The sequence below is a fragment of the Cebus imitator genome, unplaced genomic scaffold (assembly GCF_001604975.1).
Source record: "Cebus imitator isolate Cc_AM_T3 unplaced genomic scaffold, Cebus_imitator-1.0 Scaffold236, whole genome shotgun sequence".
Taxonomy (NCBI): domain Eukaryota; kingdom Metazoa; phylum Chordata; class Mammalia; order Primates; family Cebidae; genus Cebus; species Cebus imitator.
Genome location: NW_016107551.1, coordinates 1,200,282 through 1,272,370, shown reverse-complemented (window position 1 = coordinate 1,272,370; position 72,089 = coordinate 1,200,282). Strand labels below are relative to the sequence as shown.

General features: G+C 38.1%; 1 pseudogene across 1 annotated transcript; it reads right to left on the bottom strand.

Moving 5' to 3' along the window:
• Positions 1-14,989: 14,989 nt before the first annotated feature.
• On the bottom strand, positions 14,990-71,464 carry LOC108282196 (annotated as a pseudogene). The gene is made up of 3 exons (XR_001816297.2): positions 71,404-71,464; positions 69,470-69,605; positions 14,990-16,306 (listed from the first exon to the last, which is right to left on the bottom strand). The product of XR_001816297.2 is annotated as a tripartite motif-containing protein 51-like (transcript).
• Positions 71,465-72,089: the final 625 nt, after the last annotated feature.

Sequence of the window (72,089 nt, the reverse complement as noted above, 5' to 3'; positions counted from 1 at the left end):
CATTGCTTTTAGTGTTTTAGTCATGAAGTCCTTGCTTATGCCTATGTCCTGAATGGTTTGGCCTAGGTTTTCTTCTAGGGTTTTTATGGTATTACATTTTATGTTTAAATACTTAATCCATCTGGAGTTAATTTTAGTGTAAGGTATCAGGGAGGGGTCCAGTTTCTGCTTTCCACACATTGCTAGCCAGTTTTCCCAACACCATTTATTAAACAGGGAATCCTTTCCCCATTGCTTGTTTTTGTCAGGCTTGTCAAAGATCAGATGGTTGTAGATGTGTGATATTACTTCTGAGGCCTCTGTTCTGTTCTATTGGTCTATGTCTCTGTTTTGATACCAGTACCATGCTGTTTTGATTACTGTAGCCTTGTAGTATAGTTTGAAGTCAGGTAGCATGATGCTTCCAGCTTTGTTCTTTTTGCTTAGGATTGTCTTGGCTATGTGGGCTCTTTTTTGGTTCCATGTGAAGTTTAAGGTGGTTTTTTCCACTTCTGTGAAGAAGGTTATTGGTAGCTTGATGGGGACAGTGTTGAATCTATAAATTGCTTTGGGCAGTATGGCCATTTTCATGATATTGATTCTTCCTAACCATTAGCATAGAATGTTTTTCCATCTGTTTGTGTCCTCTCTGATTTCCTTGAGCAGTGGTTTGTAGTTCTCCTTGAAGAGGTCCTTTACATTCTTTGTTAGTTGTATTCCTAGGTATTTTATTCTCTTTGTAGCAATTGTGAATGGGAGTTTGCTCTTGATTTGGCTGTTTGTCTGTTGTTGGTGTATAGGAATGCTTGTGATTTCTGCACATTGATTTTGTTTCCAGAGGCTTTGCTGAAGTTGCTTGTCAGTCTGAGGGGATTTTGGGCTGAGACAATTGGGTCTTCTAAATATACAGTCATGTCCTCGGCAAATAGAGACAGTTTGACTTCCTCCTTTCCTCATTGAATACCTTTTATTTCTTTTTCTTGCCTGATTGCTCTGGCTAGAACTTCCAATACTATATTGAATAGAAGTGTTGAGAGAGGGCATCCTTGTCTATTGCCAGGTTTCAAAGAATGCTTCCAGTTTTTGCCCCTTCAGTATGATAATTGGCTATGTGTTTGTCATAAATAGCTTTTATTATTTTGTAATACATTCCTTTGATAGCCAGTTTATTTAGGGATTTTAGCATAAAGGCTGTTGAATTTTGTCAAAGGTCTTCTCTGCATCTATTGAGATGATAATGTGGTTTTTGTCTTTGGTTCTATTTATGTGATGTGTTACATTTACAGATTTGTGTATGTTGAACAAGCCTTGCATCCCTGTGATGAAGACTACTTGATAGTGATGAATAAGCTTTTTGATGTGCTGTTGCATTCAGTTTGCCAGGATTTTATTGAAGATTTTTGCATCCATGTTCATCATGGATATTGGTCTGAAGTTTTCTTTTTCAGTTGGGTCTCCACCAGGTTTTGGTATCAGGATGATGTTGGTCTCATAAAATGAGTCAGGGAGGATTCCTTCTTTATGTATTGTTTGAAATAGTTTCAGAGGAAATGGTACCAGCTCCTCTTTGTACTTCTGGTAGAAATTGGCTGTGAAACCATCTGGACCTGAACATTTTTGGTTGGTAGGCTATTGATTGCTGCCTCAACTTCAGCCCTTGTTATTGGTCTATTCAGCGTTTCAACTTCTTCCCAGTTTAGTCTTGGGAGAGTGCAAGTGTTCAGGAATTTATCTATTTCTTGCAGATTTACTGGTTTCTGTCAATAGAGTTGTTTGTAGTAATCTCTTAGAGTAGTTTGTATTTCTGTGGCATTGGTGGTGATATCCCCTTTATCGTTTTTTATTGCATCTATTTGATTCTTTTATCTTTTTTGTTAGTCTGGCTAGCAGTCTATTTTGTTGATCTTAAAAAAAAAAAACAGCTTCTGGATTTCTTGATTTTTTGGAAGGGTTTTTTGTGTGTCTATCTCCTTCAGTTCTGCTCTGATCTTAGTTATTTCTTGTCTTCTGCTAGCTTTTGAGTTTTTTTGATCTTGCTCCTCTAGCTCTTGCAATTTTGCTGATAGGATGTCAATTTTAGATCTTCCCTTTTTTCTCATGTGGGTATTTATTGCTATAAATTTTCCTCTAGACACTGCTTTAAATGTGTCCCAGAGATTCTGATACATTATATCTTCATTCTCATTGGTTCCAAGGAGCATCTTTATTTTTGCCTTCATTTTGTTGTTTATCCAGTTGACATTTAGGAGCCAGTTGTTCAGTTTCCATGAAGTTGTTTGGTTTTGAGTTAGTTTCTTAATCCTGAGTTCTAATTTGATTGCACTGTGGTCTGACAGATTGTTATGATTTCCATTCTTTTGCATTTGCTGAGGATTGATTAACTTCCAATTATGTGGTCAGTTTTAGAGTAAGTGTGATGTGGAGCTGAAAAGAATGTATATTCTGTGTATTTGGGGTGGAGAGTTCTGTAGATGTCTATTAGGTTGTCTTGTTCCAGGTCTGAGTTTAAGTCCTGGATATCCTTGTTGATTTTCTGTCTCATTGACCTATCTGATATTAACAGTGGAATGTTAAAGTCTCCCACTATTATTGTTCGGGAGTCTAAGCCTCTTTGTAGGTCCTTAAGAACTTGCTTTATGTGTCTGGATGCTTCTGCATTGGGTGCATAAATATTTAGGATTGTTAGCTCTTCTTGTTGCATTGATTCTTTTACCATTATGTAATGTCCTTCTTTGTCTCTTTTGATCTTTGTTGCTTTAAAATCCATTTTATTAGAGACTAGGATTGCAACTCCTCTTTTTTTCCTCTCCATTTGCTTGGTGAATCTTCTTCGATTCCTTATTTTGAGTCTATATATGTCTTTGCTCATGAGATGGGCCTCCTGAATACAGCACACCAAAAGGTTTTGACTTTTTATCTTGTTTGCTAGACTGTGTCTTTTGATTGGGGCATTTAGTCTGTTTACATTTAACATTAATATTATTATGTGTGGATCTGATCCTGCCATTTTGTTACTGGTTGGATGTTTTGCCCTTTGGTTGGTGCATTTTCTTCATTATGTCATTGGTCTTTACAATTTGGTATGTTTTTGCAGTGGCTGGTACTGATTGTTCTTTTATTTGTTTTCCTTCAGGAGGTCTTGTAAGGCAGGTCTGGTGGTGATGGAATCTTTCAGCAATTGCTTGTCCATAAAGGATTTTATTTCTCCTTCAATTTTGAAGCTTAGTTTGGCTGGATATGAAATTCTGGGTTGAAAGTTCTTTTCTTTAAGGATGTTGAATATTGGCCCCTACTCTACTCTGGCTTGTAGGGTTTCTGTGGAGAGATTTGCTGTGAGTCTGATGGGCTTCCCTTTATGGGCAGCCTGATCTTTCTCTCTGACTGTCCTTAGCAATTTTTCCTTCATTTCAACCCTGGTGAATCTGACAATTATGTGTGTTGGGATTGTTCTTCTTAAGGAGTATCTTTGTGGTGTTCTCTGTATTTCCTGTATTTGAATGTTGGCCTGCCTTGCTAGGTTGGGAAGTTCTCCTGGATAATATCCTGAAGAGTGTTTTCCAGCTTGGATTCATTCTCTCCATCACATTCAGGTACACCTATCAAATGTAGATTAGGTCTTTTCACATAATCCCAGATTTCTCGGAGGCTTGTTCATTTCTTCTCACTCTTTTCTTGCCTTGTCATTTTATTTCATTGAGTTGATCTTTGGTCTCTGATATCTTCTGCTTGATTGATTTGGTTGTTGACACTTGTGTATGCTTTGTGAAGTTCTTGTGCTGTGTTTTTCAGCTCCACCAAGTCATTTATGTTCTTCTCTAAGCTTGTTATTCTAGTTAGCATTTTGTCTAACCTTTTTTCAAGGTTTTTAGTTTCTTTGCATTGCATTAGAACATGCTCCTTTAGCTTGGAGGAGTTTTTATTATCCACCTTCTGAAGCCTACTTCTTTCACTTCATCAAATTCATTCTGCGTCCTGTGTTGTTCCCTTGCTAGTGAGGAGTTGTGTTCCCTTGGTGGGGGCAAGGCATTCTGGTCTTTGATGGTTTCATCCTTTTTGTGCTGGTTTCTTCCTGTCTTTTTGGATTTACATAGATTTGTTTTCAGGTAGCTGCTTGGGGAGGCAAACTTTCCTTTGTCTGCCTGGAGAGGTGCTGCTGGGCTACCACGGATTCAGTGTAGGCTGAGTAGATTTCCCATGTCTTTTGTTTACTCAGGATGATTAGGCCTGCCTCTGTAATGTCGGCTGTCCTTCCCCCCACTGAGCTTTCCCCTGGTCACTCTCTAACTGATGTGCTCCCTGCGATACTCTCAAGTGAGACAGCCTCCTGGGCTTTGTGAAGGAGGGATCCTCCCAGCCATATTGCCTGATTTCCTGCTTTCAGTTCCCTTGCTTTTGGGGGGGCAGATAGCTTTCACAGCGTCAGCCAGTGCTTCCATCTAGATCTGTGCCGACAACCCCGGCACCACTGGAGTTGCTGCTCCGCCCTGTTCAGGCAGCTTGTGGGGGCTTTTCATCCCAGTGAAGATCTCCTGTTCTGTGAGTTGTGGAGGGCTTGGGCGAAGCACAGTGTCCGAACCGAAGTCCTGGAGTGGGAGAGCCCCTGATCCTCCGGTCAGTTGCACACACCTCCTGGGTGGGGCAGTGCCCCACTCTGCCTCAACTTGCCCTCTTTGATTTATACCCACTGTCCAGCCAGACCCACAAGATGAACCTGTACTTCGTTTGGAACTGTGGAGACCATTGCCTTCTGCGTCTCTCTTGCTGGGAACTGCATTCTAGAGCTGTACCTATTTGGCCATCTTGGAAACCCCTCTTATTTGCTTTTTTATTCCCTCCCTTTTCTCTGTTTTTGTTCTTTCTAGACTCTACTAGGTTACTAGATGTTACAAAATTCATTGAATAACAACATTACTTATTTTCATAGTTGTTTTGTGGTCTTCCAATCCCATAAGAATCTCTGAAGGACAGAAAGATGCATCAGCATGCAAAAAATTCTAGTCCCCAAAAAGCATATTTTCCTGGAAAATTATTTTACTTACAACTTTTATACATAAATGTATTCATAAGCACTCAGAGCTGCTTATATGTAAAATAACAGGTAGCATATATGAACCACTTACTATGTTGCAAGTACTAGTCTAAGTGATTTGTATTGATTAACTACTTAATTTTTCCAACACGGTTTTAAGGTAATGCAGATGAGAAACTGAGCCACAAAGAAATTAAGTAACTCGCCTAAGGTAGTAAGTAGGGAGCTGCAGTAGGAACCTGGCTCCCCATTCAACAGCCATGTGTGCAGATAACTGTCTACTTGTAGCTCTGAGTGCCCTCTGAGAACCTTAGCTTGCAGCTAGATACTCTTACTATTGTGTCCTTTCTGGTGATTTTTTTTTCAAAAGCTTTTCAACCCTATTATCTCAACTGGATCGGTGTTCTCAGGTGATACTATCATCTAAGAGACCAGTAAATGTTCCCGAAAGTCAATGCAGCGATCAACAACAAAATTGAAGGCCTTCGTTGCGTGGACAGGCTGATAGGAGTAACACCAGTGTTACTTTAACCTTCTAAGCAAAGCAAAGAAACCATAACTTCCTAACCAGCTTTGCAGTGCTGAGCCCAGTATGAGGCACAGATGGTCAAGTGCTTGATCAATGTGTAATATGTAGAGATTTAAATCACAGCAACTGTCTTTGTGCCTTGTACGTGCTTCCTAGGGTTGCCATAACAAAGTATTGTGCTACAAATTGGGTGACTCAAAAAAAAATAGTAAGCTATTGTTTCACTGTTCTGAAAGAAACAAATCCGCAGTTAAGGTATCGGGCAGGAGAAAAATCTCTCTGAAGTCTTTAAGGGAGGATCCTTCATTGTATTTTACAAAAATTTTATTTTCAATTGACAAATAATTATTGTATAGATTTATGGGGCACAATGTGATGTTTTGATATAGGTTTCCATTGTGGAATGATTAAATTGAGCTAATTAACATAGCCATCACCTTAGATACTTACTTACCATTTTTTTGTAATGAGAAATTTTAAAATCTGTTTCTTTGCCAATTTTGAAATATGTCATATGCTTTGTTAATTATAGTCACCATTCTATGCAATAGATAGCTAACATTTATTCTCTCTAACTGAAAATGTGTACCCTTTGATCAACATCTCCCCTTTCTCCATCTCCACTTCACCCCTTAGCCTCTGGTCACCACCATTCTACTCTCTAATTTTATGAGTTCAATTGTTTTAGATTCCACATATAAGTGAGATCACGCGGTATTGGTTTTTCGGTACCTGGATTTTTTCACTTAGCATAATATCTTCCACATTCATTCATTTGTGACAAATAACATAATTTTCTTCTTTTTAAAAGGCTCTATTGTATTCCATTGTGTATGGAAGCAATCTAAGTGTCCATCAACTTATGATTGGATACAGGAAATATGTTCTGTGTATACAATGGGATATCCTTCTTTGCCGCTTCATCTGGTAACCCCAGGAGTCACTTGGTTTGCAGCTGCATCACTTCAGTCTCTGCTTCTGCTGTCACATGGTGCTGTCCATGTGCATCTGTGTCTTCACGTGGCTGTCTTTCCATCTTATGGGGACATGAGATTTAAAAACTCATGTCTTAGACTTTAGATTAAAAGCTTACCTCAGTAAACTTATCTTGACTTAATTATATCTGCAAAGGCCTATTTCTAAATAAGGTCACATTCGTGGGTACTGGGGATTAGGACTTCCACATTTCTTTTAGAGGGACACAATTCAATCTTAGCAACCCAAACCACTGCAGTCTTACTGTTTTTCCACATTCCATTCCTTGGGTATAGTTGTTTTCCCCTGAATTCCATCTTCACCCTTCCTCTCCCAAAGCTCTAATTTGTAAAGGCATCTGATCCATCCTTAGCAAACCCAGCATTCTCACTGACACACTGTCATTGCTTCGCCTCTCTCCTCGGTAGATTAATCATCTCTGGAAAAAGACTTAAAAAATGAGTTCTCTCTCTTTGCCCTGACACCAAGTTCATTTCGCTCTCAAAACTCCAGGCTAAACAGGACCTTTGAAATAAATTTTGCATTAGTTTATCTCTACCAATGAATATTCCATAACACAGTATTTAATGTCACTGGGCAGCCTCTTACTCATGCAGTTGCCAGCAAATTCCCACCACGTTGATGTCAGAATGTGAAATTAGCGACTAATAAAATGAAACAGACAAAAGGAGAATGCTGAGTTATAGAAGGGATAAGCATGATATATGAACATCATTAGCTGTTCCTCAAAGAACATTTATGTGATTACATGAATGTGAAAATGCAATGCGGTATTTTAGAATATCGCTAGTCACTGGAATGCTGTGAAGCAGATGGACTGTGTGACTGATGATTCAATAATTGCACTCATTAAAAATGTTCACGCTTTTAATTTCTTCACAGCCTTCATTCCCCAACCCATTCTGTGAAGAACTGAGTAATGAAATGGTTTTGCCATTGTCAGCATATAGGTAATAATTGAGTTTGCTTTGATTTCCTGGGGTGCCCCGTCCCACCTCTGGGTTACTGATTGACAGCTCAGAGCTCGGTAAAATATTGAAACCAACCCCAGCTGTCTCAAAGGCAGGAGATATCAGAGGATCATCTTCCCACTGCCTTTTTCATCTCACACAATATCCTACCTGACACGTAGACAGAGTGTGGGGTTGAGTCTCCCCATGTTTCTACACCACAAATCTCAGGCATGGAAAATTGAACTGACAGCTTTGAATTCAAGTTCCCTACTTATAGCCAAGAATAAATCAGAGTGTGTATGGGAGGTAGGCAGTGGGTGGGAGGAGCCAACAGCTGCAGCAGTGATGTCAAGATGGGTAGCAGAACTCAAACTGAATACCTATGGTTATAGCCATGTGCCTGTAGAAACCACAGTATCAGTGGAGCAACACAAGGCTTTAGAAAGGGTGTAGCACTGGCTGAACTGAGCAAGACTAAAACTTTTTTCTCATTGTATTTATTTATTTATTACATCCTTTAATTCATTATTCAAAAAGAGCATTGTCCATTAGCAGGAGATTCTACTCTGACTCATATCAGTGACCAGCTACATATCCTTTACCTTTCTGACTTCATTATGCTCAGGCCCCAGCTCTAAAGCTCTATGATTATATAAAATATTGGCTGCTTAATCGTCGGATGGTGCAGGTGGCAAAGAAACAGAGACTCCAGTACTAGTCCTTCTTCTGAAACCCACATTCTCACCGTGGAGATACTTCATAGTTGCACACACAGAAGAATAACATCCTAGAAACCAGTTGAACTCCCTCACCCAAAGATGTGACAATGAATGTGTTGATTTCAGGAAAAAGAGATAAAGACCTTGGAGTCAGGGAAGTTTTAGAGTAATGCTCTTTGAAGCAGGGATAGCATTTTGAGAGATAGGGAAGAGGAAAGCGGGCATACTTGGGAGAAGAGTTTGAATAAATGTTCAGTTTTGCGATGAGTCAGATATCTTAGGATAGATGAATGAGTGGGCAGGTTGACTATTACAGAAGTTTCATGGGACTAATAGGGCTTATTATAGAGCAATACCAGGCTCTCAATATAAGGGAGAACCCTAAGCCTCTTCCCCAGCTTCCTCAAAATCTCTATTCAGGATTGAAAGGGGTTGGGTTCACATAAAAGAAAGTCTTAAATGCCACATAAAAGATTAGAGTCTGTAAAGCAAAAGGGTGTTATTGAAAGCTCATAAGAGGAGAGTAACGTATGATTAGGGGAGGCATGGGAAGTTTCAGTATAGAGTAGCCCCCAGGATGGGTCATAGGAGGTTGGACTAAAGGCAGAGAGCCTACCTCAAGAAGTCAGTATTATTCTGAATGACTGGAAAACCAAACATTATATGTTCTTACTTATAAGTGGGAGCTAACCTATGAGGATGCAAAGGCATAAGAATGATACAATGGACTTTGGGGACTCTTGGGGAGAGAATGGGAAGGCCATGAAGGATAAAAGACTATAAATTGGGTTCAGTGTATAGTGCTTGAATGATGGGAGCACCAAAATCTCATAAATCACCACTAAATAACTTATTCATGTAACCAAATACCATCTGTTTCCCGTAAACCTATGGATATATATATATATATATATATATATATATATATTTTAAATAGAACTCATAGCCAAATAAATTTACACATTAATAGAATAAACGTTCTAGGATGACCCTCGGGGGGAAAAAACAGGTATGATAAAAATTATAATAAGAGCAGAACAGAGGAGAAAGGGATGAATTTGATTCTCCAGAAACACTCTTCTATTTGCAACCTTTGCTTTCTCTTTTATATCAAGATTCAAATTTGTCATTAGGTGCTCAGTGTCAGTTTTTCTTTCTAGACTATCAATTCCCAGAAGGGCACAATTATATTTGTCTTTTGAGAGGTTTTTATCTCCAGTGCCCAGCATGGTGTTTGGCCCAGAGGAAATATCCAAAACATTTGGGGAATAAAGGAATGCATGCAGAAAAGAGCAACAAAATTCCGTGAGCCACATAATTCTGAACTTGGTAAATGGGAGCATGATGACAGCAACGGAAGGAGGTAGAAATAGCAATGTTGGGAGAAAAACGATGCTGGAGTTCAATTTGAAGTGATGTCAGGATATCCATGTGGACATGTTCAGAAGGTCAGTGGAAATATTGGATTGCGTGCGGAAAAAACTGCTGGTGTGTCCTCCTCTAATACAGAAAAATTGAGCCAGTTGGCTGAAGTTCTTTGATTTTCAAAATCCATTCAGCAGAGAATACGTTTGAGGTCATGGACCCCATTTTTTTTTAATGTACAGAAATGAAGAGGCACAGTTACCTTTTTTCTCCCCATCTTATGTCAGAAATTTAATACCTACTTTCATGCCATTTTTACTTTTAATATAGACTTTTTAATAAATTAAAATTTTGGCTTTTTTTTTTTAATGTGTGAGTCTGTATCTGGAAAGTTCATTGTAGCGGGAAATGAAAGAAAATGTATTAGGTTAGAGAATGCTTTGTATTTACTGGAGACATTAATATCTCCCTTTTGTTGGGGTGGTTTTGTGTCTACCTTTGGATGCCACAAAGAAGATTAGTGGTGACAAAAACTGGTGTGCTTTTTAGATATGGTTTAGTAAACTTTGATGTCACATTGGCCTAAACTTGAATTCTGGGTTCACCACTTCCTATTAAGTTACTTAACAACCCTGGACTTCAGTTTTCTCATCTGTACACTGGAGTTTCTGTTGCCTACCTAAGAGATTTCATGAATTATTAATACACATGGCTTTGGGTTTGGAGTAGTGGCCCCAAACAAACATTTGTCCACACATGTCAGAACCTGGAAATGTGAACTTATTTGGGAAATGAGGTCTTGCAGATGTTAGAATCTCAAAACGAGATTATCCTGATCGGTCTGAGTGGGCCATAAATCCAGTGACAAGTGTTCTTGTTGACACACGGACACAGAGTAGAGGAGAAGGTCATGTGAAGACAGAGGCAGAGACTGGGGAGACTGAGCTGATGCAGCTTCCACATGAAACTGGAAGAAACAAGGAAGGCTTTTCCTCTGGAGCCTCCAGAGCAAGTGCCATGCCACCACCCTTTGATGTTGGACTCTGGCCTCCAGATCTGTGAGAGAATAAATGTCTGTTGTTTTAAGGCACTGGTTTGTGGCACCCTTAGGAAATAAACACACACACTTAACTAGTCACTCCGTAAATTACAGTTCTAGCCTCTCATTCTTATTTAAACCACAGCATTCCAAGTCCTTTTGTATGAAAATAAAGTAAAATGATGGCTAGAAGCAGTCCAGTAGAGTAGAGGAAGAGGCCACATAAGAATGTTTGTGGATGATACTGGTAACATGAGAAAGTACTTGTGAGACACACGAAGAAGAGACTGATACCAGAGAAAAGAAGAAAAAGGGTAAAGCAGAAATCAGGCTATGAAAGAGGAAAAGCAATGCCACCCCCATCCCAACCTCTATCCTGCCTGTCTCTTAGGGTCCTTCCTTGGTTGTCACTCAATGGAAACTGAAAGGAATTGAGAGGAGACGTATTAAGGAAAGGAGAACCTTGATATTTCAAACTTGCCCTCCTAACGTGTGAGACCTGCTATGCCATTAATCTTCTCAGGATGGAGAAACTGAGATATGAGGCCATTGTCAAGGACACTATCATTAGGACCAGGGCCTGTTGGCTTCTAATCTTCAGTTCTCAAGATTGTACAGTTTCTGCTGGAGATCCAACATCTGTCACTCGTTCTTTTCTCTTTTGCTCAGCTGTCGAATGGAAACTTAACAGAAGTATGAGGAATAATGTAAGACACTGCAATCATCACAGCAGTTGCAGTCCGTGCAACAATACAACATTCTTTTAGTACATTAGTGACTTGTCATTTCCAAAGAGCATTTATTTAGCAATAAAGTTATTTTCTATGCATCAGTGGCCCACATGAAAAAATAAAAATAAAACAAACGGAAGTATAAGACACTTTAAAACATTATTATAAATAATAATATGCTATGGGGGCATGGTGAGAATGGAAAGAATAACCTTTCCCTGCAATCTAAACAAGTGTATTAATAGAATTCAAATAATGGAGTCTACCAAATACCAAGTGATTGTAGTAATTTCTATAATTTATCCAGAAAACAGTATCTCCTTAAGTCCCTGACAATCATAGACTCTCTCAGTGTCTTATCTACCCAATTTGAGCAGCAGTTCAAATAGTTCAGGACATTTCTATAGAGTCCCAAGACAAAGGGACTTGGGATCTTTCTTTTACCAGGCGGTCAGTAGTGATCCTGATAAGGTGACATGAAAAGCTGCTACATATGTAACATTGGCTCTCATTATTTTGTTTTGTTTGTTTGTTGCTGTAGCCACACTTGGTGACCCAAAAAGTATCTTCTTTCCCCTACACCGCTTGTCCACTGCAGGAAAATTAGAGACCAGCATTGTGTTTCTAAAGATACTAGAAAGTGATTAAGCACAAAACAGCCAGACCTCAGAAGCCTTTAGTGCAGATCTTGTGTCCAGCCTGCTTTTGAACGGAATCGTGGCTTTCTGCAGTGGCCATGGTAACCTTGGGCCCAGGACTCTCTCCAATGTCTTGGGACATGTAAGCCCCTGGGGCTTTTCTACAGTCTAATTCAGAGGGAAAGATGTTTGAAAAGAAGACTCTTCTAACCAATCTTGGCAAATGGGAAGCTAAATGGAACGTCAGAATTAGAACAATCAGGAGCTGTGAAATACCACGTGTTGTTGTGAAACAAAATTCTTAGTTTTAATACTGGCCTCAAAGACAGAAGTAAGTGAACATTTGTCTAGTGTTGTTCCATAGACTGCTACTTGGTTATACGAGATTTTATTTGTGAGGAATTTTCAAATAAATTGACTCATTGTTCCCCAGTGGAATATATCTCCTGGACAGCAGTCATCCCATCCCATAATATTACAAGGAAGGTGCTGCAAGCTCCACCTTCTTCCTGACATTCTGGTGATGAGAGTTAATGACCTTTAATGTGGGACACATGAAATAACAGAGGTTAAAGGTTATCAAAGCGTGCCAGGCACCTGAACAAATTGTGGGAGCTTTGGCAGAGGATGACAGCCCTGATATTCTCCCAGTCAGTAGATAAGAGAGCGGTGTTCCTGTGTCAGGATGGGAAAAGCAGGTGCCCCAAAGGGTATGACAGATCAAAGTGGTCCAAATCACGCTGCTCTTGTTAAAGCGTTTTTCCTGAAAGGAAAACTTTAAAACGTTAAAAAAGAAAACAAGAAAGAAAGAAAAGAAAAGATGGTGTACATTTCCATGAAAGAGAGAAAGAGCTGAGTGACCTATTTTACCACTAATGTCTCTCCTATGTAGGAGTCCCTATGCTTCCTTTGCAGATCCATGAAGGGTTGCTGGGAGTCCATGACCCCCAAACATTGTGGGTAAAGTTTTGTGCATTTTTTTTTCAGGAGAGTATTTATAAACTTATTATCACAAAGAGTTTAAGAACCACTTGAATGGAAGGGATCCATTATTTCTCCTCTCTGGGCTGCATTGATTAACACTGGCCCCAAGAGAGCTAACTTAGTTCTGTGACTCATATGAAACCCACAGTGTCTAGACCAGCAGTCCCCAACCTTTTTGGCACCAGGGACTGATTTCATGGAAGACACTGCTGTGTCTTCTGCACCATCCTGTGAGGACACAGACCTGCTTCAGGGCCAAGCCTGGACGGGTGCTTAGAGAAGCTAATGTGGAAATAGTGCCTGAGAAGACTCTGAACCCCCTCACTAACCCCCTCAACAAATGGGTCCCAGGCCTCCAAAACAGGGTACCTCCAGAACACTTCAGGGCCACAGTCCTTAGCAAGAAGGAAGTGGGAAATGGGATAGAAGCTGGTGAGTTTCCAGCCACATAAAAATTGTGAAGAGCTGGGAGAACTCAAATGCTGAAGCTTTTGGTCACGATTTTCTTTAAGTTCTAGGGAACTGTGTTTTACACTCACCAAACGCAGACTCGTCTCAGGAAACAGCAGATTTACTTCTGGTGGTGGGAAGTGATTCTAGTGAAGTGGAGAGAGACAACTGCCCCAGAATTTTCCCCTCTACTAGACATGTCTCTCTCTTGATCCCTTTAGGGACCCACCACACCCTCCCAACTGTCTCTGGAGGCTGGAGGAGTTGAATTTGGTTGACTTGAGGACTTGGACATGGACGTGGGTGGGAGGAAGGAACTGGGAGGAATTGGAGCCCCCCAGAAAGGGAAAGGCTGCCCCAGGGATGATAAGGGGACATGCTGAAACAGGTGTGGCCCCGGCGTGCAGGCAGGTGCTAGGCTGGGTGGACAGGGATGCACGAGGCTCTGCTCCATCCCCAACGAGCTGCCAAATGCAGGAGGATTCAAACCCCACGTGAGCATGCCCACACCAGCCACCCCTCCTGGGTACCACCCTGTCCTGGTACCTGGGCCTCTCATTTGCATCTGTTCTCATGGAGAAGCACTGGCCCTTGCTGTCCCTGCCATGCCCCCCACTCTCTGGGCCTTGGCTCATGCTCTTTCCTCCTCCCGGCATGCCCTTCTCTGCCAACTGCATGTCCTCCTTCCTCGAGGTTTAGCCGACACTGCCACCTCCGCATAGCTCTCCCTGCCTTCTTTCCGCCTCTAGGCCTCAGTGGCCTTTCTCCGCTCCCTCTCAGAGTACTGAGCACTTTCTGCCTTGTCCTGGAGCTTTCTGGGTCCACAGCCTGCCCCCCAGCACTCACCTGTGTGCTCCCAATAGGTAGGGCCACATCTGTGTGTCCCCAGATCCCAGCCTGGGACTGGGGTAGGATTAGTGGCCTGAGTGAGGAGAGAAAGGCCAGCTCCCAAAGGACTTTACTGAACCGTGCTGTGAATGTGTCCAAGTCCCAAAGCCAGGCGAGCCCAGACCCCACAGCTTGAGGAAGGGGCTGGATGCAGGGCCAGCTCAGCCTGAACAATCCCTTCCCACTGGGCCTTTCCTGTGGGGCCCTCAGCAGCCTGCAGGGGTCGCTGTCGTGCACTTGGGTGCGTGGCCGGCTCTATGGGGCCCTCGGTGCTGCTGTGTTGGGTGTGATGGGAGGGGGTAGAGGGAGCCAGGAGCACTGGGCACAAGAGTGCTGGCCTCTTCTGTCCCTGGCACTGTCCTTTGCACTTGTTTGGTGGCCCCAATGTGAGTCACTGTACAAAATGCTGCCTTTACTATTTTCTAAGAAATGACTTTTCTGTTAACCAACAGTAACAAAAACGTCAGTAACCAAAATAAAGTTCTGTATTTTAAAAGAGGCCAAAATAAATTTTTTTAATGTTTCTATTAAATATCATGAAAATACTCTTAATGAGTTTTGATGACATTAGAAGGATAACTAAAGACGTTAAATATAATTTATTTGTCCTCTCTGGTGAGGCGCAAAAAAGAAGACTTCCTGGGATAAAGTTGTTCCCACATGTGGGCACATTTCTGATTTGTCCCGGTTCAGAAGTGACTACAGCAATGGATAGGCCTGAGAGGAGGCGAGAAGGAACAATTAGTGATGGTGTGTATAAGGGAACTTTGATCAACATCAACAGAGATCACGGTTCAATCTTCACAATCCAGGAAAACTCCCACTTGGTGGGTAGGTCTTGGAACATATTGTACCCTAAGTGTGGAAGTGGTAAAGAGACTGCAGTGAACATCCTCCTTAACACATCCAAGAAGAAAGGGTCCCTTCTCTTCATCTAGTCATTCTGTGTCTTCTTTTTCCAGTAATTGTTACAGACTCCAAAAGCCTAATGGCAAAAGTCCCGCATGTGAACCTCCCAGTAATATTTTCCAGATGTGAAAGTCTGAGCACCCCATCCAGGGTGAACAGAAAAGAACCAGAAAGAACACATCCAGGTGTTGCAGTGATATGGGGATCATCTTGAGGGTCACACCCAACATTCATGCTTCTGAAATCTCCATGCAGGAAGTACCACTATTGGCTCTTTCAGGATGCAGAGTGATATCGACTCTGAATTCACTGAGCCTGTCCCCCAGTCCCACGGTGGGCCCTGCACTGAGCTCTGGATTTACAGGCTGGGCACTTTCAGCAGCAGAGCCTCACACCTGCATACCGCATCTCCAAAGCACTGGAGTAGCTCCACATCTGGTTTATGGCCCGTTTCCTTCAGCTCCTCATCCACTCCTCTTACCATCTCCCTCCAATGTTCCATTCTGGCTTTGCCTTCATTGAGTTGCAGAAAAATGTCCTCGCCCTTTTCTGGCAGCCTCTCCAAATGATGTTGCTCTTCTTCATGGAGAAATGCCGGCATCTTCCGATATTCCGCTCTGATTGCTTGTATCCTTAAACTCACATCATCCTTCCAGCATCTGGTTCTTGTGGTTTCCGTGTTCAGGTTTCTGAGACTTTCACAAGCTTTTTCTGATTAAAAACTGCATTTTCTTTAGGAGCTTTTCCCGGCATTCCTCAGTAGCCCAGTCAATGGACAGTGTCTGCGATCCTAGTGCTCCTGAGGGTTGGAGCACAGCAAACAGAGCAGGCTCTTGTCCACTTCACAGAACATCTTCTTTGTCTGCCTGTGAGTCCCACACATTGCTCCTCAGAGTTCCCTCCTCCAAATTTCCATCTTGCATTTAGAGCCCTGAGCAGGAGCTGGGATGTCCGGCCTGCTGACGTACAAACAGGGCCTGCAAAAGTTGTGCCCACAGTCTGTTGTGACTGGGTCTAGGAAGCAGTTCATGCAATTGGGGCAGGCGATTGCCCTGTGCAATATTTGCAAGATTCCAGAAATTATGTTTCCCAGGGATCTGTGAATGTTTCCCACAGTGCTTCTTCCAAAAAAATTCTGTTAAGCACTCCTCAAGGTCAGGAGCTCATTCACTGCAAAAAAAAATTCAGGTGACCTTCAGAGGTCACCTGAAAGCACTTAAACTCTAAGTACTGCCCTTCCCCTCTGGAGAATACTGAGCTTTTCAAAATGTGAATCTTCTACATCTTTTTATTTGAATCTTTGAAGACCACACCTACCTAAGTATGCCCTTTCTCACAGGCTTTTACTTCAAAGACCTGCTTATGAAAACTGGAAATACATCATATACCCTTGTGTTTCTTTTTAGGTTAGGCTGAATTATAAGTGCTGCTCTGGGCAGTTACAGAGTTTGTTTAGAATGAGGAGTTATTTAACTTTGATCATACTGTACATGGCAATTAAAAGTCATCATGGCAAGAGGAAACCACAGCTGGCCTGCTGCAACCAACACATGAACCAGAGTATGGTGGGGAAAGTGAAGGAATAAAGGTGGGGTTTGTTTCTTATTATAAAAGAAAAAAAAATTCTTCAGCAGTCTTAACAAGGAAATGGAATGTTTCACACTGGGAGAAACGACATCAGGATACAAAATTACAAGTGTGTTGACTCCAGCCCCGTCCCCATCTCCACCAAAAGCAGAGGTCAGAGACAGTTGAAGCCACAAGCAATTCTGTAAAAATTACCTAGAAACCCTACACATTTGATTCAAATCTAAACTTCTATAATTTTGCTTTTTAAAAAATTACAATTTTTTAAACTTCTTTAATTTTGCTTTTTTAAAAATTTAATATTAAAAGGCCTGCTTTAGTGATATGCTATTCCTACCAGAAAATAACCCTCATGGAAGTGGGGGGTGAGTAGTGGGAGGGGGATTTTTGGGATGAAACTGTTCCACCTTACATCATCAGGCATTAGATTCTCATAAGGAGCATACAGGCTTAGATCTTTCACATGTGCAGTTCTCAATAGGGTTCGCACTCTTCTGAGAACCCACTGCCAGTGCTGATCTCACAGGAGGCAGAGCTCAATCAGTAATGCTCCTTCACCTGCCAGTCACCTCCTGCTGTGTGGGCCGGTTCCTAACAGGCCCCAGCCCCCCCATCAGTCCATGGCTCAGGGGTTGGAGACCCCTGCTCTACGCTACTTGCCAAAGTTTTCTTTTCGTGTCTTGTGACTGTGCTTTCTGGGAACCATGAAAAGTGCCTCGTGGTGAAAACTGACTCACTGCAAAAACTCACCTCACTGGATATTCATTATAATCCTATGAGAAAACTATTTTTACTCCACAGAAAAATAAACTCAGAACAGAGAGGTTTGGTAACTTAACAGAGGCCACAGAGGAATGTGCGAGCCCAAAAGCTGAGCCCACATTTGTGAATTCCAAAGCCTGGACTATTTGTAGCAATCCACACTTCTCAGAACTCACATGTAATAGTTTCACAGGTGTCTCCCATTCCTGCTCAAGTGGATTCAAATTCCTCCCATGGAGGGTTTTATAAGTACATATTGGGTGTGATTTAGAATCTAGAAAGGAAAAAGAAATGTATTTGGTTAGAAGCAGTGAGTGTGACTATTCTAACACGTGGTCTTGTTCACTTGAGCTCAGCTTCAGGAAGGGTATAACTGTGTCTCCAGGGTACAGGTTTTGTGACAGCTTCTGGTACCTGAGTGTCAGCTCTAGCTCAGTCACTATCTCCCACTGATGCTTTGGGCATGCCAGCTGTAACATTGAAGGTGACGTTGATAAGACAAACATTTTACACAAGGCACTTGAGAGAGTATTTTGGTGCCTAATTTCAAAACAGTGAGCTCCCACATTCCATCCGATTTGTGTTTGTCTCCACAGGTCCCAAAAGAATTCCATAAGCATGAACTACTGAGGAAATAGTAAATGTATTCAGATCTATGAGGAGTTCATAACACGCTCCAACATGCCAACATATGTCTTTGGAGGCGGGTCACAACTTAATATTTGTGTTGTGAAGGAATAAGTAGAAAATCAAATTGTTTTAGTCTGTTTGGGCTGCAATAGCAAAACATCTTAGACTGCGTAGCTTGTCAACAACAGAAATAGATTGTTCACAGTTGTGGAGGTCCAAGATGAAGGTGCTGGCAGATTCAGTGTTTGGGGAGGGACTGTTTCTTGCCTCAAAGATGGTGCCTTGTTGCTATTCTTTATAGGGACAAAGACAAAAAATCAAAAATTGATGAACTCATTCCCTTTAGCCCTTTTGTAAGTGCACAAATCCTATCCTTGAGGGTGGAGCCTTTATGGCCTGCCCAAAGGCTCCACTTTCCAAAGGCCCCATCTGTTAATACCAACCCCTTGAGGTTTAAGTTCTAAATTATCAATTCTGGGGGGACACATACATTAAAACCCTAGTGTGAATGAATGATGTTACCAGGTAATGATTTATTGTCACGACTTAAAATTTAATTATCAGGAATAATAGCATGAGAAGTATTTGCTGTTACTTGTGAAATTCAAGGCTCGTTACAAAGCGAACAATTTAATAATAGTCATAATCAAAGTAAAGGTCTTTACTTTAAAGGACTACCTCCCAAACTGTGTCTAGCAGAATACTAGTCTCAGGAGGTAGGTATGCAGGCAAATAATTTTGAAACGTTTGTACTATGCTTGTTTCATAAAGATTTGGCACATTACAACTTTGATTAATCCTTAAAGAAAGCATTTCATTTAACTATGTTTTAAATCAAGATTATTTGTCTATAGAGTATTTCTTATTTTACTCCATCTGCCCCCTTCTTATGAATTATATACATTTAATGTTCCATTGAATAAATTTTGGGAAATGCTGACTTGACAATGGAAGAATAAACAGAAATAATCCATGCTTTGGGTAACAACTCGTATGTAGCTATGGGCATTGACTAAAGTTTACACCGTAGAATTCCATTATAAGCTAGTACTTTTTGGGAAACAAAACTACTTTGTCAATTTTTTGTGTTGCAGAAGTGGATATACTCGATACAAAAATACTCTTTGGAGACCCATGACATTGGGTCTCTTTAATGAATATGTAAAGAGCCCCAATAAATAGGAAAATGGTGGAAAACTGATAGACAATGAATTAACGATTAAGGAATATGAACACAAATGTCATTTAAACATGTCTCATAATCAAATGCAAATTAAGAATAGCAGGTTCAGTTTTCACTTATCAGATTAAAAAAAACTGCAATAATTTATTGGAAAGAATGTGGAGAAAATGATAAATCCACCTATTGCTGAGGGAAATGTAAATTAGCATCGTGTCTACAGAGGGTGCAATGGACTGAATGTTAGTGTACCCTCAAAATTTACATGTTGAAATCCTACTCCCATTGTGGTAATTTTTGGAAGTGAAGCCTTTGGGAAGCAATTAGCTCATGAGTGTGGAGCATTCATGAATGGGATGGCTGCTCTTATGAAAAAATGTGAGAGGGCAGGCATAGTGGCTCACACCTATAATCCAAACACTTTGGGAGGCTGACACCAGAGGATCACTTGAGGCCAGGAGTTTGAGAGCAGCCTGGGAAGCATAGTGAGACCTGTATCTACAAAGAATAAAGAAGTTAATCAAGTGTTGCGATGTGCGCCTGCGGTCCCAGCTACTCTGGAGGCTGAGGCCAGAGGATCATTTGAGCACAGGAGTTTAAGGCTACAGTGAACTGTGATTGTACTAGTGCATTCTCACCTGAGGAAAGAACGAGACTGTCTCAAACAAAAAATGAAGACATAAGAAACCTGCTTTTCTCTCTCTTTCCTCCACGTGAGGATGCAGTGAGAAGCAGGCAGTCTGTAACTTAGAAGAGGGCTCTCAATACGACCACACCAAATGCTATGTGCCCTTCAGGACCATATAACTTGTTAACATAACTATCACTCTTAGATTGAATTGGATGTTAGTAATGGATCATTTGGGAGGTTTGAGAATAATGGTAAACCATCTTCAATTTAATATGGGGTTGAAATTTTTCAACAGAGGAACTGCAGAAATAACCAGGCTGAAAATTGAAGCTGTCAAAGGCTCTCTTTTCTAGAGTTTAAAAGGGTAAACGGACCTTTCTCAACTGTTACCACTTTAAGACTTACTGTGAACTGGGAAATGGCAGTCACTGCCATGGTATCATGAGGGAAAAGATTACATCATTAGCACTGGACACCTGAGGGGGGAATATTCTCCCTTTTGCTATAACACTATTAATTACAGAGGAGAATCTAATGTAAATTCCCAGTAGCCAAATTATATTACTTAAGACAGAAACCTTTCCTTTAGGAGGTCTTACTTTTGTTGAAAACTGAGACAAAAAATTCAATAAGAAACAAATGTCCAGTGGCTTTGGGGTTTGTAATCTTTCAAGACCGGCGAGTCTGCTTGTGTTTGAAGATCAACCTAATGGGTATAAAGGTCACTGTGCTCAGGTAGCTATAATTAAGAAAAAGGAAACAGTGATTTTGTTAGATCATAGGGAAATGGCTGGACTCTACAGGATTTCTTTTTTATTCTCTATAATTCCATCTTTCAAGGCAAAAGACAAGGTATATGTGGACATATGTGTACAACAATACTTTTATCCATAACATTCATTCCATTTAGAGACAACCTAAGCCTTATTGGAATTGAGTTCATTTAGTCTAGTTCAGGCAAATTCCAGCTATATCTTAACTGAAATAACACAATATTGGTGGTTCTGCCTGTAAGCTCTTCCCTCCAGTGGATAGTTATATGATTATTGTTATTTGTAGTCATTGGCTGAAGCTTATGCAGAGAGAAAAAGAACAGGAACAGAGGATGAGTTTATAATTTAACATTACAAACTCATTAACAGATGAAAGCAAATACTAATGTAACTCATTTATAAACTCGGTGATATGACTCAATTAGTAATGAAAGAAACAGTTGGATCTTCTTTCTTTGTCCTCCATCTGAATCACATAAAGTTTGGTAAAGGACAGATAACGTGGTTCAGAAAACACTGTTGGATTTTGCGCCTGCAAGAATGGATTATTATCCCTATTCTGCCATTTGGTAGCTGAATGACTCTGGGCAATAATTGGATTTTGTTGGCTTCTGTTTGTTCGTAACCTAAGAGGGCTGGGTTACATGATCCCTAAAATTTGTTCCAGCTATAAAATTCTGCGATTCTAATTAAAATTAGCCAGTGAAGTTTGCATGCCAGCAAATCCCCGCAAAAAGACAGACATGCTATTAGATACTCTTGCTTGAAGGTGGCCGCCTAAGAGAAGTTGTGCAGAGCTCGTAGAATGTTAATCATTTTATTCTAAGAGTAAAGTTTAGGGTTCTTAAAACTAAGAACTGAAAGTTTAGCAAACTGGTGTTTATAATATTTATAGTTTAAAGTGACAGGAAACTGTCACCAATATGTCTATGTGAAATTATTTCTGTTAGACCAGGTCCCCTAGTGAAAATAATTCATTTGTTCTTTCAGTCTACATCATTTCCCTCTTACGAAGTACCTCAGAGCCTCTCAGGCTCACCTGTCTCAGAGCTTGTCTTAGGATTCTTGCCAAGTAATTTATGGAGGGAGTACTTTGGGGGTAAAACCTGCAACAGAGTGAAGTAGGCAAGGTAAGTGAAATAGGAAAAGTGGATCTGCTTCCTGAAGAACCTATGCTAACCTGTATTCTAATCAAATTGTAAAAATGTAACTCAAGCATATTTATGCATTAAAGTGTAGCTTTCTCCAGCTCCTGAGTTACCCAGTCAAAGAAGAAGACACAACATTCTGATTTCACACCATACCCCTGAGCGCTTTGTAGTAGCTATTGGAGTTAGACACAGACCTGAAAGAAACTTCACACTTTTTCTGTTGCTAATTAAACTCTGCTAAGACATGTGAGCCCCCTCTGAATCACTCCAAGACCGCACTTTGTAAATATGAAGGAGTATATAATTACCAGGTGCTTTTCATTAAGCTACGAATGGCTTAAGGTTTAAAGCCAAAGCCTTTACCTAATTCACACAAGATGAGCTTTTTGTGGGGCAGTGTCCACACCAGAAATTCAGCTTGCCCATCTGGAAAATGAAGGTTGTAAAAATCCAAAATAGAGGGAGTGTGACACAACCACTGAAATACTGTTTCCAGGCTGCAGGGCTGCGAGGAGAGAGCTTGCTCTCTCTCAGGGGGCTCCAGAGGATACCGTTCTTTGTAACAGCCTCTTGGCACTGTCTGGAGGCCTGCTCCACAGTCTTACTGGTCCAGACACATACATTGTCAGCACCCCAAAAGTAAGTACATTTCTTAGGAGCAGATGCATTGAGCTCCCATGGCCAATATAAAAGAGCAGAGTGTTCATTGATTCCTGCGCATTGAAAGCCACAGATGAAGGTCTCAGACCTGAGCCACTCTCTCCCTGTAACTTTTAGGAAGCCATGTGACAATCACAGAGTTCTTTGTGAGCAAGAAGTAAAGCCGGAGAGCTAATGAAAAGAGGGCCTAGCTGACTCTGCTGATTCCCTGCAGCATGTCCCCAGGGCTCACTTCTGAATTCTGTGCCCCTGTCGGGGCAGTTTCAGGTACTCTGTGGAATGCTTTCCACTTTAAATGCCTGCGTCTCTCTATTTCTTTGCTGGAGTGCTTCCTTCCCAAGCAGTAGGAGCTTGCTTAGTCAGAAGTCAGAACAATTCTGAAGAGCCAAAGAGTTGTTACTGCTGCCCTTGTGGGGGGAGTCCATGGAAAAATGCCTGAGGCTTTTGGTCCTAATGAAGCTCAATTCTAAGATACATTTTATTTGTTTATTTATTCTGAGACAGAGTCTTACTCTGTCGCCCAGGCTGGAGTGCAGTGGCGCGATCTCGGCTCACTGCAACCTCCGCCTCTAGGGTTCAAGAGATTCTCTTGCCTCAGCCTCTTAAGTAGCTGCGACTACAGGTATGTGCCACCATGGCTGGCTAACTTCTTTTGTATTTTTAGTAGGGACAGGGTTTTACCATGTTGACCAGGCTGGTCTCGAACTCCTGACCTCAGGTGATCTGCCTGCCTCGGCCACCCAAAGTGCTAGAATTATAGTTGTGAGCCACTGCGCCTGGCCCCAAGATAGATTTTATATGGTTTCTCAGAAGGTGCCCAGCCAAGTTGGAACCTCAGTTTTCCACACTGATAACCTATTTATTATTGTACCATTCAATGGCTCTTTTCCCTGCTAGGGCTGCCAGGTAACCCAGCTCAGTCTGAATTTCAGATAAACAGTGAATAGTTTGTTTAGTATAAGTATTTCTCATGCAAGGTCTGGGACATATTTATACCAAATACTTACTGGCTTTTTAAAAATCAGAAATTTAAATTTACCGGACTTTCTATATTGTTATTTGCTGAATCTGGCAACTGTGCTCTCATTTTCCAACTCCCTAACTTCCTAAGATCCCCTCCTAAATAAACTAGTCTCAGGTCCTGCTTTTGGGTGAATTCAAACTAAGACAGAATTCAGATTTGTTTTCACGTCTCTGAATCAAGGTCTGATAACTCCTCACACAATATCATTCTCCCCTTTCCACCAGTCAATCCCAATGTTATTCTGGATGGCTTTGCTACCAGCTAAAGCCCACATTTTCAAGCTTACCTCAGTTAATGACACGTAAGCAGAGGTCTTTAGTTAACACTTAAAAGAAGCCAGCTGACTTAGGGGAGCTCCTTAGGGAGATACGACATTTTGTCTTTCCTCTTACTGCCTGTGTCCAATGTAAATTTAATCGCTGGAGCTCCAGCAGCCGTCTTAGACATAAGACGAATTTTAAGATTCAAAGCATGCACTAAGAATGCATAATGAAAACACAGAAGACTAAGTTCTTGATGATTGCAGAGTTAATAAAATAGCCTAGAACTGCCTACTTCTGAATTTTCTCTGCATATGAATAAAAGAACTTCTAATTTCTTTGGATTTCTGAAATTGAGTCTCTGATAGCTGCATGTAGACCCTAACGGATAAAGTCACTGTGGGAAGCAGTAATTTTTTTTTTAACAGGATCAGAATTCTTCATTTAGATGTCATCTTTTCAGGAAGGCCTTTTCTGACTGGCCTATCTAAAATGACACTAAGCACCATTTACTTCATTCCTCTCCATCCTTTGTTCATATACCTACTTCATAATGTCTACTTTGAACATTTGTTGTAGGGCTAAGTGAAGTAACATTTATAATTGTCTGGCACAAAGTAAGCAAATTATAAATAGTATTCACTATTCTGCCCATCTTCAAATGAGAAACAGAAGATTGGGGTAAACATCAGGTTACTTTGAGTTAGTGGTCATCAGAAAATGAGTGTTTGCCACACCGATTCTTTTTTTTTTTTTATACCTTCAGTTCTGGGGTGCATGTACAGAACATGCAGGCTTGTTATGTAGGTATACACGTGCCATGGTGGTTTGCTGCATCCATCTTCTAGTCATCTACATTAGGTATGTCTCCTAATGTTATCCATCCCCAATCCCCCAACCCACTGCTATCCCTCCCCTAGTTCCCTCAACCCCCGACAGGCCACGGTGTGTGATGTTCACCTCCCTGTGTCCATGTGTTCTCATCTCATTGTTCAACATCCACTTATGAGTGAGAACGTGCGGGCCACACCGATTCTTTACAGATGTCAGTTAAAGTATTTGCTGCCTTTGAATTTTAATCAATGATAGTAGATTTTTCTGCAATGGATTATTTGCACATGCACTTGAAAAGAAAACTGTACTGAAATTTAAAGTAAAGGAGCATTATGTATATAACATTCAAACCATTCAGTAATAAATTATAGATTGATAGATAAGATAGATGAATTGATAGATAAGATAGATAGATTGATTGAAGCAATGGTAAAGAAGTCGGTACAAAATATTAACTGTACAAGAATCTGGGTGAAGGATAAAGAGTGTTCCTTATATCAGTCTTTTAATTTTTCTTTAAGTTTGAAATTGTTTCCAAGTACGAAGTTAAGGTAGTGAGGGATCTTCTAATAATTTAAGAACCACTGATTTAGTTTAGTCCCTAATTCATAGACAAGGAACTGAAGCCTAGAAGACCTGCTCAAGTACTAACAGACATGTTTGACTAGGTCTCACAATATTCATCATTTTCACAAATATACCTTACAACTCAAAACATAAAAATACTTTTAAGTTTACATAATACATGCACCATCACATCCACAATGCTGTTCCCCATATTTATGCAAATAACACAGATTTAATTCTATACTTTTTAAAATACAGCATTTATTTTGTTTACAAACTTCAGACCAGCTCTGAACTTCCTTATGTTTATCACCTCAAGAGAAGCTTTCTTACTTCTGTTCTACCCCAGCTATTTATTTTGGATAAATTAGAACTGTAAAATAATCTTGCCTTAGGATATGTTTATGTTCCATGGGATTGGGGGGTGGATACTCTACCTCTTGCAGCTGTTAGAAGGGGTAAGTGAGGTGGGGGTGGTTGTGGGAAGCGGGGAGCTAACCTTCCATTCTTTCTTCAGGGTTTCCATCTATGCTAAAGAGATTTTCTTCTCTCTCTCTCTCTCTCTCTCTCTCTCTCTCTCTGTTTTTCTAGTGTTTTTTAAAATAGCTTTGAAGCAATGGAAAATTTCTGTGGTAGCTGATAGCAAATACAGAAAGGCTCATTTGCATATAGATATTTCAGCTTGCAACTGCATAATCCCCTGAGAGAGGCCTTGTTTAAATGGGCAGGCAGGCTGGCACAGGGCTGCCCGGTTCCTAATGAAAACTAAATTGAAACTTGGGAAACATTTGCCTTGGAGGTGGCCAGGCTTTTTAGAGTATCAGTTTAAATCTGAAAGATGCAGGCAGGCCTGTGCCAAGTTGCCCCTCAGTCTTTAAAAACCTTAAGACAGAAGGTAGAGGAAAAAGGGTGAGAAAACAATAAATAATTGGAGACAACTTGAGCTAACCAATATGCCTCTTTTACTTCGAAATCGTGCCTGAAGTATTCAAAACACTGAGCAGGTGAGGCAGTGTGGAAGAGCAGAGAAGAGAATGTGGAGGATTCATCTATTCTGGAGGGGCTTTGGAAACAGGCTCTTTTTCAGGCATCTTGGTGAGCCAACCCTCCTGAGACAACTGGTAATCCATTTATAGGCTAAAGACTTTTCAGATTGAATGTTCCCCTGAACTTGACTGAGGGCTAAGCAGATAAGGACAACTCTGAAAACAAGATAATGTGGAAAGAAAAGAGATTACAAAAAGGTCAAAAGATTAGCTGGGGGGATAAGATGAAGTCAGAGGAATATAAGGGAAAAGGTTAGAAACCGATACCAAGCAAGGCAGGTAAATCAAGTTAGCAAGTGAAAGAAGTGAACATAGCAGGAAAATAAGAAATGGGATCAGGGAACTGGCCACAGGAGGAGAGGAATACAAGGATGATTAAAAATAAAAATGCAAGAGATCAAAAGAACTGACAATGTGGATGAAGGAAATATAAAAATATCAAACTGAATATCTCTGAGTCTTCTATGTCTGAGACTAATGAGAGAATTAGTATGTCACAATTTTCTTTACTTTTTTCCCAGAAGTTGTATGTCTTTGTTGTTATTACCAAAAACACTGTTTTCCTTTGATGAAACACTGTTTTATAATCTTTTTGATTCAACATCTGGAATTGAGTATAATATCCTCACTCATTAGCTAAAGCATCACAGGATTTGATCAAGTTTTTGATGAAAAAAATCTTAAAGGAGTCTCTAATGTAAGTGTGAGAAAGTGAATAACACTGTTTCCCCATCACACACACATGCTCACACACACACACATGCATACATGTGCGTATCCACACACATGCAAGCTCACTAGATACAGAACATGTAAGTCGTTAAGTATGTACTCCCCACAAGTTAGAAAGCAGATTTATTCTACAATGACATGTATTACAAATGAATATTTACTGAGTGCCTTTTATATTGTAGGTTGATGCTAAATTGGCAAACTTTTCTGATAGTCTTCATGTTAGTGTGACAATAAATAATTAAATATAAGCTTTATAGGAAAAGGAAAAAATAGAATTGAAAGACAATACCATTTGCATGGAAGAATTTTTGTTTACCTACCTTAAAGAGGGTACAATCATGGATCTCATAATGATGTTTCATTCAAAGATGGACCATATATTATGGTGGTCCATAAGATTATAATGCTTTATTTTTACTTTACGTTTTCTATATTTCTATTTAATATTTTCTATATTATATCTACTTAGATGCAAAAATACTTAACATCGTGTAAACATTTAAGGCAAATACAGTTGTCTGTGGTATTCAATACGGTAACATGCTGTACAGATTTGCCGTGTAGGATCAGTAGGCTATGCCGTATAGCCCACATGTGTAGTACATTATACCACTAAGGTTGTTTAAGTACACTATTGTGTTTTCACAATGACAGAGTCACCTCATTTTGCATTTCTCAGGGAATATTGCATGATTAAGCAACATGTGACTACATAAAGCAATGTGGATGCCAGATTACAGGAGCTAAGTTATTTTGTGTATAAAATGGGTAAAGAAATCAGCTGTGAGAGAAGATGCTGAACTAGGGAGACTAGAGATGGAAGGGCTTTGTTGGAAAGTCTTTAAGACTGAAGACCAAAAGGGACCTGGGAGATCTGAAAAGAAAACCCATGCTATGTAGTATAAACCCTTCTTTCTTGCCCTACTGCTAAATCTCCAGAAAAATACCTGTAAATATATATTTTTGTAACCAAGTTCCAATGAGGTAGATTTTCCTTTGGGAATGAAGAGAATGGCTGAATTCTGCCCAAGGCTGACTAGGGAGAATCACAATCACCCATTAAGTAGCATCTGTTATGCAAAAAGTAAAAGAAAAGTGAGGAGAATATGACAAGCTCAACACTTGATTATTCAGTGCTTAGTCTGTCTCAGGCCTCCTGGGAGAGTCTGGGGTTAAAATGCTAACTAAGCCAGTCCTTATGCTCAATAAGCATGTGATCTCCAGGACTTAAATAGAAAAATATTTGATCTGTTTTTCAATCCATCATTCATAGATCCAAGACTTTTAAAAACAAGGTAAAACAAACAAGCAAACTAAATTTAAACAAGTACAGAATCTAAGTATCCAGAGTTAAATGCATTGTGTGCTAATTATACGTCAGATGGTATGTTGATGCTCTTCACATAAAATAATTTAACCTTCATTACCAATTTTTAGGTAGTTTTTAAAATTATCTTCATTGTATAGATGGAGAAACTGGAATGTACATCCATTAAGTAATTTTCCAAAATCATGATTAATAAATGACAAATCTGAGACTGAACCCACATCTGTTTGACGACAAAGCCCATGGGCTTAAAACCTTATGGCCATTTTTTGAAATTTAAGAGAGAGTATCCTAAAAATTAAAATTAGTTGTCTTGGTTTGTTTTGTGCAGCTATAACAGAATTCCAGAGTAATGTATAATGAACAGAAATTTATTTGGCTTGTAATTCTGGAGGCTGGGAAGTCCAAGGTCAAGGCGCCTGCATCTGTCAAGGGCCTTCTTACTGTCTCATATCATGCCAGAAGGAAGAAAGGGAAAAAAGCATGTATGCAAAAGAGGAGGAAAGAGAGCCATGCTTATCCGTTTTATCAGAAACCCACTTCTAACATAACAACATTAATCCATTCGTGAGGACAGAGCCTTCATGACCTAAACACTTCTGAAAGTTCCCACCTCTTAACACTGTTAAATTGGGGATTAATTTTCCAACAAATGAACTTTGACACATTTGAACCATGACACTACTTCAACTATTTTTTTTATTCACCAAAGAAGCAGTACTTAAGTTTAGACGTGCAGACAACTCCAATTGAAGATCATAAGGGCAGTAATGTGTATGCTATGCCCATGAAACAATATTAAGGTGCATTTAATTATAAAACTGTTTGGCTGTTGGTTGTGATATTACCAAGAGGGTCAAGTGGGTTTTTCACTTAGGTATTTTGGTGTAGAGTTGAGACAGAAAATCATTGCTTTTAACGATGTAAATTTAATCCTGAATATCAAAGATTATGTATTTCTATGGCACACAACTTCAGCATATTGTCAAATTTGGTTCTTTTGTTTGTAAAAATATCATTTGAATATGACAAAATAGTCACATATTGCTTGTGCTTAAAGAAGAAAGAAAGGCAATAAGGAAGGGAGAGAAGGAGGAAAAAATGAAGGAAGGAAGAAAAGAAATGGACTTCTTTGGATTTTGGATTGGACTTTCTTATCTTTTGTTTTGTTAGTTTACTTGGTATACTTTTTTCCTTATCACTGACTCCAAGAGACTCCAACACCAAGCCAGATTTCTCTTGCATGGCAAAAATTGTTTAAAAAATTGTTAGGTATTTATTATTAAACCAGGCAATTAAACACAAGATGAAATGTATTTATTACATAATATTCTCCTATAAGGGAAAGAAGCTAGTAGAAGAGAAAAGAATTCCCTCGGGAACTTTAATAAGTATTGGACTAAAGTCACTCATTACTCTCAGGCACACTGCATTTTGGTTGACCTTGTGGAATGTCTATTTGATGGTTTTCAAAATCACTTATCCATGCAGTTTTGGCACTTCTGTGCTGTGTTAGCAATCTCAATTTTGTATTAGATTTTACTTCCATCATTTATGTAGGTCCTGAATTTCCCCTTTCTTCCTCATCAAAATACATAAGCAGGTAGCCTGCATTTGCAGATGACCACAGAAAAGTAATTGAGGGCTGTGAAAATCCTATTATTTCAAAATACTTCTCTTAAATCATACATATGCTTTTAATAAAGTTGGAGAAGCTAAATAGTGGTTACCTCTCTGAAGTCATGAAACCATTGAGAAAATCTTTAATGTAGTGATGGGAATCCTTATGAAATGCTTGAGAAACATCTTAGTATGCATATGAAACATTTAATACCAGTAGATGAATTAAGTTCGAATTTTGTTTCCATCTTCTTATCAATGATTTTAAAAGGTGCCCATGACTGTTCAGAGATAAAATTCATTTTGTCTCTACATTGTCTATGCTTCTCAGTCACACCTCCTTCTTTACATATGTAAGTGCTTGGTTATTATTTGCCAGGTACTGTACTGTGCTTTCTATACACACGTGGTCTCAGATAATCTTCACAGGAAATCTATGAGCAAAGTGCAATTAATATTTCCATTTTATAGATACAGATACAGAGAGATTCCACAACTTGCCCGAGTCCCCACAGCCAGGAAGTGGCAGACCTGGGATATGAATATGGGTCTGCTTGAATTTAAAGCCTGCAGTTTTAATGCACACTCCCTGCCTGGGGTTGCAGCCAGAGATCAGTCATGGAGAACTGAAATTCTAACATCTATTGCATTTTCATTTATTTATTTTATTATACTTCAAGTTCTGGGGTACATGTGCAGACCATGCAGGTTTTTTACATAGGCATACACATGCAATGATGGGTTGCTGCATCCATCACCCTGTCATCTACATTAGGTATTTCTCCTAATGCTGTGCCTCTCCTATCTCCCTAGTCCCTGCTATCTCTCTTCTAGCACCCCACCCCACGACAGGCCCCAGTATGTGATGTTCCTGTCCCTGTGTCCATGTGTTGTCATTGTTCAACACCCACTTATGAGTGAGCACATGTGGTGTTTGGTTTTCTGCTCTTGTGTCAGTTTGCTGAGAATGATGGTTTCGAGCTTCATCCATGTCCCTGCATAGGGCATGAACTCATCCTTTTTTATGGCTGCATAGTATTCCATGGTATGTATATGCCACATTTTCTTTATCCAGTCTATCATTAGTAGGCATTTGTCAAGATATTCTTATCTCTTCTTAGGGACCAGATACTACCCCTAGGTTATGTGGCTCAAGAAGGACTAACCCCACCCCTTAATCCCCAGCATAGGCATATGATACAAGTATGGCTAGTCAGAACCTTCTGTGCCCCTGGACATCATGGTTAGATGGAGTACTGTTTGGGGCCATGATGTGGGATGAGACTGTATAGGGTGAAGCAAAGATTCTGAAAGCTAAGAAATGGAAATACCCTTACGTCTAGGAACAATATTTGAATGCCTACATACAGTCATGCCTTGAATTCTTGACCTTCCCAGGTAGACAAGAGCCAGTAGATTTCATGCTTACTTTTGTGTTTCTTAAGTCAGTTTGATTTGGGATTCACTCATCACTGAAAAAGGCCTGATGAAGAAAGCACAGAAAACCCTCATGTGGTCAGTAGAGAATGCTGGTAAGAAACTCCCTGGAACATTTTGGAGTCTCTTCCTTCAGTCTCTTGCATTTCCCTTACTGTTGATCCCTTGCCACAGCTCTAGTGATGCCAGTTCTTTCAGTTTGGTGTTAAGACTATGGTGGCATTTTGAAGTTAAACCCTTCCCCTTTTCCTGTTAGAGTCCTTGAATATTTGCTGTTTTCCTGCCTTTGACAGTCTGTTGTTCTTCTCATTACTGACGCATAGCTCAGCAACACAGATGAGGACCATTCAGGAAGGTTGTTATGATCACATCTAGAGGTCTGGCAATGAGTCTCAGTCCTTTTGGGCTGCTCTAACAAAGTACCATGAACTGTGTAGCCTACAAACAGTAGAAGTGTATTGCTCACAGTCCTGGAGGCTAGTAAGTCCACAATCAGGGTGCTGGTAGATTTAGTGTCTGGTGAGGGCTTGCTCTCTTGCTCACGGCACTTTTTGCTGCATGCTCACCTGGCAGACGAGGCCAACTAGCTCTCTTGGGATTCTTTTATATGGGCACTAATGCCATTAATGTGGCCAGAGCCTTCATGACATAATCGCCTTCCAATGGCCCCACCTTCTCATATTATACCATTAAGGATTAGATTGCAAAATATGAATTTGAGGGGACACAAACATTCTATAGCAGTGGTGTTAGGAACTGAAGTTGGTGGTTCACCAAAATCCACATGTTGAAGCCCCAGTCCCCAGTGTATTGGCAATAGGAGGTGGGGCCCTTGAAAGGGAATTAGGTTTAGATGTGGTTGTGAGGGTAAAGCCTCCATGATGGCATCGTTGTCCTTATAAGAAGAGGGAGAAATACCAGAACTTTCACTCTCCACTATGTGAGGATATAGCAGAAAGGTGGCCATCAGCAAGTGAGGAAGAGAGCCCTCAACAAGAACCTGGCTGCACTGGCACCCTGATCCTGGGTTTGCTGCCTCCAGAACTATGAGAAATAAATATCTGTTGTGTCAGCCGCTCAGTCTATGGTATTTTGGTGTATCAGCCGACTAAGACAAATAGCTGAGGAAGTGTTTTAGAAGAAGTATTTCATTGTAATAATTTCATGAAGCAACCAATAAATTTTGAAAGTAAGAATCACTGGAAAATTAACAAGTTATCTTAAATGTTACTTATGAGAACACTTTGATTCAAATGACACCAAAAAATTCAGGTTACATTCTTCAAATGTAGATTTGCTTTAGAGATCCAAGTATAAATGTCTTTGTCCCTAACACAGAAATATGCTCAATAAATATTTATTAAAATGAACAGTGAAAATTAAATATGATCTTTGTATTAGAGTTCCCCAGAAAGACAAAACCAATAGGGCATCAGATAGATAGATAGATAGATAGATAGATAGATAGATAGATAGATAAGAGGGGACTTATTAGGGGTATTCGTTCATGTAATTATGTAAGCTGAGGAATTCCACAATATGCCCTCTGCAAGCTGCAGAACCAGGAAAGCCAGTGGTGTAGCTCTCATTCCAAGGCTGAAGGCCTGAGAACCTGTGGGTGTTTGTGCAAGTCCTGGAGTCCAAAGACTGGAGAACCTGGAGTTCTGTTATCCAAAGGCAGGAGAAAGAGGGTGTCCCAACTGCAGGAGAGAGAGAGAGAAACAGAGGGGGAGAGAGAGAGAGAATTCACCTTTCCTCTGACCTTTTGTTCTAACCGGGCTCTCAGCTGATTGGATGATGTCCACCCACCTTGAATGGATGTGGATCTTCTTTACTCAGCCCACTGATTCAAACGCCAATCTCTTCTGTAACAACCACACAGACATAGGCCAAAGTCATGCCCTATCAGCTATCTGAGTATTCTTTAATCTAGTCAAGTTAACAACTAAAATTAACATCAGCATCTCCTGGTGTATAAGTTAAGGTACCAGAATTTCCAAACCAATTAGACCACAGCATTTTTCAAAGCAAAAATTTTGTTCTGCATTTGGGCCTTTATGTATATATGTGTGATTATGTACACACATGTATGTATGCATGCCTCTATCTAACTATTTATCTATCTATAGCTGTATGGAAAGTTGGGCTCAAAGCTTGTCACCTTTTTGGGGTGTATAATCACATATGTGCTGGTGAGTTTGTAATCAGTAAAAACTTCATAAGATACTTTATCAACAAAAGATGTTGCTGGTAACAAATGAACAGATCCTTTCAAATTTTAGCAAGAAGCGATCAAACTATTTCTCTCTTTAAGATGAATGTTACAGCAGATATAGGCTGTATTTCAAGAATCTGATCTAGTACAGTAGAAATTGAAAAATAGTTTGGAAAGTAAAAAATGAAACAGATACAAGGTGCTTATCAGCAGATAAAGTGTGGTCTAGAAATTATTGCCCAGAATTTTTGAATTGAAAAATATATATCAAAGCATTCTGTGAATTCTGGAAATGACTTGGAGGTAAGGGAGAGGAAATTTCCTTTTAGGAATAGATTATACCTCTCTAGCAAATATTAACATACAACCAAACCATCCTGAAGATAGGCTTGAGGAACATGCCACAATAGACTGTAAGAGTGGGAAGTAGGATTTGAACTCAAGTCTCTCTGATTCTAAAACCTGAATATTCAATGTTATCTGTAGAAGTGAGATGTTGGGTCTCAAAAACACAATGCTCTAATTCCTGATTCCCATCCTAACACTACCACGTCTCACTATAATACTGTCACTATGACTAAAGTCTTATAATGTGATTCACAAAGCTTTGTTAAGTATCACAGAATACGTTCCTGGAGGAAAAATGATAAAGGATATTTTTCCTGTTCTTTGAAATTAAAAAATAAAAAAAGAGAAATCCTACTTGTAGAACTTTGACATTTTTGTGCTATAAATACTCCCATCATGGCTGATTTATAGCTACCAGCATTTTTTTGACTAGCTTGCCAAATTCCTGAAAATTTAGTAATTGGCTCATATGAACCAGCAAGAACCCAGTGATCCCTGGAAGAATGCTTCTTAAAAAAAAATACACCACTCTAATACATCACTGGAACAATGCTTCTTTTTTAAAAAAAATTGTAGGGAAGATGCTCTCGCTTAATTTGAATGCTTTACTATTATTGTAGACCAATCACCATGGCTAGGTATGTCTTGTGTCCCTCCTTCACCAGCTGGGTGGGCATTGAGATGGAAAGTTCACCAGACCCGCATGCCTGATGTTAATGAGAAACAGTCCTCTGAATGTCCGGCAGAAGAGAAATGTGAATTGGATAAACAAAATTCAAGGATGTGCTATACAATCCCTGAGAGAAACACAGGGTATGCAAATATATAACTATTAAGAATCTGTAAATATGACCACAGTAATTGCAAAGAAGAACTGAAGGTGATGAGGTATTTTAAAGGTCCATTTCTTGATATGGAAAACAGAGATATATTAGAGAACATTACTTACCCGTATGAGTTAAATTTTTAAATACCTTGAGCATGGTCATGTTCTTTAAGACAAAGTACAGAAATGGGCCCAGTGTTCTCTTCCCCAGAAATACGATACTAGGGCCATTTAGAGTGAAACACACAGTAAATATATTGCTTGTTTAAGGACTGTTGAGATTGTGAATATGAGTTTTCCAATCAGCGTAAACACAGGTGTATTGTAGACACTTTTGTCCCCAGCAGTTCTGTCACTATAGGCTCTACCTTTGAAGCTTTGTTTTGATCATTTTTTGGCTCTAAAAAGAATTTTCTTTTCTGTTCTGTTATTCTTTATTCTGCTTCTTTGATGTGGGGCTCGAATGTCATGTTGCAAAAGCACATTTCTCAGGCTTAAGGAAAAGACAATTCTCAGCACCTACATATATGGCGCCATTGAACAGTTTCTTTTTTTCCAATTAATCCAAAGAGAGTTAAGATGCATTGCTTCCTCTATTCATCAAGGTGATTGTCAATTGAAAAGGGAAAAAAAATAGCAAACGAAGCCAACACTCTTCAGAAAATCTTAGCAAAGAAAAAAGGAAGAAAAAAAAGAATAAAAGCCAGGAAGAGAGGAAACTCTTCAGAAAGCATCTAGAATTTAGAGTGAAAGTTTTAATTATCCTGATAGAGTGTCCAATGTTTTAATGTATATTTAAGACCAAAGAATGAAAAGAACATTATTGAGCATGTTCTTTAAATGTTTTATTTCAACTTAATTTTGAACTGCTCATAAGAACTTGCTGGCATTCAAAGCAGAGGAAAAAAAGCAAAGATGTTCCTTGCGTTATTAATAAAAAAAAATAAGAAACAACTTAGATGTATAAATAGAGAGGATGTTTAAGTAAATTATGGTGTATCCACTGAATAAAAATTAGGCAGGCATTTAAAATCATTTCTGAAAATTTTATAAATAATTGATAAACACTTCTGTTTTATATTGAGTATAAAAAGCATCATTCAAACTCTCATATTTAATATATAAATGTTCATAATAGCTTTATTCTTAATACCAAAAAACTAGGAACAATTCAAATGTTCCTCAGAAGGTAAGTAACAAACTGTTTTAAATTCATACAATGGAATACTACTCAGTGATGAAAAGAACAAACTATGGATGCATGAATAAATCTCAGAAACATTATGCCAAGTGAATAAAAGCCAGGCACAAACAGTGACAACTCTGTGTTTCCATATACGAATTTTTAGAGTAGACAAGTCTAATCTATGGCAACAAAAAGCAGATCAGTGATAGCGAGGGGCACGGTTTGAGAGAGGCTTCCCTGCAGAGGGATACAAGGGACCATTTTGGGGTGATATACATGTTTTATATCTTGATAGGGATGGTGGTTACATGAGTATTTTTTTTTAACAAAATGTTACCAAGTTGTATAACATTTATAAATTTTATTGTAATATAATACCCTCAACAAAATTGATTTTAAAATTGAATATATTGTCTTAGTCCATCCAGGCTTCTATAACAAAATATGTAAACTGGGTAGTTTATAAACAATGGAAATTTATTTTTTACGGTTCTAGATGCTAGGAAGTCCGTACTCCAGGTGCTAGCATATTTGGTGTCTGGTGAGGGTCCATTGTCTGATCCATAGATGGTATCTTCTTGCTGTGTCCTCATGTGAGAAGGAGTAAACAAGAGATTGGGCCTATTTTATAATGGCGCTAATTCCATCCATAAGGACTCGCCACTCATGACTTAATCGTCTCCCAAAGGGGCTACCTCCTAATACGATCACCTTGGAGATTAGGGTTTCAACATATAAATTTGGGGGTAACACAAGTATCAACCCATAGTACAGTATAATTCAATTTTGTAAAATAAGCAGGAAACTCTACATAGAAAAATACTATAAGGAACATTAATAAGTATTAAAATATTTGTAGTCAGTATCCCTAGGTATGTCATTAAGAGTAATTTTTTTTCTTTCTCCTATTTGACTGAATTGTTAAAATCGCTACTGAAAGCGTACGCTTTTTATTTATCCATCTACTGTATCTATTTTTCCTTTGGTCCTTTGTTTGTCCATCTGTCCATCCATCTATCCATCTATCCTCTTTTACCTTCCTAAATTATTACTGTGATGAAGAACTTTAGTAACAGGTATATATAGATATATAATTCTTTTAAGTGTGCTTGCAAACCCCTAGCGTTGTAACAGTTCAGCTTCACAATGATTTAACCAGAGGATACCTCCTTGGTTAATTTCGTGGGCATGCCTGCCTCTCCACCCTCTCCCCCACCCCCATTTGGGCAGTCACTTCAGGGAAAAGTAATAAAATACTTGATTTATTTTAAAAGAGTCAGGCTTATTGACTGTTTAGAATGCTTTGATCATTCATTTTGTCAGGATCAAAGAATAGGGACTATTGATTACCTAGTGTTCTATGCAGACCTGCTTGTATGACACAAAGATTACTTGAATAGCATCGATTGTTGTTTCTTGAGTCACAAAGAAAATGGAAATGGTTCTCCTGGGAGGCTGTCATTCTAAACAACAGCACTAACATCAACTACTATCATCTCCCCAAAAAATCATTTTAAAAGGGATAATATTTGTTTTGAAATAATTTGGAGTTCTTACATATTTATAAAAGACTTTTAAACAGAATAACTCTTGAGATACAGCCACCTTGTGGGGTAAATAGGAGAAGTATTATAGATCTGTCTTTTAGAAGAAGATTGAGGCTCAGGAGCCTCGTCGCAAAATTAAATGTCAGAGCTAGCATTCAAGTCCAGGACTCGAAATATTATTTCCACTACACTACACTGTTTGTCTTAATAAATTTAAAATTGTCCCCTCTCTTTTTTTTTTCCATGTTGGCATTCATTAAAGTTTTCTTTTCTTCTGGTTAAATGAACAGAAAAAGATTCTCATGGCAGCTTTTGTTGTGGTTATTACATATTAAGATTTTTTCTCTTGCTCAGTTTAGAGGTGGGGAAAATTAAATGTAGCCTATTAAAACTTACAAATATTTTTGGGCAAGATTCATCAAATTTCCTGAAATTAGACTCAAAGACATTAAATTGGTTTGAACGTGGTTTTCTTTCTCTGGCCAAAGTGTCAGTATTTCAGATCCATCAGAAACCTGACTGATTTATGAATGTGGATTATTGGCAAGGGGCTAGGCATAGTGGTTAAACTATCAACACAATTTCCGTGAAGCATTTAAACCTAAGCATCTATGATTTGCGTAGAGAAATGAGTTCTCATTCTTGACTCTACAGTATATTCAGTTTGCATAATCAATCTTTGTTAGGATACAAAGTTTTCTCCAGAAAATCTTTTGTTCCCCAGGAAAACAATTTTTGCTGTCAGATAAATCAGTGATAAAAGGAGACATATTTTAGCAAAACATTTGTTTTATAGATTTCATGTTTACATATCCAGAAACATGATTCCTTTTTTTATTGTCACAAACACTTTTTCTCATTTAAAACAAAACAAAACTTTTAGCTGTGCTGCTCGTTAAGAAAGTAAATGAGAATATTTGAAAGATAAAGCAGTCACTTTTTCATTATTAGAGAGGCTAAGACACCATGAAATATTAACGCTGTTAGCAGAGTAGAATCCTAACCCAGATCATCTAGGTTTGGGATTTTTAATTAACTAACTTTGCGTTTTCGAATGTAATACAAATCAAAGACGCCAAAATCAGTTCATGGGAAGAGGGAAACACTGTTTCTAAATTATTAAAGAAAGCCAAGAGAAACTGCCTATGGACAATTGGCTTAATCTAAGAGTTCATCGTTTTCTGCCTGAAGTTTCACTGAGCAGATGTTCCATTTTTCTCATTTTTCTTATCTTCTTGAAACATAATTTAAAAAACATCTAGGGGAAAATTTGAAATTTCATGAAGGATGATGGTTTATGCCGCATCTTATGCCTTTATGTCCTGCTATGTAAAATGAGAATATTAATAATGGCTGCCATGGTGTTATAAAGCTCAAGCAACCACAAGGCACCGGTCATAGATATGCTCAAAAGTGTTTGTTGTTATTCTTATTAAAATATTTTTTATAGTCTATTAACTAATGCAATAACAAATGGATTTTTTTTTTACCTTTGAAGATGCACGTGGCTGTATGTAGATATATCTATATCTACATATACACACATACACGTATATGTATAATTTTTTTAAAGGAAGTCTTTTTATTGTTGCTGGTGCTAATCAACAGTTTCAGTGAAATTCAAATACAGAAAAAGTAACTAACTTACCTGCACAGAGACCGGAGGTAGATGAGAAAACAGTTCTTGTCATCACAGAGGAGACTGAGTGAGGCCTCTGGACTCAGCCTGTATTTGCAGCAATCATTTCACAAGTAAATGGAGCCTTCAATGTGTGAATGGACAGACAGATAGTACAGAGTCTATTTTATTATAATGAAGGGTAAGCCCAGTTGGAGTAACCTATGTGCTGCCAGACCTCATTTTCTCATGACTGTATAATCTTTCATAGCATTGTTTAAGGATTATTGTTTTAAGCCCCTATGGAATCTTGTGGAGACTAGGGTATGTGAATTAGCAAAAAGAAACCCCAAAGCTCTAGATTTAAGAATTGCCAGAAGGCCATTCATTAGGAGCCTGGACAATATCAGAGTTCTTGAAATATGGTTACTAAAGACTTCACTAGATCAAAGGATTTCTTTTTCTTAAGGTTTGTATGATGTTTTATATTTTCTTTCATAGACATTTCCTGTCTGACTTTCCAGTTATGAGTTTGCACTCCCATCCCTTGCTTATTGAAAATCCACAAACTGTGGAGTGTAGAAACTATTTGGAAGAAGGTCAGAGAAAAAACTTGCTTCTCTAATCATGCACCAGAAGTGGCTTCTGCAGATATAAAAAGAAAAGACTAATCTGACTGCTCCTCATTCACAGTCTTTACTCATGGAGGCTGTGTTTTAATAGAGGGACAACTCAGAGTCATGGCCTCATTTTTTGCTAGGCTAAGATGTGTCATATAGGAAGGGTGGGACTTATGTTGAACACAGAAAATCTCTCAAATGAGAGAGACAACCACAGCAGTGCATATCTTGTACCTACTAAGTATTCAGTATTTATTGAATAAACTAATAAATAGTGAAAGACTCATAGTATCTTGCCTCAGCTTTTTCTCTGAGCCTTAGGTTTCTCTTTTATATGTGGTATGAAGCAGATCAGGGCTATATACAATTTTTGGGGATGGGAATATTCTCGTCAGCTCCTATCCCACATGTCAGCTGATTGGCCAAGCCATCATCACCGCACCAGGATGCATTCAAACCTGGCACTGAATATTCAATCTTTGCAATACAGTGACATTCCTCTGGGTATCTGTGTTCAGACAGGAGCCCAGCCAGTTGTTGGGAAGGCAATGGTTGCCTACAGAGAGGAAGGAAAAGCGAAAAGAGAATATGGGAGCATGTTTATTCTCCCCGGGGGAAAGGTCTTTGGGAAGCCAGGCAATGTGTAGGGCCTTAGTCCAGAGAGTTGTGACTCAGCAAAGGGCTCAAGTCCCAGCGGGAAGCTGAGGCAGAAGTCCAGGCCATGTGGACCAGGCCCAGAATGCCGAAGGAAGAAGAGGACTACCATTTGGTCAGGCCCCAGGCGCCCACACTCACACCAGGTGTACCAGGTTCTGAATTTATAGCTCAACAGCTATTTTCAGACCCCTCCTGCTAGTAGAGGCATGCCTCCTTGCATACTGCCTGCTTGGGTTTAGGAAGTAGGTGGAGTTTTCTGCAGGTGGAAAAGCACAGCTGAAAAGGGAGACAGAAAGCAGCTCTCACAGACACAGAGCAGCATCCTTTCCGTGGTGCTAATTTGAAGAACTCTTTCGGAAAGGTTGACTTGAGGGTGGTTGCGCAGCCAGAGAGATGACGGCGAAATGGATGTTTTCTCCAGTCTGGATAACAGTGCAGGCTACACTGAGACTTACAAAATCACCTGCTGGGGGATTCATGTCAATGTATCCCACTCTTCCTCCTCAAAAACAAAAAATAAGGTAGAGGGTTATTTAAAAATATTTCTGACCAAAGACATGCACACAGAGTCTAGAAGAATGACCACCTGGCAGGCAGTTATGGCAAATCACATGTTAGTTTCATGCAATCTGAAATATAGCTGGATCCAACTGGACAAGGTACAACAAATGAATAAATATACAGAAATAAAACGAGATTGAAAAACTTTAACATTAGCGTCTATCATTGGACATTTGTCTGACCTCAAATCTCAGCCAAAATAAAAAGCCCAAACATTCCAATGCAGCTGAGGAAATTTTTCCATGGGTAAGGGCCAGTCAAGGTACAAGCCTAGTCACCTTATACTTTGGCTCAACTCCTACCTAAGAATCCAAATCCCAGACACTTGGGTTGCATGTGGCAGGTCAGGACATTCCCAGTAAGGCCCTTCAGGTCTTTCTCCAGCTGAGAAGCTACCTTAATGGAGTCGACAGACAAAGACACAAAGGTATCTTTGAAGTTTGTATTTTATTTGATTTCCAGCTATTGCAAAAAAGTGTTCTTAATCTCCATATATAGGCACATTGCAGGGTTATAGCTTCAACATTCGAATTCCGGAGGATACGACTCCGTCCATAACTCTTTAAATGAGTTTGATTTTGCAAAGGCAAGTGGGAGATGATAGCCGTGGAAACTAGAACTTAATTCTAATAGAATAAGTTCCAAATGGAACTTGAGGACTGAAAATAGTAATGACCTATGTGTACCTTTCCATTTTTTCTCAAACACCTTCCTATAAATGTTTTTTTTAAATAAAATTCATGACAACCATGAGAGGTAAATTGGAAAAATATTATTATCCCTGTTTGGCAGGCAAGAAACCTGAAGGGGTGATGAGGGTGTGTAAAATGACTTGCCTAAAGTGAATCTGAGAGCTCAGAGGCCCTGGGATCACCATGCAGACCCTGCTGTATGCTTTCCATGGCCTTGTCTCCATCGCTTGTCTTTCCTTTGCAAGCTGCTGGTAAAATATTTTTCAGATGTCCCACAATGACGCAACAGAACAAATATCTATAGCAATCCCAGACACCAGCAGTTATTTAAAATGAGTAATATGAAATCATGCCCCAAAAGGTTGAGGCTCTGTAAGTTATTTCACTCTTGCTATAATTTCATTCTCAAAATATTTTCTGGGCACAGTTCCTCAAGTAAATGGAAGAAAAATACCCTGGAGGAAGATAAAACTTTAGTGTGAAATCTATTGTATTTTTTTTTTTTTAAGAAAAATGAGCAAAGTTCAGAGAGAAACAGGAAAATTGAGCACCTGGTGTGAAGAGGGAAGTTTTCTTGTATGAAGTCTTTAGATGGTCCGTAAGAATATGCTAGTAGGATCTGGTTTGAAATATTCCCAAGGGCAAGGTGCAGCCTCTCTGAGATTTTCTGGATAATGCATTCATGAGAACACCTGCCTTGTCCTTCAGAGTTTTCTCTAAACTCAGATCAGCCTCACTGGTTCATCCTTCCTCTTACTCCTCCCATTTAGGCTGATCAAGGCACTGCTTCCTTGATCATCAGTCTGCTCTTCTGGATTAACCCATGTAGATTCCAGAAAGGGAAAACCAGAGAGATAAGCCAGTGGTTCTCTGATGTTTCCAGCAGGGGCGACAGGAGGTTTCTTCTAGATGCCAGTCCCATGTTCTAGTGATCCCATGTCATACACAGTCCTATGAATTCTGCTTCACAGCAATGGACTGACTTTTATTCTCTTAGCAAAAGGTTTCTCTCCTATAACCTTTTGTTCATTTGTTTGTCTTTGCTTTTATTCTTTTTCTGTCAATAAGAATATGTGACAAACTTTCAGTTTAGAAATAATTTACCAACCTGAGCGCGTGGGGTATTATCACACACAAGATTGTGTTGGTATATTGAAGAGAACTGAGTGCTGTGGTGTTCTCAGTTCTGCCCTATGTTATATAGCTGTATTCTATAGATTTGTTCTGAGTGGAGAAATCAGTGGAAGTGGGGGTTGAGCTTTATTGTTAATCCATAGTCATAGTACTCTCCAAATAATAGCATTTACCAGACCTGCCACGTGTCTGGCAATTATATTTTGTGTCAATTGATACTCTGCTTGTAGGCCTGCTCAAAAATGTCCTACCTGTGTTACTTAGCTAAGGACCCTACATAACAGAGCTCAGGGAAAATGAGCTGATTGAAAAATAAAAGCTGCTATTTACTGAGCATCTGCCAGGGGTCAGGTCTCTAACTATTTTACATTCATTATCTCAATTCACACTCACATCCATTCTGTCAGGTGAACACTGTCATCTCTGTTTCACCAAAGGGAAAACTGAACCTCAGAAATGCCAAGCATTTTCTCACAATTACTCAGTGGCAGAGCTAGGACTGGAACCCAGGACTTTTCCAACACCTAGCATCTAAACCAGACATTGCACTCCTGCCCCTAGAAGGGCTTTGTTACCATCCAGTTGCAGCATTTACTGGCCTGTGGTCATTCTGTCAAGTGGAGTCTTAACACCTCAATAGTTTGGGGTAAGCAGTTTATTTACACCAACTTGACTAATTGCCTTTGAAATATCTAAAATCTTTCTTCATCAATCCTACAATGTTAAATCAAGTAATTAATCTGGTGCTTTGAAAAGCAAGTTGTGATTAAAATTTCAGACAGCTGTATAATATAGTGGTGCTCCATGTTATTCTTACTTCAGAGCATGTGATCAGTGGGAAATGGGTGTCCTGGAATTGCAGATAAACTGTGGTTCTGACAGCAGAATTGAAGCCCATTATCAACTTGGAGAAAATTCACTGTTCATTACCAGAAAGATTACAGATTGATTCTATCTGTCCTACAAACTACATTTTTTAACATTTTAAAATAAATTGTTACACAAACATATAACAATATCGATGGAATGCAAAAGAAAGAGAAAATTACCCACGATCCTGACACATTTTTTAAAAATCTGTTTTCATTTCTCTTTATTCCTTTCTAGTCCTGCTCCCTATATGTAATTTTTACAGTGTTCAAACCTAGCAGAGGTATAATTTTGTATTCTATTTATGTTCTTTCAATACACATCAGAGCAGAAGCTTTTCCCATGTGTTTTCGGACTCTTCAAGTGCTGCACCTGTGAAAGGGCAGTGCCTAGTTCCAGCTGAGGCCAGGCTTTGGGCAGCTTTCCGGCCCAGGAAGGCAAATAGAAATGGTTCATGAGAGGAGCTGTTTGCTGCTTTTGCTCCCTATTATGTTTCAATATATCCATGTTGAGAAATGTGGCTATAGTTCATTCCTTTTAACAGCACGGAAGTATTTCACAGTATGAATATGCCACAGTTCACTTACATCCAGGGAAAAATCTGAGCAGATGGCTAGGTCTGGGTCTGCCCAAGGAAATAATTCTGTACTCAAAATCTGGATTAAGGATCAGCTCCTGAAGCCTGAAAGCCTTGTAGAAGAGTGTTACTGTAGAGGTGAGGGAAGAGAAAGGGAAGTGCCCAATAAGCAAGCCAGGCTGGAAACCAAAGATGGATGCTGGGGAAAGGAGGACATGTTTTAAGAGGAGGGTCCAGTTAGAGTTGGGAGAAAGGAAGTGAGTGCAGTGATTTCTTAGCCTTGAGGTCCAGGCAAATCATCACTAGCTAGGACAGTCATACTTTATTGTTTTACTTATATCTGGGTTCACATAGTTCACTGTACCTTTCTTTCTTGTTTTTTTAATTTCTGTCTTTTAAAAAATGAGAAACAAAGTAAACGTTGTAAAATATTAAAAACATTCAGAGTTATAATGGATACCATAATAAACACCCATGCACTCACCACACAGCCTGATCATGTGTTAAAATGTTGTCATATTTGCCTCAGATATTTGCAAGCACTCAAACATTGGAGAGTTTAATCCACATGTGTTGTTCTTCTCCAACCAAATTTTCATTCCTCTTATGTAGAAGTAACTGCTATTCTGAAGTTTCTGTTTTTCCCATGCATGCTTTTAGAACATAGCGTGTGTGAATCTAAATAATATTGTTTTACAAATTTCATACTATATACAAATAATATACGGTTTGTGTTCTTCTACAACTTAATTATCTAGAGTTCCCTCATTTTAACTGTTGCGCATTATTTTGTTGTATGAACATACCAGCCTATTTCCTTTAGATAGACAGTTATGTTGTTTTTAGGTTTTTGCTGTTTAAAATGTTGTAGTTAACATCCTTAGGCATGTTTCCTTGTATATGCCAACACTGATGGGTTGAAGCAATTATTTGGTGATACCAAATTGCCCTCCGAAGTGTTTATTTCACCACATTCTCATTAATGCTTGGCATTGGCCACTTTTTACATCTTTGCTGATATGATTGATGTGAAGCAGTATCTCATTTTGGTTTATTATCATTTCCCTGTCTACTAGTGAGGTTAAGCATCTTTTTATAAGTTTATTATCAATTCTGATTCTTCTTCCGTGAAGTCTCTGTTTATATCCTCTTACTTCTTTTCCATTAGGTTGTTCAATGTTTTCATAATTACTAATAGGAGTTCTTAAATCTAAATATTAATCTTTATCAATTACAAGAGTTGAAAGTATCTCTTTTTGGTCTGTTCTTTGTCTTTTAATCTTACATAGAGAGACTTTGAACAGATATTCTGATGTTTTTCAGAGTAGCAGTCTTTTTTAAAAAAATTATTATTGTGTTTTAATGACTAGTTTAAGAATATTTACTCTACCCTGACATAAGAAAAAATGTTTAAAAGAATTTTTAAGAGTTTAAAGTGTTTGTTTTTATATTTAGATTTTAAATCCACATGAAACTTTGTTTTGTGTATAGTGTAAAATAGCCATCTGATCTTATTGGATTTTTTTCATGTAGATTGTCAGTTTCACCCATCTATTGCTCTCTGATATGTGATGCCACCTTTGTCAAATAGGTTTTCCGTTAGGAATAGATCTGTTTGAGGGCCCTCTAATCTGTTCTACTGGTCCACTGTCTACTTGTGCTCCAGTACATTCTGTCTTCAGTACTAGAGCTTTACAATAAGCCTTGATTTAAAGTCTCCCAAACTCATTTCTCAAAATTATCTTAGTTTTTATTTACTTCTGTGTCCTTTTTTCTTCCATATCAGTTTATGGTCACATGAACACAAAATTTTCCTACTTTTTTTTTTTCCAATTCTCATACCACATACTTCTTTGTTGTACTAAATTTCCTAGGACCTCCTGTATAATATTGAATGAAATTGTCCATAGTGAACATCCTCATGTTAGGACTGCTTCTGGAGTTTCAACATTAAGTAGAGAATTTGTTGTAAGTTTTTAGTGAATGGTATTTATTAGGTTAAAGAAATCCCGTTCTGTTGTGTTTTCTTAGAATTTTTTAAAAAATCAAGCACAGGTGTTAAATTGTATTGAATGTCATTTTTTGATTTATTATAATAATAATATGAAATTTTCCCTTTAATTTCCATTCTTAGGTTTTTTGAAGCTATATATCTTCATAGTTAATAAAAATTCATGATTGATAATGTTATAGTACTTGTTTAACAAACTGCTGAATTCTATTTGCTAATATTTTAATTCATTTTTTGTTTAGAATTGAGATTGGTCTCTAATTTTGCTTGTTGGTTTAATTTGTAAAATTTTATTTTTCTTATAGTGTATATGTCTGCTTTGTTATATATTATACTTGTACCATAAAACAAATCAGATAGCATTTTTTCCCCAATTGAATACAATTTTTTAGGATTAAGATTTTCTGTTGAAAGAAGATTTATTAAAGCATTGTGAAAACTTTTAGGAAAAGAATAAATAATCAATTGTTCCTGGAATGGTTTAGAGTAGGATTTTTTATTACTGATTTTAATTTTAATAATGGTTATTAATTCTTAGAATTTTTCTTGAGTCATTTTAAAACAATATTTCTAGAAAGTAACTCCAGAAAATTTTAGAAAATCCATCTTGGCCTTCAAGATTTTTAGAATAAAATTATTATAGTATTTTCTTATTGTAACTATAGGCATTTCTTTTTCATTCAAGTCAAGGATTATTTGTTGGTGACTTTTCTTTAGTTCTTGATCACTCTTGTCAAAGATTATCTCTGTTGTGTCAGAAATGTTTCAGTGCCACCTCTCACATTGAATCGTTTGCTCTTTTACCATGAATACCACAGGTGGTTACCAGGTAATACATTTTTTTTCAAAAGGAATTATGAGATCAAATGCATGAGCTTTTAATATGTCAGTGTTTAATGTGAATTATCAAAAGGCGAGTTTCATGGGTAATATTTCCCATTGATATGTTTGGCTGTGTCCCCACCCAAATCTCATCTTGAATTGTAGCTCCCATAATTGTCACATGCCATGGGAGGGACCCAGCGGAAGGTAATTTAATAGTGGGGGTGGTTACCTCGATGCTGTTCTCATGATAGTGAGTGAGTTCTCATGAGAGCTGATGGTTTTATAAGCATATGGCATTTCCCTTTCTGGCACTTCTCCTTGCTGTTGCTTCCTCTTCCTCCATGAGTGTTAGTTTCCTGAGGTCTCCCTAGCCATGCTGAACTGTGAGTCAATTAAACCTCTTTCCTTTATAAATTACCCAGTCTCAGGTATATCTTTATGAGCAGCATGAGTACAGACTAATAACCCATGCATATTTCATGATGGAAAATATTTACTTTAAGGATCATTTTATGTGGCTAGCATTCCATAAAAACATCCGGAAAATCTTGTTTTGTCTAAATCATTTTATAAATGAGTAAACTCATGTAGACTCCAATAAGCTAAATCCTTTGATTAAAGCCATCATATTGTATCTCTCCTTCACTAATGCACTGGGCTCACAGAAATGAATGCAACATTCACAATTTGTGAAACAGATGACTGACTGGTCTTTTTCTCATTTCTTTATAAAATATTAAGAAAAATCATTGTTGAAATCCAGATCTTTAAAAGTACTAGATTGCAATAATTTAGATGATAAGAACTTTATAATTTAACATGAGCTAGAAATGACAAAGTTAACTCCAGTCATTACTTATAAGGAGAGAACCTTAATACTAGAGTGGGGAATGGGAGTCCCTGAATTATATTTGTCTTATCGCCTATCAGCCCTGCATCATTACTAGAGTGTCAGTACTTCTGTTAATAAGGCATTATACCGTAGAAGTGTTGAGGCCAAAAAATATCGATTGCGAGTCACAGATATTAATGAAACAAGGATAACGGAGGAGGTAATATCCAAAATAGAATATATAATAATAATAATAAAGACTCCTAATATTGAGCCAAAATATACCATTTTATGTACATTATTGCAGGTATTGACATTTTCAAAATCTACATGTTGTTAATAAAATCTACACAAGGATGCCAAACAATAAATAACTTGCTAAAAGACTAATATACCATCTATTTAGAAACATAGTGTAGAAAGAAGTCCAATTAAAAAGTCTACTATAGTCAGCAAGAAAATGAGAGTATTTTATATAAAATGCAATAGCTTCCTCTGTTTCTTTAGAAAACCTGTGTAGGAATAGTATCTGGTCTAATATCTGTCTTTGTTCCTGCTTCAGACTCTACCAGGCCTGCTTTTACTTCCAAGATTTTTATATCAAGTAAGAGTATCATTCCCCATCAACATCCATGATAGAAGTGGCCTGTTTCTATATAAAAACTTTTAAAGAAGATTAAAATTATTATTCTATTTGAACCACAATTCTAGCACTTCGAGAGGCCCTCATAGTTAGGTGATATAACAAATATCAGCAAAATAAGAAACGAGCAGAAAAAGTTATTACCACAAGTAACATGTTTCAGCAGGTGTTGAGATGTTCTTGGAAAAGAGCCTTTACTCTTGTCACCTTTGGAACTAGTCCAACCTCCAGAAGCCTACAGTCATAGAAATGAAACCACTCAGAAAAGAGCAGACATGTTCTGTTTTGTATTTAGATATCAAAAAGCATTATTTCCAAACCAAAACTGTAATGTGCAATCTGATAAATATAAATGAACTCAGGGCCCTACAGGAAAGTACTTGATGCTAAAACCAGCCTGAAGAAGCAAGCACCTTTAAATACTCTGGCTAAAGTATAGCTTTATTGAGTTCTAGTTCCTTTATTTACTTGGTTCCAAACTTTTAACTGATTTGCTATCCTTAATTTAATTGGTGACCCCTTTAGTGAAGTGTTTTACTTTCAACAGCCTATAAAGTACTTACATAAGGAAAATTATACCTTCATGTGTTTTGTGGGAAGTTAAACTGAGGGCCATTTTGCAATAAGTCCTAAGTTCTCCTTCCTCCACCCTGTGGTTAATGAATGAAAACAGTCTTCTTGGGGGATATTGCCAAATAAATACCAAATGAACTTGAAAAAATAAACATAAATAGTTACTGGACAATATTAACTTAACAACATGGACACTATGAAGATTCATACATTCCAGAATGATAATAGTTGAAAACACCAACCTAAAAATGTGGAGTAGGATGTTGTGTGGGGTCACTGTTTCTTTTGTTTATTATTATTTATTTTATTTTTTTAAAATTATACTTTAAGTTCTGAGGTACATTTGCAGAAGGTGCAGGTTTGTTAAATAGGTATACACATGCCATGGTGGTCTGCTGCACCCATCAACCCGTCATCTACATTAGATATTTCTTATAACGCTATCCCTCCCCTAGCTTCCCAGCCCCTGACGGGCCCTGGTGTGTGATGTTCCACTCCCTGTGCCTATGTGTTCTCATTGTTCAACTCCCACTTATCAGTGAGAACATGTGGCGTTTGGTTTTCTGTTCCTGTGCTAATTTTCTGAGATTGATGGTTTCCAGTTTCATCCATGTCCCTGCAAAGGACATAAAGCTATCCATTTTTGTGGCTGCATAGTATTCAATGGTGTATATGTGCCACATTTCCTTTATCCAGTCTACCATTGATTGGCATTTGGGTTGGTTCCAAGTCTTTGCTTTTGTGAATAACGCTGCAATAAACATTCATGTGCATGTGTCTTCATAGTACAATGATGTTTAATCCTTTGGGGATATACCCAGTAATGGAGTGCTGGGTCAAATGATATTTCTGGTTCCAGATCCATGAGGAGTTGCCACACTGTCTTCCACAATGGTTGAAGTAGCCATTGCTTTTGTTTTCATCTTTTAATTTAAAAAATTGAATTACAAAACAGTAAGAAGAGTAACAGTAACATTGTTTATCATCTAGAAATAAGTTAAAATTTTACTTCTTTTTACTTCTAGTTTTTTAAAGAAAGAAAGCACTATGTGTACAATGAAAATGCATTTTAATACTTTTCTCTCAACTCCCACATCCCAGTCAACGTTGGTTTTCTGTTGCCCTTTTAATTGGCTTCTTCTACTAAACACTGAGGGGCACAGGATACAGTGGGTATGGGAAAACTTTCTCTGGTGGGTTAATAATGAAAGACATTTTGTAAGAGTTGAGTTAGGGAAGGGATTTGAAAACAGAGGAGATGCAGGTGGTAGGATTTGAAGTTACCTGAAAGGGGAGTGAGCCTTTCTACAAAGGAAGCAGGTTTTCTTTTGCTTCCTTTTATGCTTTCCTATTTTTATATGTTATCATTTCCTGAGGCTCTAACCCATGCATGTGCTTCTTTAAATAAATCTTACAAGATAAAAGCCAAGTGCATCCAAATCACCAGGCATTGATGCCTGTCTGTAAAATATAATCACATGCTAATCATGAAGTATAGATTTGCTTTCTTCCCTAAGGCAAGTTGTTCCCTGGCACCTGTGGAGGTGAGCCCCAGCATGAATGATCTGTTTTTGACAGTCTTTTCATACATGATAGCTCATTGGCAAGTCACCTAGGTGCGCAATTTAACAATCCCAACTAGCATTTGTGTTTGCTGTGAAATTATACATTCAGAAGACCAGGAGATATTTCTTCAGTCATGCCCATCTATTGCTACCCTGAAAAGTCTAACTTGACCATCAAATTTAATATCACTGACTACATGTAGGTAAAACTAACTAAAATTAAAAATATAGTTTCTCAAGCACACGAGGGACATTTCAAGTGCTCAGTAGTTGTACGTGACTATAAGCTGCCATACTGGACAATTCTTAACAGTACATAACATTTCTATCATTGCAGAAAACTCTATTGGACAGTGCTGGTTCAGAATACAATAGCTTGTGACATTATTTTTCAGGTGATTTAGAGTCCCTCACATGCATAGTTATCCTGAAGATTGGTGGATTAGGTGAAAACTATCTTCCTAAACTTTGGGGCTTTCTTCCTTCCCCATTGCTTATAGCTAGGCAAAATATGGGTGACAATAAGGAAAATACTATAGTTCTTTGCTGCTAAATGTATCTGACCCCCTTACACCTAAACTCTTACTTACCTGAAAAAAGAAATGTAAAAACAAACTGACCCAATACTTGGCATATATTATGTTCTAAACAAGGTTAGAACCTGTATCTAGCAGGGCCCAAGTAGGTGACAGAAGCCACACCAGTTATAAGGACATAGAGAATTTAATACAAATAATTGCTAACAAGCTGTAAAGTTGTTAAAGTATCATGAAAATAGCAACCACAGGAAGTAGTTTCTATTGTTAGCATTGGGAGAACAATGATACAGATTGGAATTACAATCTCAGAAACTCAGAGGAAGGTCCGCGTGCAGCTGAAACTCAGACCTCTGAGGAAGAGGTTCTGTTCTGTTGAGACTGGTGTCTCTTGCAAGCGTTAGAGAAACTGCAAGTTGAATTCAGCTGCTGCAATGGAAAGGAACTGCTGCAGCCATTGTGAAGATGCACTGTTAGGGTGATGCTCACAGAAAGCTGGGACAAGACAAGACCACAGGGAATGAATGGAAAGGAGGCAGTCTTTTCTGCCTCCTCCAACTCAGCAGGCCCTCTCTCACATCGTCTAATAGCAGAACCTAAAAGGGAGCAGGTGTTACAGCTGAAATGGTGTTTGCAAAGTCTCAACCCCAGGATTAAAAAATCTAGCATAGAAAGTTGGGCTTATAGCTGAGAGAAAATAACTTGAGGACAGGCACAGGCCTTACAAACTCTGAAAATATTTTCCTTGGCTGAAGGTAGGTCTTCTCTTCTTCTCACATATCCACCTCAGTCTCTTATTATTTCCTAACTTCGTGATGCTGTTAATGATTAAAATATACTTAGACTAACATACAAAAATCAGTTGTATTTCCATATGTATGCAATGAGTATTTGCATTTACATTCCATTTACAATAGTACTAAAAAGAATAAAATACTTAGGATTCAATTTAACCAAGAAAGTGTAAGACCTTTATACTAAAAACTACAAAACAATGTTAAAAGAAATAAAAAAAAATTAATAAATGAAAGACATCCCATGTTCGTGGGTTGTTAGACTTAATAGTGTTAAGATGGAATGTTGCCAAGGCAATAGAAAGATTCAATAAAATCTTTATCAAAATTCCAAGAGCCCTTCTTTCTTTTTTTTCAGGAACAGACAAGCTGATCTTAAAATTCATATAGAATTTCATGGAAACCCATATAGCTAAAACAATCTTGAAAGAAAGAAAGAAAGTGAAAGTATTAATACACTTTTTGATTTCAGCACTTACTAAAAATCTATAAATAATTAAAGCTGTGTGGTTCTGGAACAAGAATATAGACATATGGATTATTGGAATAGGACAGAAAGTCCAGAAATAATCCATAATCCATACAGTTGGACCCCTAATTCACATCATTAAAAAAAAAAAAAAAACTCAAAATGGATTGAGGACCTAAATGAAAGAGCTAAATATCTAAAACTCTTAAAAGGAAGCATAGGTTTAAATCTTCATGATCTTGGATCAGATAATGTTTTTTTAACTATGACACCAAAAGCACAAGCAAAACAAGAAAAAATAAGTTGAACTTCATGAAAATTAAAAACATTTGTGTATAAAAGTACAATATAAAGAGTTCCATTGGATACCAAAAAAGACAACCAACAGAAGGGAAGAAAATATTTGCAGATCAGATAGCTGATGAGTATCTGGTATCCATAATATATAAATAACTCTTACAACTTAACAACAAAAAGAAAGCAAGCCAACTAAAAAATAAGCAAAGAAGTTGAATAGATATTTCTCTAGAGAAAATACATAAATGTCTGATAAGTATAGAAAAGCTGCATAGCATCATTAGTTATTATAAAAATGCAAATCAAAACCACAATTAAATACCCCTTCACATTTATATGATGGCTATAATTTTTTAAAAATATGAAAAATAATGTGTTGGTGAGTGAAATTTTAATCCTCACAGTTTGCTTTCTGAAATATAAAATGGTGCAGCAGCTGTGAGAAACAGTTTGACAGTTTCCCAAAAGATAAACATGGAATTATATGAACCAGCAATTTCATACCTAGATGTATGTCCAAGAGAAATGAAAATATATATTCACATCAAAATTTGGATGTGAATATTCATAGCACATGATTCTTAATAGCTGGAAGAGAGAAACAGCCCAAATATACATCAACTGATAGATAAACAAAATGTAATAAAATGGAATATTATTCAGCCCCGAAAAGCAGTGAAGTATTGTTGCATGCTACAAAGTGAAAGAAGCCAGAGAAAGGGTCATATATTATATGATTGTATTTATGTGAGATTTCCAGAATAGGCAAATACATAAAGACAGAAAGTAGATTAGTAATTGCCAGGGGCTGGTTGGAGGGGAGTAACATGGAGTGACTCTTAAATAGATACATGATTTCTCTTTGGTGCGATAAAAAAATTTCTGGAATTAATACTGATAATTACATAGCATTGTAAATGTATTAACCACTGAATTGTACACCTTATTTATTTTTTTAGACAAGGTCTCACTCTGTCACCCAGGCTGGAGTGCAGTGGTGCCATCTCAGCTCACTGCTACCTTTGCTTCCCAGGCTCAAGCAATCCTCCACCTCAGCCTCACCAGTAGCTTCAACTACAAGCATGTTACCACACCCAGCTAATTTTAGTATTTTCTGTAGAGAAGGGGTCTCACATGTTGCCCAGGCTGATCTAGAACTCCTGAGCTTAAGCAGTCCACCCGCCTCGGCCTCCCGAAGAGCTGGGATTATGGGTGTGAGCCACTACACCTGGCCAATTGTGCAGTTTTAAATGGTCGAATGGTATGAATTTTATCTCAATTAAAAAAACCTATTATTGTTTGTATAAAAACTAAAATAGGTGCTATATGGGAAAAGATAAAAATAAGAGAAGCGATAGCACTGTGTGGTTTATCCTTGGCTATGTGCAGATGTGCCTTTTGCATTAAAACAGGGCTTTAGCTGTATCAAGATGCTGTTGGTTGCAAGTGGCAAGTAGATGATTCAAACTGCTTCAAACAGTAAGGAAATGTATCATCTTACAGTGTAAGTCTAGAGAGAAATCAAGCCAGAAAAATGGTTATTTCATGGTTAATGTCACCAGAAAATAAAGTTCTTTCATCTCTGATTCACTCCCCAAAACCTTTTCCTCACTGCAGTCGTAAGACCACTGCCAGTGGCAACTAACAGATGCTTTCTGATTCATGTTCAGTAGGAGAGAGACAAACATGTAACTTACTCTCCAGCTGTGACATATAACTCTTACTCGCAGCTCTGAATGAACCAAATTTGGTTACATGCTCGTACTCAGAACAGGGTTACTTAAGTCCTGCCCTACAGCTGCTTATAAAGTGGATACCTGAACACAGTAGGAGTAGCTGACTGGAGGGAGAAGAGACTAGACACCCAAAGTACTCCAGCCATTCCTCTTGGGGAAGAAACTCCCTCTGTTTAGGCAAATGCCTTGACCAGCCACTTGTATACAGTGAATGACAGATACCTTGAAAGCATGGGTTGGCGGGAAACAAGCAGAAAAAGAGTTCATTTGTTCATATGAAATAAAAGGGAATAGGCCGGGTGCTGTGGTTAACACCTGTAATCCCAACACTTTGGGAGGCTGAGGAGGGCAGATCTCAAGGTCAGGAGTTCGAGACCAGCAGGACCAACATGGTGAAACCCTGTCTTTACCAAAAGTACAAAAATTACCTGGGTGTGGTGGGGCGTGCCTGTAACCCCAGCTACTCAGGGGGCTGGGGCAGGAGAATCGCTTGAACCTGGGAGGTGGAGGTTGCAGTGAGCGGAAATCAAACCACTGTACCCCAGCCTGGATGACAGAGCGAGACTCTGTAAAAAAAAAAAAAAGAAGGAATTTCATAGGAGACAGGCAGAAAGCAAATTGGAGAAGAGCAGAATAGGGCGGGAAAGAAGGCGGTGGTTGAGAATTGAGGAGGCTGAAAGCTAACTTGGCTAAAATGACTAAAAGCCTTTTTGAAATACGAATACGTAACATTTAATTTTAAATGGTTAAAGCTCTGGATGTAAATCCCATGCCAATGGTATATTCAACACTATGCTAATAATCTTTTGTGGCCGGTGTTGTTTATTTTTGTGAAAATTGAGAGGAGTCTGCTTGTATATGTGGGTCAATAATAAGATGATTTCTTTTTGTCCCTTCAGTACTTGACTTGTGTTTGAATCTGATGTGGGAAATAGGACACAAGGAAGAGAAATAAAAAAGACAGGTATGCGTTGTGGAGCTCCATGTGCTTTATTTATATGGCTAAAGTAAGAGCTCTCAGAAAAAAGTCAACCCAAGGACAGGAGTCATGCTAATCCAATTAACAGTATCTATTTGTGAGGGCCACATGTAGAGGTGTGTGTCTGTTGGGGTGTGGGGGTGCTGTCGTGACTAAAATATTATCATAATTATCATTTACTAACTACGTAACACTGTATTTAATTCTCATCACAATTATGCATATATGCACATATATGTATGCAAATATATAAAATTGGATACACACACACACACACACACACACATTTCTCCAAGGTTACCCAGTTAGGAAATAGATTTGAACCAACCCAGGTATGTATGATTCCAAAGAGACACTTGCATTCTAACACCTGTATGATGATGATGTCCTTCTCTAAAGAGACACTTGCATTCTAACACCTGTGTGATGATGTCCTTCTCTTGAATTTGCACTTGCAGATGAGAGTCAGAACTGTCCAAATATATGTTACAGATAATAACATGACCCCATTTTAAACCTCAGCCAGTGTGGGCTCTAAAACTTTATTAACAATAAAAACCTTTTCTCTAACCCATTGAAGAACAAAATCTTGTTTAAAAGTAATAATAACATCAACTACTTTACTTAAAAATTGCCACAGTTATAAAAAATGAATTAATAGACTTTCTGATGATACATTGGCTGCTCTAATACAGGACTGACTGTCATAACCTGCTTTCCTAAGCATCCTGGCCCATCTTCTACCATGAGCTTGGAAACTCCGCTTTATTATGTCCTTGGAACAGCTCTGCCCTCTTATCTGATGTTTTTCTCTTCTGTCTGACCATACGGCAGCTGTGTAGCTAGCCTGCTGCTGTCTGTCCTCTGCTCATGGCCATTAAAGCAGTGCTTTTGCAAAGGGACAGTGTGGAGGTTTTTTGTTTGTTTGTTTTTACGCTTCTCTTCCCATCTAATAAGAGTTTTGGCTGTACTGTCTCCTGTATTATGTTATTATATATATAGTTTTGATTATATTACATAAATATATAATCTATATTCTATATCATATAGGGATGATACTATAAAGGATGTTGACTCACTAAAGAGGATTTTTTTTTATAAATAAAGGTTCTACTCATATCTCAGATAAATGTAAAACCCATCTCTCTTCCTCATCTCTATAATTCTGTGAGGGAGAAACTAATTTTGAATTGAGGGAAGAGGAAGAAAAATGATGTATGTTTTTAAGGAGATATAGAGACCCGAGGCTCACAATAAGTATATCATAGTTACTCGTAATCTCTCATTCAGCAGACATAAGTTAAGCACCTGCCGTAGTAATAGTAATAAATTATTTATCGTCTGTACTATGCTACACTTTGCATTTGCTGCTTCTAATCGTCACGATAACTCTATAAAGCATATATTATTTCTGTTTTATAGATTAAGAAACCAAGGCTCAAATAATTTAATGTATTTTATATAGCACAATTAACAAGAAGCTGAGACCAGATCTGAACTGCAATCTGAATGATTCCAGACATAACATGCTTTCTACCCTACCTTTCTTTGTAGCAGGCACTAAGGGAGATGAGCCTCAAAGATGAACACTCCCTTGAAGCACATATAAGCTGATGGGGAAGGTAGACCATGGAAAGCTCTGTTAGGGTTGAATGGCGTAGGTGCTGTGGCGGAAAGTCCAAGAAAGAGCATATACGAGAATCTGAGGTAGGGGCAGAGCTGGTGGAGATTAGTCAACAGAAAAACATCTTGGGCAAGAGCAAGAGAAGACACTTTTGGCAGAAAGGGAAACAGAATTTCCTCCATTTTCTTCCTTGTTATTTTAGTTTCTTTCTTCATAGCATGTCAGAAGGTCAGCCGATGTGCTTTTACTCCCTTCCCTCTCTGGAGTAACTAGCAAAAGTGGTGAGTTAGAAGAAATTTATAGAAGATAAATTTCTTTTCTACTCTTCATCCTTAACTTTTTGTTCTTAAATGTAATCCTGACCTTCGATATTTGCCAAATGCAATCTGCAGCAAAGATCATCATACACAGGCATACTCAGGAGGGCATTTTAAAGCATGGGCTATTTCCCTTTGGCCAGTCTCAGAGGTGAAGGATGTTTGAGAAGGCAGCATGATCAGAGATAAGACAGGAGGTGGCAAAACACAAGCAAATTCTTCCTTGATCATATACTTCAGTGTTTGATTCTAAACTGTAGTCAGAACCTTACAAACGATGCTGTCTTTGGTTGACTGGAAGCAAGCACATGGATTAAAACTATAACACGTCCTTTGCTCCACTAACGTGGTTGTGAGTCGTACTTACCTAGAGGATTTCACTTGAGAGGCTTTATTATGAGTTAAGGAGAACTTCAGGATGATTGAAGCAGCCATCTTTGGACATGGTTTCTCTTGAGAGTACTTCTAATATTGACTTATAAATGACTTGCTATATAACCCTGGATAAATCAATTACTTTTTCCATACCTCTCTATATAATAGGAAATAATTTTTATCATAATAAATTATAATAAAAGTAGCTTATATATTTTTCACATATTCAATGTTTTAAATTTTAAACGTAATTTTAAAAAATTGTTTAGGCATTTACGGTATGCTGGGCACTACACTAAACATATTGCTCACAGAATTATTCAACAAATCTTCATAGAGTCTTCATGAGGGTATTGCTGTACCTGTGTTGCAGATGAGAAAGTTGAAGATTATGTGATTTAGGTAACTTGCTGCAAATTGCCCTGGTGGTAAGTGGTTGAGTTATCACTTTATCTACATTTATAGCTCATGTTCACATTATACATTTTTGGGATCCTGTGAGTAACAATATAAGCCTCTCACTAGATTGAAAACTAGTCATCTTTGTATCTCCTGAAGCATCTTGAAAAACATTCACATCTAGTAGGAACTCAGTAAGCTTTATTTTATAATTCACAAACATGAATGGAAGAATAGATAAGAAAGCTATTGTCATCATTACCATTATCTGATTGCTAATAATAGGAAAAGCCAGATTTCCTAGCAACTATGGTGAATTACATATTGTTATATAGAGACCTAGAGAATATTGATTAATTATGTCACATTATTTTTGCCAAAACGAAGACAAAAAGCGTAGTGAAAGCCTACAGGGAAAGCCTACAGCACCATACTCCAAAAAGATGTTATTGGATTTGCAACAGAGCAGTTACAATATATCTTAATGTTTTAAAACTTGGTCAAGATTAATTAAAACAATGAACCCTGTACCCAAATGGCATAAATGATAATTTTGCAGTATAACATGTTTCTACATTTTATAGTTGACAATAGGAATTCGTGATATGAGTGGCATACATATTTGTTTTTATGTCTGTTATTAGCTCTGAAATGCATCCCATGACATTACATTCTGGAAATTACTTACAAACCAAACTTCAAGTTTATTTGATGGAAAAGAAAGACCCAAAGCTTAGGAAAGTTAGTAGAAGTATGCACATACATAAACACATATGAAAGTTAGTGGCTTGTATGTGTGTGTAATGTGTGTGTGTGTGCATGAGTGTGTATAATATATATATTTCATATATATAAAATAAGTCATATTGAATATTTTTAAAAATCATAAGCTGTTGCCTAGATCTAATCTAGGGAGTTCAATGGGAGGTAAGGAGGCAAAACAGCACAACTTTCATATTTAAAGTATTACAAAAATGTGCTTTGAATGAGCAAGTAAGCCATCTGCACACCCGAGGATTCTGAGTCCACACGTGCACTATACATGTATATATCTGTCTATTAACTAAAGTGTCATGAGAAAAATGAGTAGCCAGGGTTTGTCAAAATTTAAAGGGGTATTTGGGGTGATAAGAGTTAAAATAAAGACTATGTGGCCTATGGAAAAAAATTTTGAAAATTATGAGGCTCACCTCAGTAGTCATCTTCTACAGGTGGCTGACACTGAGATGGCCCATAAGTAGTGAGACATCATTCAAAATCACAAGAGTAAACGTTTCAGTGAAAGCTGCTTCTCATGGGGGCAGCCCTGTGTGGTGAGTTTCAAGTAGTAGAGCAAGTGGTAGAAGAGATTTCTTGATTTATGTATTTATTTATTTATTTAGAGATGTTTTCTCCTAAGCTTTGATTAGTAGCCCAAGCAATTTTGAATAAATTATTACTGCTACTCTAACATGTTTTACTTAAAAAAAAACATTAAAAGGAATTATTCAGTGGGTAAAATTTAGAATCCGGAGGTTAAATCAAGTCATCATCCACTTTGGCATCATTTTACTACCTTTTTTATCTCCTCTTTTTGGTTGCGTGAATAAAACTTGCCTATCAACCCAGAAATGTACTGACTGCTTTTTACTCTGTCAGTGCTGGTGTTAGACCTCTTCCAAAATGGCAGTTACAATTAAGCATCATAATCCGGATTTCTTGGAGACAGTCAATGACTCAGATAGCCCCAGCTTCTGAGTCAGCCAATCAGCAACAGCTGCACTGCAGAGATCAGGCTTCCAGGCTAAAGGCCAAAAGATAATCATCTATGGAGACTCTTCTGAAAGCCCACAATCTTGAATTCCATGCTTCTAATCACCCTATATTTGATCAGAAGTTTGCTTTGAAAAATTATGTCCTACAAACAGGGTCCTGCCATTCCTACCAAGCAACAAATTCAGCTTCTGGTTTCAGATACTGTAAAAAGGACCTCTTCCTTCATTGGCGGAGAGCAAGTGATATTCCTAATAAGGAGATTCAAGAAATGGTGCAATCTTCGACTTGTATCCACTCAAATCCAGTCCTAGCATGAGACCTGTCTCAACATTCAACTAATCCTACAGTATAGGATGTGCATTTTAATTTACTGTTAGTTTATATTCTTTATCTGTTTCCCAAAACAAGATGCAGGCACGACTCATGGTTTGGAAGATTGTTTTGCTGGTACACAGATGACCTTAAAAGTGTGTGTGTGTGTGTGTGTGTGTGTGTGTGTGTGTGTGTGTGTGTGTTCTTTAACATTAAATTAATATATCTCAGTGATTTCAGGAATGTTATTGCTTAAGCCTAAGCTAATATAAGATGTTGCTATGGTTTGAATCGTTTTTATCTCTACAAAATTTACACATTGAAATGTTGGGCTGGTTATCCAATTTCAGGAGTTACATACAGTGTGGCTGTGTGTGTGTGTGTGTGTGTGTGTGTGTGTGTGTGTGTGTGTGTTCTTTAACATTAAATTAATATATCATGTCAGTGATTTCAGGAATGTTATTGCTTAAGCCTAAGCTAATATAAGATGTTGCTATGGTTTGAATCGTTTTTATCTCTACAAAATTTACACATTGAATTTTAATCACCAAGTTAATGATATTAGAAGTTAGGGCCTTTGGAAGGTGATTAAGTCATGAGGGCTCATCCTCATGAACAGGGTCGTAAAAGAGACCCCGGAAAGCTAGCTAGCCCCTTCCACCTTGTGAAGATGTAGCCAGGAGGTACCATCTGTAAACTAAAAAGGAATTCTCATCAGACACTGAATCTGTTGGTGATCTTGGACTTTCTAGAGCCTGGAACCATAAGAAATAAATTTCTGTTGTTTATAAGCCACTCAGTTTATGGTATTTTGTTTTAGCAGTCTAGCACATAGAAAATGCTCAGGAAATATTTGTCAACTGAATGAGTAAATTTCCAGATAAGCCTCAGAATAATGAACAGCAATCATACCATGAATGACTGTCAAATCAGATAGATAGTGAGGGCTGCAAGAAGTGAAATAAATATCCTGCACAGTATAATGTCTTTCCAGAAGTCTTTGAGAATCCATGTCTAGAATGACTTCATTCAGAGATCTCTTTGAAAACGTTAGTATTTCTCTTCCATATTCATATGAAATTTAAGCACATTCTCTTTTAGCAGGAGAAACTCAAAATTGTTTGGATTTCAATTCACGAAACAACTTTACGTATATCAATGATTAGATTGTTTTAGCAACTTGATGAGGTAGGCGGGGCATGCATTCCTGTTCTGCTATGAAAAAAAAACTAGGTCTCACGGAGGTTAAATAACTTGCTCACCTTGAAAAAAAAAATTGTTAAGCAATTTCCCTGTGCAAGGATCAAGAGGCTGGAGGGTAGAAATTCTGCAGAAAGTTTATTGGGCTTAAGGCCTTTCATTTTGCGGAGAGTGGTTAGGTGTTAACTATGTCTAAGTCCTTGAAATACTTTGTGACTGGTATGGCCATAGTTATTCTGATAATATGTAAAAACTAAGATTAAAACTTTTAATTCTATAGAGCTGCTACAAATGAAAAGTCTCTATGTTTTGGAGAAATAGTTTAAATAGTTATGAAACCAATATATTAACTCTTGATGTAGATAATACTTTTCCATCTATTCCTATTTTGTTTGAGTTTTATCTTAGGAATTGTTTAATTTTATCAGATACTTTCTCAGATACCATTCATTTGTTTATACTCCGTTCTTTGTCAACACAGTGAATTATATTGATAGAGTTCTTATTTGGGATCATGATTACAATCCTGAAACATATTTTAGTCAGTGTATCTTTTGATATCATCTACATTCCATTTGATTATATCATAGCTATATTTGTTAGTGAGGTTGGTCTGTTGGTCTGTGGATTTGTTATATAATACTTTTCAAACAGGTTTGATCTTAAACTGATTATATCATAAAATGAATTAAGCAACCTATCATCTTTTTTTAAGAGCTATAAAATAGAAAGTAAATGCTTTAAATACAAGGGTTTGTTTTATTTAACGTTGTACCCTAGAGCCTAAAACAGCAGCTTACATGCTGGATACTTTTTTGTCTAAGGTAGAAAAGGAGGAAGCAAGGGATGAAGGAACAAAGAACAGGGGCATCTGTTTCTTTAAAGTGTGGTGAAAATCAGCTATAATATTATTCAGTTGCTGTTTTTGATATTTAATACTTAACTTCTATATTAACTGGTCTATTCAAGTTTTCCAATATTTTATTTAACTTCAGTCACTTATCCAGTTTCTCTAGGATTTAAAATTTGTTGCCGTAGAGTTACATTTGATATTCTCTTTTATTCCCTGAAATTTTTCTGTTTCTAAATGTGGTTGTGTCTCCTTTCTCATCCATATCCTTGTGGGGGTTGGTGCTCTCCTTTCCCTCCCTTAATTTGGATTATAATTATCTCTTCTTCTACGCTAGTCAAAGACCTGTCTTTTGAATTTGTCTTGTCTACTATTTGCATTCTGCTTTGTTTTCTAGTTTATTACTTTAAGATTGAATTAAATTAATTCTCTTTTCCTACTTTGCTTTGGTAGGTTCTGTTGTTTTGCATTTTTTAAGATGAATGTAAACTTCCCTTAGTTTTATTCTTCTTTTTAAAATATAAAGGCAATTACGGTTATAGCTTTTGCCATGAATGTTGCTTTTGCTACTTTTTATAAGTTTTCATATAAAGTGCTTTTTATTTTTATTCTTTCCTGATAGAACGTAATTTTAGTTTTACTTCCCCTTTAGGCTAAAAATTATGTAGAAAAATGATTCATAATTTCAAAAAGGATAAGATTTTACCATTTAAGAGTTTTTCTTGTTTTATTAGAATGTTTTCAGAGTGTGGCCTTTGTGATAAAAAGAAATTATTAAAGTCTTATTTGTATTCAACCAAGTATGTGATTGATTTTTATGAATTCCCATTTCATATAACAAAAATACTCTCGATTCCCCAAATTTAAGATTGAACACACCTATTAAATTGATTGACTATATCATTAAACTTTTCTGTCTTTATTAATATTTTGTCTACTAGATCTTCCTGCTTCTGAAAAATACAAATGGAAATGTTCCACCATCATTTGTTTTTTACTTAGTTTGCTTTAAGGTACTGGTAGTTTTCGCTTTATTTACTTAACTTTCGTGTTGTTTGTATCTACAGAGTATGATGGTATTTCCTGCTTCATAAATTATACTTAATATTATATAATTTCTTTTTTTAATTAAAATTTTTAACTTTAAATTCTACTTAGTCTGGTGTTGCCCCTCCTGATATTTCTTTTCTTTCCACTCTAGTCTTTATTATGACAAGTTTACATATACAGGCTTAAAAGGTAAACCTAAGCATGCTTTTTAAATATGTTATATGTGCTGTTTTCTTTCCATGAATGGAAATATTTCACAGAGAAAGAACTTTGGAAACAGGAGTTGAGAAGATGTTATTCCAATATGTTTTTTTCTGCATTGGTTTTAAGCCGGGCAATGGTGCACACCTGTAGTCCCAGGTGTGCTAGGGGGAAGGCAGAGGCAGGAAGATCCTTTGGGTGGAGAAGTTCAGGGCCAGCCTGGGCAACATAGTGAGACTGTCTCTTAAAAAAATTAAAAGATGTCACGGCCTCTTAATTTTTAAAATTATATTTGCCTAGTCTTTTTCCCTTCTTTTTCAAACTTTATTATTTCATTTGAAACTGTTTCTAGTAAATGGTATATGGCCCAACTTTGATTTTTACTTCAGTCTAACATTCTTTTAGTTGGGAGAATTTAGTATTTTATATTTTGTAACAGGGTATGCTTGACTTTATACCTTACTCCTTACTTTATTTGTTTTTCTTTTTTCTTAATTCACTTGTATGATTCAGTTGTTATTAGTTTATTAATCTTCTTTTTCCTTTTCGTTAACTTGAAAGTCCTACTATTATTTGATCTTTCATTAATGGTTATCTTCCGTTCCTTCATGTGCATAATTGTATGCATATTTATTTAATATTATATGAAAATGAGATCATAACTCTTTCTGTACTAAGATTCTATATTGTTTCACTGTTTATCTGCCTTCTTTCAATAAGGCCAGACCCATAGCACATTTTCACTTGTTCCACTAGCTTCCTCTAAACCCCACCTGCACGCCATAGGAGATCTTTGGGATACTTTTATGGTACTCTTCTTTCTCCCATTCAAATGCCATCTCCAATAATTTAGTACTTTTAGTTTCTAGAAATTACTGGAACTTTCCTGTAGTAGCCCTCTTCTATTTAAAATAGTCTTGTTTATCACTTACTTTACAAATTCCCAGATTGCCTGTTGTTATTAAATTGTATTTCATTATAAACCTATTACCAAGTTCTTTGTTCACCAGTTGTACCTCTTCATCTGTTTCATCTGTCATGAGATATAGATGTTTTTATTCTCTGGTTTGAGTTCTTTCTTAAGCGTCTCCTAAGATGGGATATGTAGGTGAAGTAATCTCTGCAAATAACATTCTTTTAAGCTGTTAATGAATAATATCTTATCACAGATTCAGTCTTTTATTCTAAAGCATCTGTAATATTGTTTTCCCCTGTCCTAATTTTGAGATTGCAAAACTTAATTACCAATCTCATTCTTTTTTGTTTTGTTTTGGAAACAGGGTCTTGTTCTGTTACCCAGGCTGGAGTACAGTGATGCTGTCATAGCTCATTGTAACCTTGAACCTCTGGGCTCAAACGATCCTCCAGCATTGGCCTCCTGATTAGATAGGACCATAGGTATATGCCACCATTTCCAGCCAATTTTTTATTTTTTATTTTATGTTTTCGGTGGAGCAGGTGTCTCACCATGTTACCTACGCTGGCCTTGAACTTCTGACCTCAGATCATCCTCCCAAAGTCCTAAGAGTACAGTTCAGGTGTAAGCCACCATGCCCAGCCTCCAATCTAACTCTTTTTCCTTTTTTCCTTCTTTTACCAAGGTGTATTTATTTTCTTAGCATCTTATCTGGAACTTGATGAGCTATTTAAATCTGCTGAGTCAGGTATTCTTCAGGAAAATTTCCTTCAGTTATTTGCTTGATGATATTCTCTCCTTCATTCTGGAACTTCTATTTTTTCTCATGAATCTATCTTTCAAAGTGTAAATATTTTTTCTCGTATTTCCATATAGTATTTCTTTGTATCCCTCTATGATTTAACATATACTTTCACCTGATCTTCCAAACCACCAATTGGAGCATCTAAAATGCAGCCCTCTCTTTCACTTCATCTATTAAATCTTTAAATTTAAAAAATCCTGTGGGTTTAGTTCCAGGAACTGTGTCAACTGCTATATATTGGACTTCTTTACATATTCTCCTACTTCGTTCAAATGTAGCTTTTAAAGAAGCAGCTTTATTTCTTTAGTGGTCTCTTCGGATTTTTCTGTTCAGTTTGCTCCCTGGCAGATAGGCCCTGTTAACAGGATGTCATTTCTCTGTGTCTGGTACCTACATGGGAGCCCTCCTGAGCATGGTGGAAGGAGCGACTCTGTCTGCCCTGTGGCTCATTGTATTAGCACCTTCAGCCAGCTGCCCATCTCTCCTCTTTCAGTGGACAAAAGCAGAGCTTCTTTGTTCTGTGATCTCTTGTGTTCTCTAAATATCAGAGATAGAGACAAATAAACCCAACTGTTTAATTCCTCTTTAATTTGTTAGAGTCAGAGAAACACTGAAGTTCATTTTGGGAGAACTGAAGTTCAAGAGAGCAGAAATTGACTTTCTCCCCAGGAAGGGCAGTTTTCAGGTATTTGCCTTTAGCTTTGGTACTGAGCCCTAACGTTCTGACCCAAAGAGGAGAAAGTGTGAAAACTGGTGTCAGCCCACCCCTGCTGATTGGCCCCACAAGAAGTTGGGGAGATGGAGTCATAGCCCCACGTGGAAGAATGTGGGACACCTGAAACCATCATCCTGCCAGAGTTTCTTCTCTCTGTGTTCCCTTAGGGCAATATTTTTGAAAGCTTATTAACTTAACTTAATAGTAGTTCTGCCCTATCCACTAATTAGCAGCACGAGTTTGAACTAATCACCTACTTCTTTGACCTTTGGAATCCTTATCACTGAAATAATTAGGCCCCTTCCGCTAGTATAAGAGGTCTGTCCTCCCTCTTCCAGCATGCAAGTTGACAGCCATGTGACTGTCATACATTCAAGTGAGAATTGCCATTCCCTGTATCAACTCTGAGTAAGAAAATTCTTTTGCAGTAAAACTTGGGCAAAACAAGATCGTTAGTTGTAACAAATTATTCTTCAAGATTTCAAAACATTAACTTTTAGTGTTTACCTCAATCAAGCGAGCTTTGCTTAGGGGAACACTATTTTTTGAGATGAAAATAAATCAAACCTAAATTGTGGTTATGTATCTGGCATTTATAATATAAATATGAAAACAATAGATTTGCATTTGTTTTTCTAAATCACACAAGTTGCAAAAAGCATGTCCACATAGGCAGTTTCTTTTCACATTCAAAAAATTAAACTCAAATTCTAACGGCAATTGTCTCTTAGAATTACGAGGGGAAAGAAACACCAAGGACTTTTTACGGTGTGTGATTCTTTGTGCAGATGGCTTTTCCCTTTTTTTCATTGTTCCTTTAAGATCGTATTTAACCACAGACAGTTGTCCAAGAAGCCGCAAACCTGCGAACCAGGTGCACCCTCTTAGTACCTCCTATGGAACATTTTATTAATCTCTTTGGCTCCAGTGTATTCTCTCTGCCTGGAGTGTCCTTCCTGTCTCCTTCTTCCTACAATTCCAAGCTTTAATGGTCTTTCCATTTTTAGCATGGACTCTTAATCTGTATAGGCATGGGTGTGGGGCTAGGTGGCTGGAAAGGTTAGATTCCGTGGCCTTAAATACAGTATCATAGAAGAGTCAGTAAATGCTGGAAGGCATTTTAGAGTCCTTTGTGTTTATTACCAGTATACGTGTAAGTTTCCGCCACCTCCCAAATAATAAGCAGCTTGTAGGTGGTGTCTGTGTCTATCTCCTTAAGGAACAGGACTGGTCTTTTAGACAATAGATATTAATTATTTTGCATTAGAATTATTTAAGTTACTAGGTATCTTTCTCACTTAAAATTTCATAATGCCCCAGTCAGAAAAAATAATGCTAGAATCCAAAGATCATAGTAAGTAGAAGCGGCTCTTCCATAAATATAGTTTAAAAATGCTTATTACTGCCACACTTACCTCATTACTGCATGTTTACAAACACTAAACTTTCTGTCGTGAGAAGTGAGAAACTTTTCTAAAGTCGAAATATCGAACCAAATTGCATCATGATTTTCCTTGACCTGGAATAGACAAACCATTTCTTGATTCGAAAGTTTTTCTTTTCTTTTCTTTTTTTTTTTTTGACCTCCTGAGGTCCTAGACGGTAGTTTAAGTGATGGATAGATTGGATTCAATTGTATGCACTCTAACTATCCCTGCTATTGCTTCTGTGCAATTGTGCTAGAGCGGCAAATGAAGGATTAGAGGGTAACTCTCTGGGGGCAGCGAAAATACACACCAATCTGTTCCTGCTGCAGGGTAATATGGATGATGTAACGCCTGAGTAGCCAAAGATCAAAGCACATTGTTCTTCTGGAGGGAAGGGTCATCTTGAGAAAAAATAACAATAACAACAACTATTTAGTTCTCATCTCCAGCTGACCAACGGCCTCTCTCTCTCTCTCTCTACACACACACACACACACACACACACACACAGCAAAATATGGGATCTTAAAAGTTATAATATGCTGTTTGATCATAACATTGCTATAGGATGACAGCTTATAATATTTGATGATGACTGGCACAGAATAGACTTGGCAAGAAAAGCTCTCGTTTTAGTTCTCGGGAGTTGATATTTTACAAAATCCTCTGGCTCTTTCATTTCTGTTGGTTACTGTTGCAGAAGAAAAGTGAAGATTTCCTCCCAGCCTTTTCCCTGTGCAACTCACAGCAATTGTGGTGGATGCATGGAGTCTGTTACTAGCAGTAATGTTAGCTAAATTAGTAAGTGAAAACTCTGGAAAAGGAATTTCCTGGGGATTTTCAGAAATGGTAGCTAGATTTGTTTATTTTGTTTTTATCATTGTTCCTCATGAGGAAAGAAAGAAAACAGCAGCCTACGCAAAGGATTAAGAGACAGAGGCCTCCCTCTCATTTCTCCTTCCCTCTGCGGGCTTTGGAGTGTTTGGGAAGTCAGCACGGAGATTGTGAAGGAGGTGGGAGAATATTCTTGTATCTCAGGTATCCTGGAAACAAAACACACTCCCGAGTCTGTGAGAGAAGCCTGTGTACCTGGAGTGTGGGTCCCATTGAGCTAATGCAGGGAAAAGGAGAGAAAACCTTTGAGACAAGCTATTTCTTTGCCTTTTGAGTAACCATACATTAGACAGAGGACATTTTAACTAACTACTTTTTTTGTTTATTTTGTTTCATGTTGTGGGTATATGTGTATATTTGGTCCTGGGTTGAGCTTCTGATTGATAGATCACCTGCATAATAGGTTGTTTTCTAAAGAGCAAGACTGTAAAGCTGATTAAAAGCCTGAGCCTTGGAGTCAAAAGACCTGGGTTCACATTCCAGTTCTGCCATTTATTGGTTCGATGACCATCAATTCAGGAGCCACAAATACCTGATTTCGGTGAGGGACCCTAGACGAATTGTTTAAATTTCTGAGGTATCAATTTCTTTCTTCATCTGGAAAATAGAGAGAACAATGGGGCCCAATAATAGTTGCAGTAAGAACTTAAACAATGAATGTGTGTTTATAGCTTTCAGGACTAAGGCTGGTATACAGTAAATGCTCAGTAAACATGGACATTTAAAAGCTCGTTCTGTGCTCAGCTATGAACTATTTTAAAGCTCAGCTGTGATTGCAAGCCTGGTTTGAGAAAAAGTTGCCATCTAGCGTAGTATTCTGAGTGACACTTGGGTGGTTGCTATGCCTTCCATATCTCAGAGCATGTATACATATGCACACACACGTGCATGCACACACACACACACAGTAGAAATTAACCCTTTATAACAGAGTTGCAGATTCAGATACGTGGATTATGCCTGCAAGTAACATGTTACAGTGGTGATTCCAGCTATTGAACCTAGGGTAGATCAAAACCATCCCATAATTCTAACCCAGAGTATGAGATAGTGCCCTAAATGACCTCTCTCATTCTTCTTTGTACCTGAAGAAGTCAAATAGTCCTCCTCTGAACCTCTTTCCAATTCTGACAGCCTGCTGCCAAAAAAACACTAATACATTGCTGTTGAACTGCTTCATTGTGATTCTTGAAGGTGCAGCTGTGTAGTAATTATCCACATCTGAAAAAGGAGGAAAAAAATCTTATACTCTTGATGACTTCTTTTTGCTCGGTGCTTGGCAAGCCATTTAAGTTAGGTTTTAATCGCTGTTGGCATCACTTCTGCTTGTGCTATAAAGAATTATGTTCCTACATATGTGAAGCCCCAGGAGGAAAGAACCTTCAGACAACAGTAAAGCTTTTGTCGGGCCTTCCCAGGAAACCATGCAGTCCTTATGGACCACTGGGAATAGCCTCAGATTTTCACAGATGTGATCGCTTCAAAAGGGTGACCTTCTGTGTAGTTCATATAATCAATTCCAGTCAATTCTCACTGCCCTCATTTATTCCCCAAGGGGGAATAAGCTTGTAAAAATCAGAAGTGTCCAGACAAGCAAGGGAAGACACCATAGAATGAAGAGGTGACAGTTTAGGGGAGAGACAGAAGAGGAAACGATTTGCAATGATTTATAACTGCTTTCTCATAAATGTGTCAATAATTGCAAAGTCTCTCCGATTAATTTTTGTAGTTCCCATTCATTTCTTGCTCACAAATCTAACGGCAGATACCCACTGAAGCCGATTTCAGGCTGGCGTGCAACCTCTGCTCCTTTGTTAGTATTTATTTGATGTACAAGGACAGTGACACTGAGCATAGAAGTTACTTTTCTAGTAATTTTACCACCCAAAAATAGTGTCAACATTTTCTGTAACTGCAGTTGCAAGAGATCAACCAGTTGCCTTGCATAATTGGCAAAAGCACATGGTTTGAGTTTTAGGACTTGTTTACAACCCGCACCAAGGAAGGGATAGCTGGGCTATGAACAAAGAAGGAAATGTGAAAAATGTGAACTCTAGAAGACATAACCGCAGTGATGTTTCATAGGTCACTTTCATAGTTGACTCAGTATGGAATTAAACTCCTCAATGCCAGCTTGGCAGCATGTGCACTTATTAATCTCTATATACAATTATAGTGTTGATAAGCCAAGGGGTCCAGGAGGAGACATGCCATACAGATTTCCCTTCAAGAAGAGACTTGCTGTCCAGCTGTGGAGAGTGTAGTCATCTGACAGCTGGAGACTGTCAGCTCCTTCAGTGTGGACCACAGCTGCAAAGAGCTTGCTAATCCAAAACTTGGGACATCTCTAACAAGCAAGATTTGCTTCGGGTGTCCTCCACCTCCACTCTAGGGTGGCTGAGGCTTTTTGGACCTATAGCTTACTTTGGCGTCTCTCACTCTGCCCTACTGTGTTTCCTTGTAACCTTTATGAGTGTCGATACCTAATAAACATCTCCCCAAATTTGGTCTGAGAATCTACTTCTAGAGATCTTGATGTGTAATTAGACATGGCCATAATTTCTCACTAGCATATTGTTTTTAAATGTTTTTCCCCAAAATCCAAGGAACTCCCAAGACTCTGAGGTACATACCTTGAAATCATTATACTGACGTCTGGAAGCGGAAGTTGCATGGATTTCTCAACTGTTTTGCTATTTGGCATTTGTTATCCAATGTTAATTTCATGAGAACAAGATGAGTTTACCAGCATTAGATGAAAGTTGAGAAATTCATTTATCAACTTATTAAGGATTTATATTAGGATATGAAGCCGGAAATAGAAGTACTCTAAGAATAATATAACCACTGACTTCAAGGGATCACAGTCTAAGAGAGGGTAAGAGACTAAACAGACCAAATATTATAGCCAAAAAAGAATTTAAAAAGTAAAAAGTGTAAAGGATTGGAGGGAGTAAGATAGACGGAAACTTCATTCCGAATAAATGGCAGCGGGGAAAGAGGAATCAAAATAGCTTACCATCCAAGGACATGAGATGATTTGTCAGAGAAGAAACTTTTTCTCTTGACTCAATCTTCATATTAGTTTCTGGGACTAAGTTATATTTCTAAGAAAAGTCATTAAACAATTGTCTGAAAAGATGGGTAAAATAGGGAAAAATAAGAAAAAATAGGGGAAACAGCACTCTTCAGTCTCCTTAAAGAGTTGTGTTTGACTTTCCGACTAGCTCAGAACAGCCTCATTATCTTGTGTCACCTCAGTTATGCGTCTTTTTTAGGCTCCCCCTATTTTTTTGTCACCTTGCTCAGCATGGATTCCATACTTCCACCCAAATGCGTATGCATCCCTTCTGTTCAAGGAGCCAGCCACTTGAATTTCGTCTTGTTGGTCCAGGCAGATGGGAGCAGTGTGGCCAAACAAGAACAGTCAGAGATTTGGATTGAATCTAGCTGACTGCTGGGTTCCCTGTACTACAACAGAGTGAATGTCCGCCAATGTCACGTAAGAATACACACAAATTAACTGCAGACAAGAGGGCATATGAGGAAAAGAATCAACAAAACTATAGTATTAAGGAATGTTTAAGTAAGTGAATTGAGTCAAAAGAATTTAACTTAAAAATAAGTTAGTTGTGAAACATAACAGCTTAAGTAGTAAATACAGATAAAGAAGACAGAGGAAATTTAAGAAGTTAAACATGAGAA